Genomic DNA, 72,089 nt, shown 5'->3' with positions numbered 1-72,089 from the left:
GCCCAGAACATAAAGCCATATCATGGACCTCTCCAAGAAGGGTCTCTGACCTCCCACTTGCAAACTGGAAATAACTATAACCCCGGATGACCTGGGCTGGAAGTTTATGTAAAAAATGTTACTAACTGTAATTTTCCTGTTAATAAGACAACTGGATGGAGTGGCACTGGTAGTGGCAGTCCGTCAGTTCAGTTACTTAACCCTCTAAAGTCTCCATGGCATCTGAACCTTTGGAGACTGGGATTGCTATTTTTCCTAGAGAGCATTGGATTGTACAATATGCTAAGGGTGCTGTGGCCTGTCCTGACAATGCTCAGTGCAATGCCACTATTGTGGCTAAAGGTCCTATAGGTTCTGTTACTGTTTGTACAACCCATCTTTTTGTGTTCCTTGAAGTTACTGATCACTCTCTAACCTTTAAAGGAGCTGTTTATAATGTTACATTTAAACCTCCTATGTACTATTTAAGTTGCTTTACTCATCACAATGTTACTACTTCAAATATTACTTCTTTGTTTATTTTTCAATGACAGGCACAACAGTGGGTACCCATTAACCTCACATGCGAATGGCAACCTCTGACAGGACTTTTCCTACTGGTTGAAGCTTTTGACAAGTTGCAAGTAAAGTGCTCCCTTGGCACACTGATAGCTGCCATAATCTCCGCTGTAACTATTGCCACATTAGGCACTACTACTTCAAACTGCTGAAGAATTACATTCATTTATGGACAATGTAACCAATGAACTGTTGATTCAAATGAACATAGATAGTGAAATTATGTTTAGATTAGATGCTTCAGAAGCTTCTGTTATGTGGATAGGACAACAAGAAGTTTTGTGCGAACTAAGTCGTCATGTGATTGTAACTTTTCTCATATTTGTGTAACTCCCCTTTCACAAGATTTATTGAGTGAAACCTGGCACACTGTCCAGTACAATCTTAATACTGCTTTTTCTCAGAATACTTCACAAGAGCTTGCCTTATTGCAAACCGATTTGTTTCATAATCACCATAAACATAGTCAAAGATATATTAATGTAATTTTGTCTGTGTTACAAATCTCTCTCCTTCCAATTGGCTTCCACATCTTAATATACACAATTGGATAAAATCTGCTTTCATTATATTAGTGATCACAGCCATTCTTTATCTATGCTACAAATTCGTATAGAAAAGACCAAAAGATGATATATTCTTTATGTTTCTAACTCATCTAACAAACAAAAAAGGGGGAAATGTGGCAAACCAGGCTGCCTCTGTGAGACCCTGATGGGCGGTCAAGGAAAACTTTGAACACGGATGGTTGAAAATGAGTGTCTCCATCATGTCTGGCTGAGGAGCCTTGTAAGTCATGTAGTACCCAGGAAAATTTGTTAAGTACACAAGGGGATGAAAGTAGCTGTAAAGTTGAGAACATAGCCTGCTGTAAACACACAATGAGACATTTAATCATGAGCTGTACTAAGTTAGAAATGCTTATGATTAACCAGGAAAACAAATTCCTAAGTCATGATCACTTGTTAATTCTACATCATAGCTGAAACTAAGATACACGTATATATATACTGGGTAAAAACTAATAAAGGGAGCTTCTTCTTTAAGCACACAACTGTGTGTATGCATGTGCTTTTTGCATGCATCTGAGTCTTGCTGGCCAAGACTCTTCCCACTTCTGGACCCCAACAATAAAACCCATGACTAACTGCAGCTGACTGAGAAGGGAAGAATCATCTTCCTCTCTGGGAAGAGGGACGGTGTGGCAGAGGGCAGGGTGGTTTCTCTTCAGTGAGTTTAACCACACAGCATGCTTTGAAGCTCATTCTCACCAGACCAGAAACAAGGGTAAGCAGGGGATTGAGGCACTTCCTTGGAAAGGGTCGCCAATGAGTGCCATCTGCTGGCCAGTTGGGAAACAGCAATGAGAAAAACTGCTTTTAGGTCACTTTTTCCCCAAACCCTGGAGAAAAATATCTGTACCCCATTATTGAATCCCTGGCCTGGTTTTGGTAACATAATGTGGGCAGTTTGAAAGATACAGAGTGAGTTGAACCAAAACTCAAAGAGCCATTGTGAAAGAAAACCAATCATTCAAAGATGATCCAATACTAATCATCCTCAAGCTCTTCCAAAAAATCAAACTGGAGAGAATGCTACTAAACACATTCTATGAAGCCAACATCACCCTAATACCAGAACCAGATAAAGATACTACAAAAAACAAAATTATAGACCAATACTTATAATGAATATATATGTAACTCAATGGGATAAACTCTTGAAAAATATTGACAATCCCATATCCAACAAGGGTTTGCTATCCATGTCATAGAAAGAGATCACACAACTCAAAGATGTAAAGACAAGCAACCCAATTTAAAAATGGGCCAGCAATGAAGACACCCAGGTCCTATGGTCATGATAGATGGCTCTGGAGTTCAGGCCTTGCCAGTGGGCCCTACTTTGGAACTTGTGTTCCCGAGTGTGATGGAGTTGGACTTAAATGTGACTTCTCTACACATGCCTCTTATGTCACTTTTACTGAACCTGTGGTTGGCGCTGGGGTTGGTGTGTGCTCAGGAGACTTGAATCTCTGGACTGTCCATGTGCCAGCTGGGACCTGAGCTTCAGAAGAGTTTCAACAACTACTCTCTGGTTCATTGGACTTACCCAGGTCAGCTGACAGGGAGGTGAGGATGGTCAACCACCACCCCATGGAAATGAGAGAGTCTACAACTGCAAGCGGGAGAATCTCATCTACCAGCCATATGGGATCTAAACCCTTCTTGATTTAGAGATGGAGTGCGCATTGCCATCCCAGGGTCTTCAGGATGGAGGAATAAATTATGGATTACAGAGGACTTACTGGTATTACTATAGAATTGTTGTAACCCTAGCAATGGAACAAACTATCACTGATTTGGAGACAGTGGCTACGGGAGTTGCTGAGGGTAGGGAGAGGGAAGAAGAGGTGTGGTATGGGGGCATTTTTGGAACAGGAAGTTGTCCTGAATACTACTGCAAGGGCAGATGCAGGAAATTTTATATCCTGCCATAACCCACTGAATGGACTGGGAGAGTGTGTAAACTACAATGTAAACTATAATCCATGCTGTGTAACAGTGCTCCAAAATGTATTCATCAAATGCAATGAATGTATCATACTGATGAAAGAGGTTGTTGATGTGGGAGGAGTGGGGGTATATGTGAACTTCTTATATTTATTAATGTAACATTTTGTGTGATCTATTTTTCTTTAAAAAAGAGATAATATAAAACAACAGCAACAAAAAAACTACACTGAGGGAGTGGATGTAGCTCAGGTGGTTGAGCACCTACTTCCCATGTATGAGGCCCTGGGTTTGATCCCCAGTTCCTCCTAAAAAGAAAGGAATGATAAAATGTCATTAAGGGGTAACTCTTATTTCATTTTCAATTATTGTTCTAAAATTTACTGAGGTGTTGAGAGCACAGCTCTGTGATGAAAATGAGGGCTGCTAAGTGTGCACTTTGAATAGATTGTACAAAGCATGAGACTATAAAACACAGTGAATCCTATGGTAGAAGTTGGAGAGGGAGTCAAGAGCTGCCTTGCTGACCTACTTTGGGGTACAGCAGACCAGGACAGTGCTTCCCAAAGTAATCTCTCTGACCACAATGAAATGAAGCTGGAAATCAGTAAGGACCAGAGAACCAGATTAGGCACAAAGATAGGGAAGTTAAACAATACACTCTTAGACAAACAGTGGGTCAAGGAGGGAATATAAAAAGAAATCAGTAACTACCTTGGAGTGAATGAAAATGGCATGACATATCAAAACCTATGGGGTGCAGCAAAACTGTGCTGAGAGGGAAATTCATAGCTATAAATGCATATTTCAAAAAAGAAGATAGAGTGAAAATTAAAAACCTAACTGCACACCAGAAGGAATTAGGAAAAGAACAACAAACTAATCCCAGAAGAAGTATAAAGAAGGAAATAACAAAGATTAGAACAGCTTTAAATAAAATCAAAATTTTAAAAATAATAGAAACAAACACCGAAAAAACAACCAAAAGCTGGTTCTTCAAGAGGCTCAAGCCCTTAAATAGACTAGCAGAAATAAAAGAGAAGATGCAAATACACAAAGTAGGAAATGAGGAAGGAGATATCACTATTGGCCCCACAGAAATAAAGAGTATCATAAGAGGATACTTTGAAAAATTATATGCCAATGATATGGAGAATTTAGAGGAAATGGACAATTTCCTAGAAACATACAAGCAGCCTACATTGATGAAAGAAAAAATCGATGAACTCAGCAGACCAATCACAAGCAATGAGATAGCATCAGTTATCAAAAACCTCCCACTAAGAAGAGACCAGGACTAGAAGGCTGCATTGGTGAATTCTACCAAACATTCTGGAAAGAACTAACACCAATCCTGCTTAAACTTCCAAAAAAAAAAAAAAAGAAGCGAAAGGAACATTGCCTAACTTATTCTGTGATGCCAAGATCACCCTAATACCAAAGCCAATCAAAGATGTCACAAGAAAGGAAAACTACAGACCAATCTCTCTAATGAAGCTAGATGGCAAAATCCTTAGCGAAATACACACTTATCATATTCAACAACATATCAAATGAATTATTCACCATGACCAGGTGAGCTTCATCCCTGGTATGCAAGGATGGTTCAACATAAGGAAGTCAATCTATGTTTTACACCTTATAAACAGATCGAAAGGAAAAAATCACATGATCATCTCTATAGATGCAGAAAAAGCATTCAACAAGATACAACACTCTTTCCTGATAAAAACACTACAATAGATACAAATAGAAAGGAACTACCACAACATGATAAAGGGTATCTATGAAAAACCCACAACTAACATCAAATACAATGGTGAAATTCTAAAAGCATTCCCTCTAAGATCAGGAACAAGACAAGGATGCCCACTATCACTGCTCCTATTTAACATTGTGTTAGAAGTACTTGCTCAAGGACTTAGGCAAGAAAAAGCTATAAAAGGCATACAAATTGGAAAGAAAGAAGTAAAAATTTCACTATTTGCAGATGACATGGTCCTATACATAGAATACCCTGAGAAATCTACAAGAAAGCTTCTAGAGCTTATAAATAAGGTCAGTAAAGTTGCAGGTTATAAGATCAATATGCAAAAATCAGTAGCATTTCTGTACACCAATAATGAGCAATCTGAGGAGGAAATCAAGAAACAAACACCATTTACAATAGCAACTAAAAGAATCAAACACCTAGGAATAAATTTAACTAAAGATGTAAATGACTTTTATGCAGAAAATGACACAACACTGTTAAGGAAATCAAAGAAGTCTTAAATAAATGGAAGAATATTCCCTGTTCATGCAAAGGAAGACTAAACATCATTAAGATGTCTACCCTACCCAACCAGTCTACAGATTTACAGCAATCCCAATAAAAATAAGCACAGCATTTTTTGCTGAATTGGAAAAACTAACTACAAAATTTATTTTGAAGTGCAAGAGGCCCTGAATAACCAATTGCATATTGAAGAAGAAAAATGAAATCTGAGGAATCACACTACCTGGCTTTAAAACATATTACAAAGCTACAATGGTCAAAACTGCATGGTATTGGCACAAAGACACACTGACCACTGTAACCGAATTGAGAGTTCTAATATAGATCCTCACATATACAGTCATCTGATATTCAACAAGGCCACCAAGACCACTCAACTGGGAGAGAATGGCCTCTTCTACAAATGGTACTTGGAGAACTGGGTTTCCATATTCAAAAGAATGAGAGTGGAACACCAATCTCACATCTTGTAGAAAAATCAAGTCAAGATGGATCAAAGTTCTAAATATAAGAGCCATGCCCATAAAGACCTTGGAAGATAATGTAGGGAAGCATTTAAAGGACCTCGTATTAGGAAATGGTTTTATGAACTTCACACCCAAAGCACAAAGAAGGAAAGAACAAATAGATAAATGGGACCTCTTCAAAATTAAAAATGTTTGCACCTCCAAGGAGTTTGTCAAGAAAGTGAAAATGCAACCTACCCAATGGGAGAAAAAATTCAGTAACCATATCTGATAGGAGCCTAATATCCAGCATATATAAAGAAATCCTACACCTTGAAATGAAAAGACAGAAACCAAAACAAAATAAAACAAAACCATTTCACAAATGGGCAAGTGATTTGGATAGATACTTCTCCAAAGAAGAAATACAAATGACTAAAAAGCCCATGAAAAGATGCTCAGAATCACTAGCTATTAGGGAAATGAATATCAAAACTACAATGAGATATCATCTTACACCCATTAGACTAGGAACCATCAGAAAAACAGAAGACTACAAGTTTTGGAGTGGATGTGGAAGAACAGGAACCCTCATCCATTACTGGTGGGAATGTAGAATGGTGCAGCCATTTGGAGGACAGTTTGACAGTTCCTCAAAAAACTTAGCTATAGATCTGCTGTATGACACAGCAATTCCACTGCTGGATATATACCCAGAAGAACTGAAAGCAAGGACACATCAGACACGTACACACTAATGTTCATAGTGGCATTATTCACTATTGCCAAAAGTTGAAATCAACCCAAATGCCCATCAACAGATAAATGGATAAAAGCAATGTGGCACATACATAGATTGGATTATTACTCACCTGTAAGAAAGAATACAGCACTAACACATGGGATAACATGGATAAATCCTGAGGGCCTTATGTTGAGTGAAGCAAGTCAGGCTTTGAAGGACAAATATTACATGATCTCACTGATATAAATTAAGCAAATTGAGCAGACTCAAAGAGCAAGAGCCTGGAAGATAGGTTTACAGGAAACAGAAAGGGAGAAGAAGGGTGTAAGCCAATGCCCATGTGGGTGAAATCTATGATAAGGTGGAAATGTGTAGATGTGCAGTGAAGGGACATGGCAGAGGTGTAGTGATACTATGGGTAGGGTGGTGTAGACCTGATGGGGTAGGGTGGGGAGGGAGGGTTAGACGGTCCTTGGAACTGGGGGGTGGGGATGGTTGGGGAAGGTAGCAGGTGAACACTGGGGACTGGTGGGTACATGATTAAAAGACAATGTTGGAGAAAGTGGCCATGGTAGTTGCTGAGGGCAGGGAGAGGGAAGAAGAGATGAGATACAGGGGCATTTTTGGGACCTGGAGTTGTCCTAAATGATATTGCAGGGACAGATGCTGGACATTATCTATCATGCCATAACCCAATACCTACTGTATTGGGGGAGAGTGTAAACTATAATGTAAAGTATAATCCATGCGGTGCAGCAAGGCTCCAAAATGTATTCACTAAGTGCAGTGAATGTGCCACAATGATGTGTCAGGGTGTGGGGTGTGGGGTATGTGGGAACCTCTTCTATACATATATATGTTTTTAAGATTTTTTATTTCTTTCTCTCCTCTTCCCCCCGCCCCAGTTGTCTGCTCTCTGTGTCCATTTGCTGTGTCTTCTTCTGTGACTGCTTCTATCCTTATCAGTGGCACTGGGAATCTGTGTTTCTTTTTGTTGTGTCATCTTGTTGTGACAGCTCTCCATGTGTGTGACTGAGGGGAGGCTATCCAGGCGAGCTTCGGTGGGCAAAGGAAACTGGTAGAACGGACGGGCTTCCTGCTCTCCGCAGGGGCATGGGCAAGTCCCGCCCTCCCTGTCTGGCGAACAGGCCGCCTGCTCTTCGCCGAGGTATGGGTGAGCCACGCCCTCTCAACCATTCCCACCTAACCGCCAAGCCCGACCTACTCCCTCCCCCACTTCCCCCTCGCCGGGGCCACGTCATTCAACGACCACTAGCCAATCCCCACTGGCCAACTCCCACCTTACCTAACTCCCACCAGCCCCGACCAACCAACCAACGCCCCACACGCCACCTCCTGCCTGCCCCGTCCCCTCAGCCCACAATATATATTGTCCAGCACTTCCTCAATAAAGCAGACTGCGTGTTACTACCATTCGCCGTCTCCGCAGCATTCTTCGCGCCCACTGTGCGTCCAACCCCTCACCTCAAGCAGCTTGGGCAAAGCCAGAGGAACTCCCAACTTCATGTGACTCCTTTATTGGGCAGGCTGCACTTTCTTTTGCACTGGGTAGCTCTCCTTATGGAGCCTACTACCTGCGTGTGGGGCTCCCCTACACGGGGTCACCCCTGCGTGGCACGGCACTCCTTGTGCCCACCAGCACCGTGCATGGGCCAGCTCCACACAGGTCAAGGAGGCCCGGGGTTTGAACCACCATCCTCCCATGTGGTAGGCGGATGCCCTATCCATTGGGCCATGTCCGCTTCCCTCTTACATTTTTTAATGTAACATTTTTTTTGTGATCTATGTACCTTAAAAAAAGACATTTTAATTAAAAAAAAAGTACAATGTTGGGAATACTCTTTTGTCAATATGACAAGGAAGGTTTACTGATTTAGTGTGTTGGGTGGAGGGGCATTTGGGAAAAGGCATAATTGGGACAGGCTTTCAGGGAGTGCTCAAGAGATCTTTTTGTCACAGTGTGTTGTATCAATGGGTAAAGATCCTCATAATGAACAAGATGGTGTTGGATTCCCATCCTGGTGAGGCCTGCTATGTTCCCAAACAGATGGGCGGGAGTCTCTTGAGAGCACGGGCAGAGCCTTACAGGGGAGGACAGACCAGTGTTTTTGCAAGTAATTATGAATCTTGTCCTTCAAGGAGTGAAGCCTGGTGGTCACCATGGGCACCAAGGGGAGGGGCCGGGGGGAGTAGAATAGAACAGGGGCATTTTGGGGCAACGGAAGTGTTCTACATGATCTTGCAGTGATGGATACAGGCCATGCGTAATTTCATCAAAAGTTTATAAAATGTATGGTCCAAAATGTAAACCATAATGTAAACCCTTGACCACACTAGTAGCTATATTTCAGTATTTGTACATCATCCACATATAGAAAGGTTATTAATATGGGAAGGAGAAAAGGGGGAGGCTGTTGGTTATATGGGAATCCCCTGTATTCTGTATGTGACTTTACTGTGACCTAAAACTTCTTTGAAGACAAAATGAAAAAAAAGTAAGACACTGGGGGAATAAATGGAATAAAATAATGTCACTGTACATACAGGACAATATATATTACAGTGATAGAAGGCAAAAAGTCCAAAACTTAAAAAAAAAAAAACATTTTCCAGTATTTTTTAATATCTGAATTTTTGAGTTTTAACTTCAGTTTTTCTAAATTATTATTTATTTTATTTCTTATGTTTAAACCTATCATTATTATTTCATTTTCCTGTTAATTGTACTTGATGATATCCTTGGCTTCATTTAAAAAAAAAACTTTTTAAAATTAAAGCTAATAGACCACAAAAAAACAGTACATTAAAAAACATGGGGGAAGCGGACTTGGCCCAGTGGTTAGGGCATCCGTCTACCACATGGGAGGTTCATGGTTCAAACCCAGGGCCTCCTTGACCCGTGTGCAGCTGGCCCATGCACAGTGCTGATGCACGCAAGGAGTGCGGTGCCACGCAGGAGAGTCCCCACATAGGGGAGCCCCATGCACAAGGAGTGCGCCCCATAAGGGGAGCTGCCCAGTGCAAAAGAAAATGTAGCATGCCCAGGAATGGTGCTGCACACATGCAGAGCTGACACAATAAGATGATGCAACAAAAGAGACACAGATTCCCATGCTGCTGACAACAACAGAAGTGGACAAAGAAGAAGATGTGCCAAATAGACACAGAGAACAGACAACTGGGGTGGGGGGGAAGGGGAGAGAAATAAATAAATAAATAAATCTTTTTAAAAAAAAGGAAGGTAATGAGAGGCAACCCTCTCTCGATGCCAAAATCTTCTCTTGAGGTGAAGAACATCCTATTGAAGCAATGAAGTATGAAAATCAGCTTCAACTGGTGCAGAAGAAGCCCCTGGCTGTCCTCACTTCAACTTGCCTGATTAACATAGTGAAATTTCCACCCAGGGGTGGAGTTATCCACCCCTTTTTGTACATTAAATATATGTGCAAACAAGATTTCCTAAACATAGTAATCATACAACTATATAACTAGCTCTGTATGTTCATCCATATGCATAAAAGTTCATCCATATGCATAATTGAAACAAATGCTAAGTAGGAACTTAGGTATTTAAGCAAGAATGAACCTGTAGCATGGGAGTTAGGTCTGTGTTGCTTTAGACCTTGGCTCCTGTCTGCAGACATAATAAATATAAGTTCTACCCAACTCTTGGGTTAAAGTTCTTATTTCCTCTACATCTCTTGTTATCTCCAAAGGCCTGGCTTTGAGGGCTAACACTGTCTTCTCAATATCCATTATCTCTTTATCTATTATGTTTCTTCTTGGAATTGATTTAGGAGCTTTGTGTGAACATCATTACTTAGTTATCCTTTTTTTTTTTAAGATTTATTTTTTTAATTTATTTCTCTTTCCTCTCCCCCCAACCCCAGTTGTCCGCTCTGTGTCCATTCGGTGCGTGTTCTTCTGTGACCACTTCTATCCTTACCAGCGGCACCAGGAATCTGTGTTTCTTTTTGGTCTTTCATCTTGTTGTGTCAGCTCTCCCTGTGTGCAGTGCCATTCTTGGTCAGGCTGCACTTTCTTTCACATTGGACAGCTTGCCTTATGGGGCGCATTCCTTGTGCGTGGGGCTCCCCTACACAGGGGACACCCCTGCATGGCAGGGCACTCCTTGCGCTCATCAGCACTGTGCATGGGCCCGCTCCACACAGGCAAGGAGGCATGGGGTTTGAACCGCGGACCTCCCATGTGGACGGATGCCCTATCCATCGAACCAAGTCCCCTTCTCGCTTAATTGTCTTAAATCCTGTGTCTCATGATTCTTGGATTGTACCTTTGGCTATGCCATATCTTCCTGTTTCTTAGTATGCCTTGTACATTTTTGCTCATATATAGGCACCTCATTATGCTGGTGATTTTACAATATAGGTCTCTCAGTTGCTTGGTGGTTTTGTTTTACACTCTTTGATTTTTGGTTCAATTGTTCCTCAAACTTTAAGATTGTCCTGTTGAAGTTATCCAAAGAGATCCAGGGACCCAGCAATAGGGCACTGATGAGACCTATGGGGTCTGAGAAGGAACTAGACAACCCTTGACTTCACGTCCCTTTGCCAGCAGATGACACTATTTGGGAAACCATTTCACAGAGAAGAATCCTTCAATCTCCACCACACTGGATTTTCTGAGTCAGTGATTCTAAGCTGGGCTCTGCTATTTAATCTCATGAAGATAAACACCCTCAGCCCTCCACCGCACCCTCCTGCTTCTCAGGGATGAATATGACTTTGGGTGATTGTTGCTGTTCCATTGGGGAATGTGACAGGGTTCACCTTGCTAGGAACTCAGCACTCCTTCAGTTGTCATTTGTAACTGTAAGTACTAAGAAAATATGACAATTCAGGTCTTCCCCAAAGGTAGAACTCTGCAGTATCTGAGTAACTCCTTTCCTCTGCTCCATCATACTGAAATCCCTTCGTAGATCAGGACACATATTCCTCTTCCTGATATATTCTCAGTCATTTTCATTAATGTGGTCCAACACTTCTCATTGTGAGTCACCCTGGGAGGAGGAGGAGGAGTGATCACACCTTGACTGCCATCTGAACTCATACTTTAGTTCTGTCATTTACCCTGGTTATCTAAGTCCATGGGAACAGCCAATAGGAAGCCCCCTCAGCCCCACATGCTGCTGTCCTCCCCACTACTGCACATTCCCTTGTTAAGGTACCACAGCCAACCCTAGCCAAGGTACCTCCTGTTCCTGCTGGAAGGAGGGGGAAACTAAATTTTCTAATGTTAGTTTAATCTTAGATCCCTGGCATACACCTAACTTGGTTTTGGTCTATAGTAATATTTTTAGATTAATGAATTTTATTTCCTAATAAAATTGTAGTTGGAATTTCTTCTTAAGTGTGTTTGGGAGAGTTTGGCCTACAATCTATTTGCTTCATTATCCATTTCAGGTCACCTATTCCATTTGTGCAAAAAAGGCTTCTAGAATTTTGATAGAGATTGCACTGGATTCATACATTATTTTAGGTGGTGTCAACAACTTAACAATATTAAGTCTTCCAATCAATGGACATGGGAAGTTTTTCCAATTATGTAGTTCTTCTTTAATATCTTCCAGCAATGTTTTATAGTTTTCAGGGTTCATGTCATTCAATTCAGTTAAATTTATCATATGTATTTTATGGTTTTATTTGCTATTGTAAATGAACTGATTTCTTGATTTCCAACTTACATTGTTCATTGCTGGTATATAGAAACCCAATGATGTCTAAATGCTTATCTTTTATTGCTGAACTTGTTTACAAGTTGTCATAACTTTCTAGTGGATTCTTTGGGATTTTTCTATAAACAAAATTATGCCACCTGTGAATAGGGTTAACTTTATTTCTTCCTTTTTAATTAGCATATCTTTTATTGCCTTTTTTTTTTTTCATGATTGCTTTGGCTAAAACTTCCAGTAAAATATTGAATAGCACTGGTGAAAGTGGGCATCTTTGACTTGGTTTTAAATTAGGGAGAAAGCGTTCAGTCTTTGCGAATATTTTGAACTCTCCATCATTTCTGAATGTCAGCTTTGCTGGATAGGGAATTCTTGCCTGAAATGTTTTTCTTTTAGCACCTTGACTATGGCATACCATTGCCTTCTTGCCTCCATGGTTTCAGGTGAAAAATCAGCACTTAATCTTATTGAGCTTCTCTTTTACATGATGGTTCTCTTTTCTCTTGCTGCTTTGAGTATTCTCTCTTTGTCTTGAGCATTCGACAATTTGACAAGTACATGTGTTGGAATAGACCTGTTAGAACTGATACTGTTTGAGGTGCACTGTGCTTCTTGGACATGCATGCCCATCTGCCCCAGTAGGGTTGGGATGTTTTCAGCCATTATTTCCTCCAACACTCCTTCTATCCCATTTCCTTTGTCTTCTCCCTCTGGGATGCCTATAATGTGTATGTTTGTGTGTGTCATGTTGTCATTCAAATTCTTAAGTCCCTGCTGAATTTTTTCTATCTTTTTATCTATCTGTTCTACTATCTGTTTGATTTCAGGTGTACTGTCTTCCACATCACTGATCCTTTCCTCTGCCTGTTCAAATCTTTTATTATGTGCTTCCAGTATATTTTTTATTTCTTGGATTGTGCCATTCATCGCCATCATGTCCATTATCTTTTTATGTATGTTTACAGTTTTTTTCAGTATGCTCTTCCAGTATCTTTTCAATATTCTTAATCACTTCCTTCACTTCATTAAGTTGATTCATGATATTTTTGTGGACATCTCTGATTAGTTGTTCCATGTTCCGCATCTCCCTGGTTTTTAGTTTGTTTGTTGGACTGTGCCATGTCTTCCTGTTTCTTAGTATGGATTGGAAATTTTTTTTTTGAATCTACACATCTGTTTATCTTGATGGATTTATTCATTTGATTGGTGTCTTTTTCTATTGTATGATTTTATTTTGCTTTTGTTTTTGTGTGTGTGGTAAGGTTTCACTTTGACCCTTCATTGCTCTTATTCTCTTTTCTTGTTGTTGTCTATGTTTCCTTGAAAGAAAAGAAATTAGGACCAGAGAAAGGGAAAGAAAAAAAATAATTGCAATAATAATAGAAGAAGGCAGGAGAGGAACAGTACAAGATGTAGGAAATTGATAAATTAACACAAATAAGCACAAATAAGATTAGAAACAATGAAAGAAGAAACAAAATAGAGAAAAATATACAGAATGAAGTAAAAGCTGAAGGGTGAGAAGAGAGGAGAAGAAAAGAGAAAATAGAGAAAGAAAAAAGTAAAAAAGAAAGTAAATAGAGAAAAAATGAAAGAGAGAAACAACAAAAATTGTAGACCAAATAAAAGGTGGAATGAAAGAACAACAATAGAAAACAGAAAATATAAAGATGAAGGAGAGAAAAAAATAGTACAGGTAGAGTAAATCAGTAAAAAAAATTAAAAAAGAATAAAAAAAGAAAAACAAGCAGAGGAAAAAAGAAAGGGGAATACAACAAACAAGAAACATGACAGCAGTGAATCATTTTTAAAAAGGAGACAGAAGGAACAAATTTTAAAACGGACAAACAAAAATAAACATGGAAAAAAATCTTTCTCTCAGACCCTTAAGTATCTTTTCAGGGCTGCTGATGTTCATCAATCACTTCCCTGTAGCCTGCCCTTGGAAAGTTTTGAACCAGTTTTAGTCAGCAAAATTAGGGAAATTTTTAAAAAGGACCTTTTTTTTTTCTGTAAGAGATCCGAGAAAAGCTAATACAAAGAGAATGTCTGTATTTTTTCCTGTCATCAAGTTTCAACCAGATGCCTGAATTCTCAAAGTAGAGGCAGGAATTGCACCAGGGACCTCACACGCGCTAGGCAGGAATTCTTGCACTGACCTCTTCGGCCTCCCTAGGTTGATTAGCCTGTGGGAAGGCATCCACCCCTTTCCCTCAGGCAGGTTAGATTCCCTGCAGATTCCCTGCAGTTCGTTGGAGCCCTCTGATCAGCCGCCTGTCTCTGCCTCTTCTCTGATGTAATTCCTCTCTACACATTTGGCTGGATGTGGCAGCCTCTCTGAGGAGATCCCCCTTCCCTCTCCCAGTTGATTCAGGGTCCCTTTCAAGATTCAAGCAGGGCCCAGCTGACTAAATTCACGGGAAAGAAATCGCTCTCCTCACTCCCAGACCCTCTTCCTCACGGGTGAGCTGCCCTCACACTCTTCTTTGGAGCGGGGAGCCCGCGGCTCCACTAGGCACTTGGTCCTGAGGGCAGGGTATGTGTGCCGTTCCCAGCCACCGAGGCAAGCGACCCCCAATTTCCCCTGCCTTCCTTACCTGTGCAGGACCCTCCAGAGGGTTCAGAGCACCTTCCCCTTCTGTATATATCCAAAGGCGCTGGCAGGGAGGAAGAGGACTGCTCTGCCCTCACGTTGATATAATCCGCCAGGAGTTTACTCTTGCTTAATATCCAGGCAGCCGGGAGGCCTAATAACTCACGATTACTTGTTTTGGCTTGTCCATCTCTCTGGCCCTCGCTCTCCTGGGAGTTTAAAGCAGTGTCCTGCTTTGCTGTACCCCAAAGCAGGCTTCAAGGCAGCTTCTGGCTCTTTCTCCATTGTTTTAGTGAGAGCTGAGCCTTATCTGCCTATCCCATTCGCCATGTTCCCTGTAAATGTGCGTTCAGTCTTTACTATTGAGTATGTCTTACCTCAGAGGTTTCATATCCGCCCTTTATGATTCTGAGGATATTTCCTTCTATTTCTATTTTTGTGTGTGTTTCATTCCAGAACGGTTGCTGGAGTTTGTCAAGTGCCTTTTTTGTGTCATTTCAGGTGATCTTCCATTCTATTCATGTGGTAGTTACATTAATTAATATTCTTATGTAGAAACACCTTTGAATTACTGGGATAAATCCCACTTGGTTGTAGTGTATAATCTTTTAATGTGCTTTTGGATTTGGTTTACTAGTATTTTGCTTAGGATTTTTACATTTATATTCTTATGGAATAATGAGTATCATTCCATGCTATGGATGTACCATAGTTTGTTTAGTCATTTATCAGTTGAAGAATATCAAGGACTTTAGGAGTTTTAAATCTGGGCTATTATAATTTAAGCTTTCCTAAGTAATCATATAACACATATATTTGCATGCAAGGAAGTATTCTTGTCTCTGAGGAAAAAGCCCAGGACTGCAATTTCTTGGTTTTTGGTTAGTGCATTTTTAGTGTTTTAAGGAATGTCACACTATTTTACAGATCATCCATACCATTTGACAGTCCTGACTGCCATCCATGATAAATCCAGTTTTTTTCCATCTGTGACAACATTGGGAATAATTGCTGTATTTTATTCTAGCCTTTCTAATAGGTATTTACCTCTGTATTGTTATGGTGTGATGACTAGCATTGTTGACATATTTTCTAGTGTTTATAGAGCATCTTTACTTCCTCTTTGGTGTAATGTCTCCTCATGTCTTATGCCCTTGTTGTTAATGGAATGTTTGATTATTTACAGCTGAGCTTTGAGGGTTCTTTATACACTCTATCATTCATTCAGCCGATATGTATTTGGCAAACATTTCTGCCAGTCTAGACCTTGTCATTTCATCTTCTTAACAAGATCTTCCACAAAGCAACACTTTTTGATTCTGGAGAAGTCCAGTTATGTAATTTGTATTAATGAATCGTGCTGTTAATGTCATATCTAAGAACATTTCACTGGATCCTATGTCCCAAAATTTTCTTCTAAAATATCTTCTGAACTATTGATATTTTATATATTGTAATAAAAGCTAATATCTGTACTGGTTACCTTTTATACTATGATGATTCTCAGGTTGATGTTCTTAGTCCTTTGTTCTTTCCCTTTTGTGCTCTGGCTATCAAATTGCTGTAGCACCTTCTATTGAAAAAATATCTTTCTTCCATTGTGTATATCTTTCTCAAAAACTAGTTATCTGCTCAAATGTGGCCAGTCTCGAAGCCAAACTCAGTATGTAAATGCAATGCCTGCCCCCAGTGTGGGACATGACACCTGGGGATGAGCCTCTCTGGCACCGAGGGATCACTACCAAGTATCAACTGATGATGCAACTGGAAAATGACCTTGAATTGAAGGTTCAATGTGGATCAGCAGAATATCACTGTCTACATATAATAACATGACTTTAAATTGCTGTTTGACCTAATGTAAGGGGGAAATGGAAAGGAGAAATGAGTTTATATGGCTACGAGTCTCTAAAAAAGAGTCTGGAGGCTTTCAGAAGGATTGCCCTTAAGCACAACTGAGCAGAGTCTAAGAGACAGATAAAGTAGATACAACCCCAGGTATTCGTTCCTTTGAGGGCTAAAGAGACCCACGGGTTCTATGGTCATGGCAGATGGGGTTTACTGCCATGGCAGATGGCCCTTCTTTGGAGCCGGTGTTTCTGCGTGATGGAGCTGGACTCAGATGGAATCTCTTTGCACAAGACTTTCATGCTACTTTACAGGAATTGTAGTTGGTGTTGGGGTTTAAGATATATTTAGGGGATTTGAATCTCTGGACTGACAATATGATAGCCAGGCCCTGAGCCCCAACAGACTTCAGCTCCTACAATCTGATTTATTGGAATCACCTCACTCAGCTAAGATGGAGTTGAAGAAGGACAACCACCACACCATGGAGTCTAGAGGGCCTACAACTGAAAGCAAGAGGATTGCATCCAGTATCCATGTGAAATCTGAGCCTCCTCTTGACATAGAGGTGCAACGGACACAACCAATCCAAGGTCCACAGAGAAAAGGTGGCATTGGAGTAGGAAAAGTGAACATGGTGGCTGATGGGTATGGGGAATGGCAGGAAGAGATGAGAGGCGGAGGCGCCTTTGGGACTTAGAGTTGCCCTGGATGGTGCTTCAGGGGCAATCACTGGACATTGTAAATCCTCCCAGGGCCCACTGGATGGAATGTGGGAGACTATGGGCCATGATGTAGACCATTGACCATGGGGTGCAGAGATTCCCAGAGATGTACTTACCAGGTGCAATGGATGTGTCATGACGATGGGACTGAGGGTTGCTGGGGGGGGGGGGGGAGTGGTGGAGTGGGGGTGGTAGGGTTGAATGGGACCTCATATTTTTTTAATGTAATATTTTTACAAAATCAATTAAAAAAAATAAAGGCCATTCTATAAAGGTATGAAATGATAAAAAACAAAAACAAAAACTAGTTGTCTGTACTCCTGCATGTTTATTTCTGGGTTTCCTATTCTTTCTATTCTGTTTCTTTGATTTATGTGTCTCTTTTCCAGAAACACACAGTCTTGGTGTAAGCAGTTATTTAGTATGCCTTGAGGTAGTGTACTTCCTCCCAGTTTTTCCTTCTTATCCAAATTTATTTTAATTCTTGCAGTTCTTTTAACTTTGATATGAGCTTTAGAAAACAGTCTGTATTTACAGAGGCTCATGCTGGGAATTTCAAAGGAATTTGTGTAACCCGTATATATCACTTTGGAAGAATATCACCTTTTCTATGTTACTCTTCCAATCCATGACCACTAGATGTCTCTAAAGTAAGTAAGAGGGTGGGGTTGAATGGGACCTCACATATATATTTTTAATGTAGTATTATTACAAAGTCAATAAAAAAAAAGACAAAAAAAAAAAGTAAGTAAGAGATACAACAGTCTGTATTTGCAGATAACATGGTCTATGTAGAAAATTCCAGGAAATCTACACAAAACAACCTCAAGTAGTTAAGTAATTTGAACAGGTTGCAAGAGAGCAGAAAAAAGGAGAAAAATAGTTTTCTCTACAATTGCAACAAACACATGAAAACAAATTAAAATGCAATGCCATCTGAAATCCCTCATGAAAAAAAAATAATTTTTAGATGTAAGTCTGATGAAACTAGTCCAAATTATTTGTTCACATGTTCCTTGATTTCTTTCAAAACTGTATTGTGGTTTTCAGCATACAACTTTTGGACTAGTTTCACCTGCAGGCTCTTGTAATGCTGGGATCCCAGTCAAGGAGGTGGGGGCAGGGTCACAGCGTACAAACACCTCCCAGGGCTGGGTCCTGGAGTTCCTTGGGTGGTGTGAAGGCTCCTTGGATGCAGGGTCCCCAATGAAGCTAATGTCAATTTGTGGGGCCAGGGGACTGGACCTTAGGGTCCCAGGTTCCAGCATGAGGAGCAGAGGCAGTTATGCCTCGTGGAGGAGGAGAGGCTAGGACCACTTCAGGGCATTACAGTGACAATGATGACACCACGGTCAGCCTCCACTAAGCTCCCACTCTGTGCTAGGAACAGCACGAGGCCCTTTCTATACCTGACATGACTTTCCTGGGATCTGGTCAGGTATTGTACTCATGTACAGAGCTGTAACCTGAGCCTCAGGGTGGAGGGTCCCATGCTGAGGGACTGGCTTAGAAACGTGAAAATGGAGCTCATGTTCAGAGAAGTCTACTTAGCCCTCCCTCTTCATTCCCATGGTGTGTGGGCTCCAACTGGAGAGAAGATGAACCCGAGTCTCAGAAAGGGTGGGCTGGTCTGTGGCCCATGGGCAGGAGTAGCCATGGGCACAAGCAACTCATCCTGAGCTGCTGCCCTTGATCACAGGGCTGCTTCTCCTATCAGGTGGGGAGTGAAGCATGGGCACTGTGCCAGGCTCTGAGCAGGGAAATGAGGCCTGAGGTCACCCACTCCATACAGGAGGCATTGACTTCAAAGCTGCATGTCAGCTCTAGGCCCTGTGTCACTTCCTCTTATCCCCCAGGTCAGCCTAGCACTGGCTACCTGTCCACCCCCACAGGTGTGATATCCTTGGCGAAGTGCAGTGCACAATCTTTCCTCTAGTTCAGTCCAAAGCCTGTCCCATAGGGAAAAGTCAAAATTGAATTCCCAAGGTTTTGAGGGTTTCCAGGGACTCTGATAACACTCCCTACCCTACAGATGTACTGTCTTCTGAATTCATCCCACAGCTTGGCACTGACTACAGCTCTCTGCAGTTTCCAGGATGAGAACTCAAGTTCAGGGTCCAGAAAAAGACCTGCTTCCAGGAAATATTCAGGAATCCAAGTAAAAGAGGGAAAACCTTGAATAGTAACAGAAGTAGAATGTAGGATTCAAGATCATCTACTGTGGGGAAACTAATAGAAGGGAATGGGAGCCGGGATGCATATGGGACTCATTATAGGACTCTGCCAGGTAGGTTAGAACCAGAAATTTTCTTCAAATTATACTTTGGCAATAGAATTTGAATATACCTTGTCAGGACAATTTGTATATTCTACACCTCAACAGGCACTGGAGGACAGAGTCCGCCACTGGAAGCCACTGCCACCAGGGGTTTTCTCCTGAGGGAAAAGATGGCACACATCACTGCTGAAGTGTTGTTTACCTTCCAGATCTAGAATGGAGGGGGAAAATCTTGCTGTCTTTAGTGACCAAGGATAGCTAATTTATGGCTGGTCTCCTGATATTTTATGAACTCTTGTTAATAAGCTGCTTCTTTACAAAGCAGGCTCTGCACCTCAGTTGCTCATCTGTCAGTGGAAACAAGCACGAGAGGGTTCAAGAGAACGCAAGCTCTCGGCCAGACTTCCCAAAGGCAGCCAACCTCTGAAGCTGTGAGGGAGTCGCTCTGTATTTTTCCTGACCGCTGGATCTGTGTGTGGGAAGGCAATTGGTCTGAGATCTGGGAACAGAAGATCCAAGAGGAGGCCAAATCCCTGGATTTTCTGAGGAAATGTAACCTCTTCTACTAAATGACAGCTTCCTTCCACGATAGCCTTGCCCTGAGAGCTCTGGTCTTTTATTCCTCTCTCTCTCAGCTCCTTAGTCCCCTTTGCTGAATCCTCCTATTCTTGCCCCACCTCCGAGTCTTGCTGTTTGTTCCTCAGCCCTCAGTCTGGTGGAACTTGTTCCCGTTTCCTCTCCCCAGCTCTCCCTCCCTTGTCTGGGCCCTTCAGCAGCCCCTCCGCTTTCTTGAGCCTCAGCCTCTTAGGCACACCTGCAACCAGAGTGCCACCAAAAGGGCTACGTCCCAGCAGCTTGGCCTGAACTTCAGCTCTCCAGTGGTCGTATCATGGCCTTTGACCTCACCCCTTCCTAAGTTCCCCAGTAGCAGTGATGAGGCCCCCCCACCACGCTCTCACAGTGGTCCTCCAGCACCAGATTTAAGTGCATTTGACCACACCTTCAGCTCTCTCTCCTAAGGCCCAGGCCCATTAGCTATATCCAAATGCCAGTGACAGACCAGGGCTACGGCTCTTGAGGCACAGGCACCCTGGTCATCCTCCACCACAGGCTCTGGAGCTCCTCCACCTTTAGATCCTGTCCAGAGACCTGCCCCGTCAGCCCATGTCCCCTCACGACATGTCTAACCCCCAGGGCCCATGTGCCTCTGACTGCTAACTAAATGCCCCAGCCCCTCCTCAGCCCAGGACTGGCCCCTGACCCTTGGCCACCGAGTCTGTACTGGTGGTCAGTCGCCCCTGGACCAGGGGTTTTACTGGTACAGAGGAGATTTTCCATGAAAAAGAGATTTTGTTTTGGGGAATCAGAAAATCTCGGGCAGTGGATGAAAGAAGAGGGAACAGAAGGGAGTCACTGGCTGTGCATGTTCTTAGGGACAGAGAAAATGGGGTCTCATTTCAAGCAAAGGTGATGTCACTTCCCTTCCTCCCGTATGGAAACAAAATTTTAAAAAGCAACTTCTTCATAAAAATTATGGAAAGAGAGGAAAGCAATTGTGTTCTATGAAAATGCACACAGTCTCCTAGAGGCTTTACTCAGGCCTGACCTATGGTTTGGGCCTGGCCAAGCAGAGGATGAAGGGCAGACAGTGTTCAGGCCGGTAGAGGAAGATTCTGGGTTTCCTCACCAAACCCCTTGTTTACTCCCTCTTGTGTGTCCTGGGAAGGAGGGGGTTGGAGGCCCCTGACACTCCCACCCCCAGCTCCATCCCAGATGGAATAAGACCCAAGTGTACCCAAAGACTTTCAGAAGAATCTGTCCAGGAAGGAAAGGGTGGGACCTGGGGACAAGTGTCTCCAGGATTCTGAGGACCACTGGTTTCTCCCCACAGTGAGGAATGTGAGTCTTTGGGGGAAAGAACTGGCTATTCATGATGTTAGGTCATGATCTCAACCTCCAATGGCTGCAGAGGCCAGATGAATCCTCTTCAGAGACCTGGACCCACCCTGGGGCACTGAGAACTGGGGAGGGAGCTCCAGTCAAAGTGAAGACAGTGCTTGCCCCTTCTAGTTCTGCCCTTTGTCTGCCCCTAAAGTTCTTTGTCCTTCCCTGTAAACCTCTGTAGTGGAGGCCCTTAGAGATCCACCTCAATGCCTTCCCCTGTGCTCCTCTGTGATCATCAGCACTGCTGGTCCTCACGGCTGACCCCTTCCTGGAAGTCACATGGTCCTGGGAGCAGCTGGCAGCCAGTGACCAATGAGAAGTGCCAAAGGCCCCTCTCTTGCTTCCAGGTGTCTCTGGTAAGATTCATGTTCTAGAGGTCATGCCAGAACCTGGCTGCAGCTGTTGTCGGTTGAAACCCACCCTTGCTTTGTCTCTTCCCCTGACCTCTCCTGCTTCCCACCTTCCAGACCATTCTCTCAATAAATCACATCTACAGGTATCCCCATCTAAGCTTTGCTTCTGATGAACCTCACCTACGGCAGTTAGTACTGGAGGTAGCCCTAGGAAGCAGAGTTCTAGGGGTGACTCAGCCAGCTGGCCAAAGTCTCCATCTCCAGTGTCATATGGGGAATTGGGAGTCCCCAGCATGCTTCAGCACAGTGACTGCTAATGAGGGAGTGGCACTAGCCAGTGCCATCCTTACACTGGAGGTGCCACATATATGATGAGAGCCACAAGGCTCGGGTCACATACGACAGCTGCACAATCCCCCTCAGGTCCCTGTCCCCCTTCTGGACCCCACACACATCCACCTGCCTTGTTGACCTACTTGCTCCCTGTCCTGGGCACACACACACCCTGCACAGCCGCCCACGAAGCATGTGAACATAGACACGGGACCCACAACTCCCTAAAACGCAGACACTCAGACCACCTCTGATCTCCTTGCTTCCCGAATACACATATGACTTCTAACCATCCACGAATAGGTAATCACCGCACCCCAGATACGAAACTGTGACTGCCGTGGGCTGAAATCCACGCAGCTACAAGCTGTACCTCCCCAAGTATGCACGTGTGCCTTCTCATATACTCCACACTCCTTGGATCCACACCTGTAAGTGACACCATCAGACACTGAAAGTTCGCACATACACACGTGTGTGCATGCTACTACCTGCCAGAATCCAAATAAACAGAATTCTAAATCCCAAAAAACTCACTCAAACTTAAAATATTCATATACAGGGAACTGTAAATATGCCACACCCCCAGATATACACAACTACTACAACTCCTATACACACACAAGTTGATTGAAGACACCACACCAGAAACTCACATAGACAATGGCTGAAAGCCGGAAAGCCCTGATGTTCCCCCACACTCCCAATACACATAAAACCCACCAAATCTCTCCAAAAACATATCCTGAAGACCCAAAAAAACCTCACACCTTAAGAATAAACACACATAAACACCCTTCATTTTCCAAATACAAAACCCATTAGAGCCCCCATGCACAATTAAATTCTTCCACACACCTGATATAAACACAAATCCCCTTCTAGGTTTCAAACCCCTCAGACACTTCCTTTTAGAAACAAAAATCCCATCACCTTTAAAACGTCCATATAGGGAAGCGGACTAGGCCCAATGGATAGGGCATCTGCCTACGAAATGGGAGGTCCGTGGTTCAAACCCTGGGCCTCCTTGACCTGTGTGGAGCTGGCCCATGTGCAGTGCTGATGCATGCAAGGAGTGCCGTGCCACGCAGGGGTGCCCCCACGTCGGGGAGTGCGTCCCATAAGGAGAGCTGCCCAGCGCGAAAGAAAGTGCAGCCTGCCCAGGAGTGGTGCCACACACATGGAGAGCTGACACAGCAAGATGATGCAAGCAAAAGAAACACAGACTCCTGGTGCCGCTGATAAGGATAGAAGCAGTCACAGAAGAATACGTAGCTAATGGACACAGAGAGCAGACAACTGGGGGGTGGAGGGGGAAGGGGAGAGAAATAAATAACAAACAAGAAAAGTGCATATATAGTCTTACACCCAAGGATCCAAATTCAATTCCTGAGAAATATAATTGCATCCCCTCTGCTCACACACATACACCCCAGGTATATTTGCAAGCACCCCACAAATGCCCCAGCCCCACATATGCATAGAACTGTCCCCACTCCCCCAGCAGCAACACATACCCCTGACCCGCAGCACTAGCATGACTCCCAACTCACCACATTTCCTGATTACATTCACATCCCTCAGGGTTCCCCGGCTCAAGCACCCAGTGCCAGAATCTTCCACCCACAAATCACCATACAGCCCCACAGCCCCACAGTTACCACGCACATACGAGACTCCCTGTGCCTGCTGGATATACACGGTAATAGTCAAATCCACAGAACCCTGAAGAGTCTGAGATGCTAGCTACCTACCTACCAGATCCCTGAATATACACTCAGAATCCCTTGTCCAAAAAGATGTAAACCACACAAGTAACAAAAAAATCACAATCTATAGTCTTTAATACAAAAACATAAGGTCTTCCAAAGCCCTGAGTAACAAACATTTAAGTATTACAAATATCCTCATATCCCACAAAAAAACTGGAAATCTCATATAACCCCCAAATCAATTGCACAGACCCTCTGACAACACCCAAATACATTCCAGGCAAACTCACCTATTAATACTCAACACAGTTGCCTAATTCCAAATGTTACACATCCAGTCCCCTGTATACTGTGAACACACATACATATGATGCCCTAGGAGGTGAAGATAAGCAGTAATATGCCTAAAAAGACACAGACACATCAACATTCTCCTAAATACTCACACATGATGCCCCTCTGTACCCCAAAATGCACATGATAATCTTATACCCCCAAATACAAACTTGCACAAAACTCCAACTTGAGAAACTATGAACAGAGTCCATCCTACTGTCTAGCGAGCAGGACTACCAAATAACTCCCAGCCACCCTGCTTTCTCCATATTCCTCCATACCAAAAAAAAAATAACCCATAGTTGGTGTATACTCAGGAGACTTCAATCTCTGCACTGTCTATGTGCCAGCTGGGCCCTGAGCCTCACAGAGTTGCAACTTCTACTCTCTGGTTCATTGGATTTACCCAGGTCAGCTGACAGGGAGGTGAAGACGGTCAAGCACCACACCACCACTCAGGGAACTGAGAGAGTCTACAGCTACAAGCAGGAGAATTCCATCCATCAGCCATGTGGAATGTAAGTCCCCTCGATTTAGAGGTGGAGTGGACATCACCATTTTGGGGTCCTCAGGATGGAGGAATACAATATGGATTAGAGTGGATTTACTGATATCCTAGTATAGAATTATTGTGACTCTAGCAATGGGAGTAATTACATCATTGATGAGGAGACAGTGGCCATGGGAGTTTCTGAAGGCAGGAAGAGGGAAAAAGAGGTGTGATATTGGGGCATTTTGGGGACTTGGAGTTATCCTAAATGATATTGCAGGGACAGGTGCAGGACATTATATATCCTGCCATAACCCACTGAATGGACTGGGAGAGAGTGTAATCTACCACATAAACTATAATCCATGGGCTCCAAAATGTACTCATCAAATACAATGAATGTACCACATTCATGTGGGAGGACTGGGGGGTATGGGGAATGGGGTATATGGGAACCACCTATATATATATATTTATATTTTATCCCCCTTGTGTCTTTTTGTGTGCTGTGTGCTCTCAGTGTCCATTTGCTGTGTGTTCTTCTGTGTCTGTATTTATTTTTTATTTCCCTTCCCCCTTGCAGCTTGCTTGTTTTCTGCTGTGTCCATTCATTGTGCACTCTTCTGTATTTTTGCTTGTCTCTTTTTTGTTGTGTCACCCTGCTGAGTCAGCACTCCATGATGCTTGTGGGCCAGGCGGTGCTCAGTGTGTGGGCGAGGCTGCCTTTACAAGGAGGCCCCAGGATGCAAACCCAAGGCCTCCCATATGGAAGATGGGAGCCCAACTGATTGAGCCACAGCTGTTCCCTTATATTTTTTAATGTAACATTTTGTGTGAGTTATGTATCATTGAAAAAAAAAAAGGTAATACAAAAATTTAAAAGATTAAAAAATATAGCAAAAGAAAAAAATATAGGCTAGGTGCTATGAACAGATAACATGTGTGTTCTCAATATACATAGATCCAGCTCACAGTTCAGTAAACCCATCACCCTACCCTGTCTCACATACGTGTCTGTGTAGACAGACATATTTACAGTATCTCACAATACACTCAATATGCATAGAAACACACACACTTTCCCAAAGTGGTTGACTGTTGCTAAGCAGAATAGTTGTTGTTCCTTTCTGAAGTGTCTCTGAAGAGAAAATACTATTAGCCACTCCCCAGTAAACCCTGCTATGGCCATTTGACTTGCTTTGGTGCATGAACACCCACAAATTACTCTTGTCCAATGCTTAAATTCATGCATTAGAAAGGTAAACATAACTCTGTGAAATAACACACAGCCCAGAGTTCAACCTGAGCTCCCTACATTCTCCAAACCTGTAGAAACTTCCTACAAACTCCCTGATAGTCACATGAACTGCTCACAACCCTAGCACACACAGCCCACAGCATGCACATGTATATATATATATATATATTTATACACACACACACACACAAATCTCCAACCCTACCTCAAACATACATATATCATTGAAATTTTCATCCTATACACACAGCCATCCCCACCCCTTGAATTCACATGTAGAAACTCAACTTACATACACAGAAACACCCACTTCCCCTAAACACATCTCCCACAACCCTGAAGACAAACTCATACACACAGAATATATATAAATGGCTCTGAACTGAGAAAGAGATGAGACTGGTGGACAGTGGGAGGGGCCACAGATCTCTCTTCCCTGAATGCCTTGCTTTCCTAGTTGATGGGAATGTAGGTGGGAGACAGCCCAGCTGTCAGTCCCTGCAAGGATTGTATCAGGACAGGGAATCACTTTCTCCAGCTCTTGCCCTTTCCCAGGAAGACTCATAATCCAGTGGTTGATGGAGGCAGGTGAGAAAGATCTGGACTACTTAATTCAACTGAGGAAAGAGTAGAATTTTTAAAGCCACAGTCCATCTGGGCCAGCTGAGACAATTTTGGGGTCTATGGCAGAATTAACTTCTCTCTCTCTGTCCAATCCTGATTTATTTTTACTTTTCTAACTTTCACAGAGATTCTTTACTCACCAGCTTGTTCACTAACTTCTGTATATCAGTCTGCATTTCAGAGATGCCAAACAGACAACAATCACCCATTCCTTCATTCAACAATTATTCATGGAGCATCAACAACATGGTAAAGATGCCTCCTCTGGGCCTTACATGTAGAGCATCGACCAGGCTATAAATAAATAGCACTAGGCTGGATTCATGCACACACTGAATTTCTCAGATGTCCAGTCAGCAATGAGATTTAGTGCTGCTAATGTAATGAACTCTGCAGATAGAAATGGGGGGATGTAGCAGTTTGATATTATTGATGAATTCACAAAAGAAATATTGGATTATGTTTGTAAACTTGTCTGTTCTCTGGGCATATTAAAATATATTGGATTCAGAGGTTTACTTGATTAAGTAATCAAGTAAATCTCTTGTGCCACTAGGGCATTGAGTCCCTGCCCCTTGGTGGGTGGGGACTCCCAGATAAAAGGCATGGCAAAGGACAGAGTTGGGGTTTTTAATTTTCCAGTTTTGATGTTGGAGTTTGATGCTGAAGTCTTAAGCTGGAGCCCCAAGAAGTAAGCACATAGATGAAAGAGAAGCAAGCCCCAGGAAGAGAGGAACCCTGAGCCTGGAAAGAAGCAAGCCCTAGGAAGAGAGGAACCCTGAGCCTGGAGAGAAGCAAGACTTGGGAAGGGAGGAACCCAGGAAGCCTGAACCCTGGCAGATGTTGGCAGTCCTCTTGCTCCAACACGTGGAAATACACTTTGGTAAGGGAAGTAACTTATGCTTTATGGCCTGGTATCTGTAAGCTCCCACCCCAAATAAATACCTTTTATAAAAGCCAACAGATTTCTGGTATTTTGTATCAGCTCCCTTTTGGCTGACTAATACAGGGGATGAAAATAAAGATGAGAGTTACCAAAAAATACTTGTTGATTGAAAATGTAAGAGAAAATTAAATCACCAAGGAGAGTCAGTTTCCTCATATAAAATCACTTCTCCTATAGCGGATTTCTCTTCTTGGGATATCTGCAATCTGGGCACTGAGGTTCAAGTTTTTTTCCAGGTTTACCAGTTATCCATTGCCACAATAGTGCAGATAAACAAACTACATCTAAGCTCAATGGATTACAGCCATAGGTGTAGATTTCTCTCAGGCATCTGAGGATTAGGGTTTGCAGCTTGGCCCTCTTGGAAAGTTCTCCTCTGCTCTAGGCTCCCTCACACATCAGGGTTTAGTAGAGAGATGCAGTCTGTTCCACATCTTCCCCTCAGCAGGGAAGTCTGAGAACATGCACCTGTCAATGGCCAACATTCAAAGGGAAGTCCCAGAACCAGGTCCCAGAGGCAGAGGGGAGGAGCACTGCAATGTGAGAAGGGGAAGGGCAGGGGGGCCTGGACAGAAGAGCTCTTTCATTTTGTCTTCTGCAACAGGTAGCTGTGGCTTCTACCTCACCAAGTTGTACACTTGGAGAGGAGAATGTTATGGCAGGTTATTGCACTCCTACCCTGGAGAAAAGCTAAAAACACATTCTCTGGTCATCTAATTCTTATTCAGCAAGCAATTCTTTGTGGTGTCCTTTGTGCAGACACTGGAAAGTCTACTGTGGAGAATTGAGAGGTGAATAGGTCAGGTCCCAGTGCTTGAGGATTCTAAATCACATCGAGGTTTATAACTAATTTTGTTCTCATCTGAGTCCATCACAGACATATTTGCTGATGAAAGGGTGGGTAAGCAGCGAACTTGGCCTGCAGGTGGAACCTAGACTAGCCAGCTCCAGGCTGACAATCCCGCAGGGCTTCCTGCTCCAGGCAGCAGCAGCCAGGAGGTGAGTCTGGGAAAAGGGGAGGTGTGGGTGTCTCTAGGGCTGGGGTGGGGCCTTCTCTCCTTGACTTGCTCTCTCCACCTCCTACTGCAGAACTAAACCTGGCTCAGGCCCCATCCCAATTTCTGGCCTGTGTCACCCCTTGTCTGGGGTCCCTTGAGCCTGCTCTACTTTCCACATCTGCAAGTCCTGGGCTCCTTTCTTTGGCCCCTAGAACACAACCTCCACCTTCAATCCCACACTTCTGCAGCAAAAATCAGAAAGACTTCCTTTCAGGAGCAGCTGCCCAGTGGTGGCACAATAGCCTTCTGAGTCTCCTCAGCCCTCACCAGTGTGTTACTGTAGGACCTGTGGGACTCCATGTCCTGGTGTGGAATTTGAAGGGCAAATGGCCTGTCACCATCAGCCTTTGGAGAGCAGAACAGTCTGGGGCTCCAGGGGGCCTGGCCATAAGGACCACTCAGCGAGGAGCCGACATGTGGGTGGAGGGTAACACTGGTGGTCCTGCCCCCAGGGTGAGGGCTCTCCCTTCCAGGCCTCAATCTTGGCATCCAACATTGGGGCAGCAATGCCAGGCTGGGGTCTGCAGCCCTAAGACCACGCTCCATCCTCCCAGGTCAAGGCACACCCTCTGTCTCCCCACATTGTGGTTTGTTACATGTCCATCTTAATTCCTTTCAATTCTGAATGAAACTGCTATAACCTACACCAGTTTTGGAGGGGGATTTAAGAACATGTTTTTAAATTAGAGAAATTGTAGGTTTACAGAAAAATCATGCATAAAATACAGAGTCCAATATATTAGTATGATTAACACCTTGCATTAAGGTAGTTCATTGTTACAATTCATTAAATGACATTTTTATAATTGTACTACCAACTATATTTCATGGTTTCCATTAGTGTTCACATTTGTACAATCCTAGGTTTGTTTTGTTTTTCAAATTTTCTTCTTGTACCATATTTACATCCTTAAATTTCCCGTTTGACCACAATCAAATATATAATACTGTGCTGTTAATTATATTCACAGTGTTGTTCTATCATGTTTTAAATCATAAAAGCAAGCACAGCACCATTCTCCAGTTAAGCACAGTATAATTAGTACAGCAAATTGCCACTTAGTTGAAGTTAGGATCCAAAGGGGCCATGGAGGCCACAAGAATCCCTCTGTACCACGGGAAAGCATTTATTGGAGCATTTATAAATGGGGTATCTGCTTCTTTTGTGGTCAGAAGAATTCATCACAGAGGAGAAAAGGCCCTAAGGAGACTCACCATTAGGAGTGAAGCCCAGAAATCCTTGGGTGGGACTGAGGGAGGCAGGAGGGAAGTGTGATGTCATAAGGTGGCCACCATTCCTAGTCACCCCCAGTAGAATTCAGATTCATTTAAATTAGAGAAAGTAAATAAGGTCCAGTAAACCTATAAGAAAAACATGAAGGTGAGATGACGTTCCCGGTGCAAGGGGAGCCTTCCTTTCCAGATAGAGAAAAGCCCATGTCCAAAGGGTTCAGAGTCAGAGCCACATCTCCCCCGAGCTGGACCAACCAGGTGCCACCTCATCATAACTGCCATTGTTCTCCACCGCTAGCTCAAGGACAGAGCCTTCCCAATTCCTCCAGTGTCCCCTCACTGACACCAAGAGGCCCCACTATCCCTGAAGACTCAGGTTTCCATGGACATGGGTTGGTTGAGGACTAGTGATACAGCTGACTTTTTGGTACCCAATATCACCTACCAGGGAAGATGATGGTGGGTGGGTGTGGAGTGGGGGCACATGGCTCTGCAGGCTTTCCAAAGCAGGACACTTAGAAGACAGCATCCTTGTCCAACAGTCATGTTCAAGAGAAGCCAGTAGCACCTGCGGCTGTCCAGATGATGCTGAAAAATATTTTCCTGGGACAGGATTTGCCCCATTTGACCTCCTATCCAGGAATCCTGAAACCTCAAGATTGCTGACCACTAGTGGAAAACTGACCCATGAGGTTCTGCATCCACAGCCATCTTCTAGCTGCTCCATACATCCAGGGACCCTTGTGCAAGGACCACATGAATGCATCAGGACCTTCCACCCAACTAAGGTATAGACACACGGTACCCATTTGAATGAGGACAGGCAGGAAATCAACCCTGAATGGAATTCTTTGGCCCTAAAATATGGACCAACCTCATCAGGGGTAACTAAATAATTCAGAATGACCCAGGGTGGATGCACACAAACAAGGAACCCAAACCTACAAATGGCCCATGCACAATTCCCTTAGATTTGCCAGTGCATCTCCTACAATGTTGCCCAAGTGTTTTTGCTCTAAATGTACATTCTGAGGAGCACACACACACGTGAAAGGTGCTCTGAGAGAAAAGACCGAGAATCCCTGGTTTGTATCTGCAGGAAGAGAAGGAGAATCCCTGATTTGTAGTGCAAATATTCCCCCTATGGCCAATTTCAATTTACCAACCTGACATCGCTGAATCCAGGCTGGGAAGAGATATGTACCATCAACTATCCCAAGTTAGTATGAAGCACCCACAGTTAGCCTGATCCCCTTTTACGTGACTCTGTGTGCAGGATGCAATTGTACAAGAGTGGGATCCATCATTCCCATCCTAGATGTAGAAGCAAAGCCAGGCTATGCATCTCCGGAACACACGGCCCCTCATATATCTGGAACACACATGCACAGTCCTATCCATATGCTAATTACACATACACTTCCCCAATTATATTTAATTTTTTATAGTAAAAACCCTACCCACACTGGATACTCTTATGCCACCTCTAAAACTATATACACACCCAACATCAGTCTGGATACAAACATGAATAACCAACACACTACGGGAATACACTGCCTGAATATATACACAGGCTCTCAAATGACCAAGTACATGAAGTCTTATCTCATGCACTGCCTTTCATAGATCCACAAACAATTACACAACTATCAAATACACATGCTTTACAATTTCTGAATACACGTACAACCTACACAGGCTCTTAGCTTCCAAACACACATACTGGACCATAGCTACAAACATAGACACCAATGAGATTCAAGACCACCCCAGCAACACTGAAAACACATATACAAGCAAATACACCAAATTCCTCAAGCATTACATCCCAGAACAAACCCACTGATTCAAGGAATCCTTAATTTCACACAGAAACTCCAAATAGAGTTGTCTCTTCATGTCCCAGGTATATACAGTACAAAACTCAGAAAGAGTCACACAAAACACACAAACACCAGCACTCATGCACTATTGCCAATGTACAGACACGGCTGCCTCACACATGGAAACCCACACACAAGCATTCAAATAGTCCCAATCCTTCAACATGTACATTCCTCAAACATTATACCCCATAACCCCATATCCTTTATAGCTCCACCTGTCCAACCCACAAACATTCCCAACCCCACATGTGAAAACACTAGCATTCCCCAAAGAACACTGTGACTCCTCTTTACACCCTGGATCCTAAGAAAAATCTTACATAATTCCTCTACCCTGTCTTGGATACACACACAAAGCAGTGGACATTCCAAATGCACAAAGAAATATCTCCAATCCACCAAACATGAGTACCATAAAACCCCTTCCAAGTCCTCAATTATGTACCCCCACTCCCACAGCTCAAATTCTTAGACATACTTCCAATACATAAAATCATCCCACTGTGGTAGATTGAATTAGGCACTGCACTTTAGATCTGTTTTTAATCTTAATCCATTTTCCTGCGGCTGTGGACCCAGTGTAAACAGGATCTCCTCTGGTTTCCATTTTCAGTTCATGTGTGGCCCAACTAAACCTGAGGGTGGGTCTTTTTTTTTTTGTCTTTATTTATTTTTTTAATGTTACATTAAAAAAATGAGGTCCCCATACACCCCCACCCCCCCCATCCCACTCCTCACCCCACAACAACCTCCCCAATCATCACAAGACATCCACTGCACCCGGTGAATACATCTCCGAGCACCGCTGCACCCCAGGTCAACGGTCCACACCATAGCCCACACGCTCCCACAGTACACCCAGTACGCCATGGGAGGACACACAATGTCCACCAACCATCCCTGCAGCACCACCCAGGACAACTCCAAGTCCTGAAAATGCCCCCACATCCCACCACTTCCTCCCACTCCCCACCCCCAGCAGCCACCATGGCCACCCTCTCCACACCAATGCCACATCCTCTTCGATTACTAATCACAATAGTTCATGAATAGAATCTCAGTAAGTCCAACCAACCCATACTCTATTCCTCCATCCTGTGGACCCCAGAATGGTTGCGTCCACTTCTGAGGGTGGGTCTTAATCCATATGGCAGTAGGCCTTATGAAGAGAAGCAAGAAGTCACAGAAGCTAAGAAGGAAAGGACATCACCCAGTGACCACAGGCTGAGATATAATCCAAGGAGCTCGAAGGTTTCCCATAAACAGTACCAGAATGCTACAGGTTTTGGGGGGAAAGCAAGCTTCCCCCATACTTTGATCTGGACTTCCTCTAATCTCAAATGAGACCAATATATGCTGTTTAAGGGAAACCATGCTGTGGGATCTGTGAGATCAGCTCAAGCAAACTAAGATATTCACTTCCATGTATAAACACACAACCCCAGCACTCACTGAGAGATACATACATATTAACTGCCCACAATACATACTAATAACTATTTACTGAAAGTTTTAATAACACAGCACTAGGAAATATACATCCAAACCACCGTGACCCAGAATACACACTTATTACATGCAGAATGGACCACATGCCTCAAGTTTACCCACAATTCCCCTGCACAACACAAATTGAAAAAATACCACCATATATCACCATATACAAATATAGCTGCACACTATCTGCATATATATAGCCCCTGCATTGCTGATGATCAAAATACCTCCAGCATTTTCCAGAATAGGCACATGAAACACAACAATCCTTCATCTGAACATATGCAAGAACTGCCAGCTTCATAAACTATTATACAGTTTCCCTTAAACACCAAGGTATCTATACACAGCTCCTGAAAGTCACCAAAAATACATCACCCTTCAGCATGCCCTGAGTACATTCAAATGATCCCACACATCCCCCCAATATACAGAAGGCATAGTCCCTACCAGCTAATACACTGACACATTCCCTAACATTGCCCATATGCATATGCAGAGGCAAATCCACACTTAAACACACAAAAACCCCAGAGTCAGGGGAAAAACACACACTATATATGTATAAAATCTTTCCAAAGCCTCAAATTACAAATACATAATACCAACTTGTTGATATACATACATCGCATCTCACAGGATCTAAGAACACAATGCCTGAGGCTCACTGAAAAAGCAGTCATGTCCTCCACTTAATCTCAAATATCTACACAGACACCACTAATTGACCGATTTCAATGCGTCTATCACATTCCAACCAACCTATGAAATGCAAACACAAATGCCAAACTCTGAATTCATATGAACATAGTTCCAAAAGACATGCACAATAGAGCTCACACTCCCTGAATTTTTACAATCCCCAAGAGGCCCACACATGCACATATCGAATATCACATTTCCAGATACACAACCAACCTCCTCTCTGCATACCCATAATCAGGTGCAAAACGTCCTTCTAGCCTCAGATACACTAACTGACCTGCTAACAACCCCAGGAAACACACTTCTACCTGCAGAGCCTCAGCTCCTGGATACAAGCATAAAAGTAGTTAAGAGTCCCAGATACAAATATAGCGGTATGTAGCTAGGTTTAACCACCTGATCCAACTCTCGCTAAAATAATTCTCTGTGTGTATAACAGAGATACAGAATACATTTTAAAAATTTAATAACAGAATGCATGTGCAGCACAAATTTTAAAAATAATTACAAAATATACATTATCTATTGTAAATTCCATTTAGCCAATTCTCACATACCTTTGTTCATTTTTGCCCAAATCTTGTATCTATTATATAAAACCTGTGCTTGAAATTCCATCACAATTGACACCAGACCTTGAAAAACTGCTTATTATTCCATCAAGCAAAGACTCTCATATTCTTGATAAAGGAGTAGTTTCACCCCGAATACTGGTTAATATTTCTATCTTAAAAACTAATATAAATAGTGAAGAGATGGCGGATTTTCACTTACTTTTTAGTGTTCACTCTTTCCTCAATAGAAGAATTTTTTTTAAATACTGACGAAATTTTCATTTTTTGTATTATCAGAATGTAAGATAACACATTTAGGCCACATTTTCCAAATTTAAAAATTAATATAACTCTAGACCATCCAGTTGTCAACAAATGCAGCGGGGCTGGCCTGCAGCGCTCCTCCCTCCCGCGGTACAGATGCTCCCCGCAGTGGACGGGGCAGCTGAGGGCAGGGCCACAGCCTTAGGGAGCAGCTCCTGATGCACAGGAGCACACACGGTCGTGAGCTCAGAGACACCCTTACAAAGCAATGAGATTGCATAGCCATCACTTTTATTTTTTATGCAACTGATATATAAAAGCGGGGGGGGGGGGTGGAAGGGGCGGGGCCCCCCCCCGCCCCCCCCATCCCGGCGTCACCGCCAGGGGCGCGCCCTCCCCACTGTGCACGTGCGCCTCCTTTCAGGAAACGGTTCCCAACCGACGCCTGGGGCGGTTGGAGGACCAGAGAGCAGGCGCCCCAGAGCCCCGCCCCCAGAGCCACGTGCGCACGCGCCAGGCTGCCAGCCCTGCAGGGCCCGGGGCCTGGGAGGGGCCTGGAGGAGAGGCGGGAGGTGGAGCCTCAGAAGGCGCTGTGGGGCGTGTCCAGGCCACGCCTCTTCTCCAGGAACCTGAGCAGCCATTCATGGCGCTGCGAAAGAGCACGTGGGAAAGGACCACTCACAACTTTCATACTTACAGATCTGCAAGATAGTTCCGTGCACTGAGATAGGGTCCTCCATGAAGTATTTTTAGAAGCGGTCTAGCCTAGGGCAGTGTCGTCAGATTGGAAGAATTGCTTATGCACGCCTTGACTGCACTTGTTTTCTTCTTGTTCATGGCCTTTCAAAAAATATGCTCCTTTTCATAGTCAGAGGCAGGGTGCCTTATAGAACAATCCTGGCATCGAATTTTAGACCTGGAAAACCCTACAAAGCTGTGCTTTCTCTGAACTCCATTGCTAGTGTGTATCCTGGGACTTTTTCCATATTAGAATATTTTTTAGTGAGTTTATTTAATATGCAATGTAAGTGTGGACTCAGCAAGATTTTCTCTGAAGGCTATATTTTTTTATAGCTTTCATCAGGACATTTGATCTCTGAGCCCAGAAACTAGTTCCTGGCTTTTTTGGGTCCTTAAACCTTGAGGCAAAATTCTTAGGTGGCTTCTTGGCGATGAAGTAGACTAAAAATGCAGACTTAGTTATACTTCCTGTGATTGTTTTCTGTTTCACTAGAAATGTAAAAATGGTGTATTTGGGTGGAGCATAGATGTAAATTCAGGTGTCTTTACTGTAGGTTCAGTGCTTTCTTTTTCTGCATGGGGTGAGTAACTATTAAGAACTGAATGGGTTACACTTCTTATATTGTGTTGCCTGCTAAAATAGAGGACACTTAATTAAATTTGAATCTCAGAAAAACAATGCATATTGGCATATATTTGTCATATACAGTTTGAGACATGATAAAATATATTTTGTTGTTTCAAATTTTACTGGGGTTTATATATTTTATTTCCTAAACCTGGCAACATTATTCTTAGGGATATTTTGAATGTTTTAATAATTGAAGAACTTTTCCTTGTAGTCTATCCTAAGGAAATCAAAGTTGAAAACAAGGTACCAGACTAAAGACCGTAATTGCAGTAAAATTAACACTAGATAATATATATGCTATTGTATATACTATTTATAATCAGAAATAAAACTGAAAACGTTCACAATGAATTTACATTGTGTTTGTTTTAGTTGCATGATATTTTTCTGGAAAAATGAAAAACAAGCAATTAATATTAGTTTCCTCTGATGATGTGGACTGGGTTGCCAGTGGAAAGGGGTGGGTGCAAGACTTGTCGTTGCCTTTTCCGTTTTGCAAAATTGGACTTTCAGACAACGTAAAGTTTACCTGTTAAAAGCAATCAAAACCATTAAAAGAGAAAAAAAGCAAAGATTTTTCCTGTAAGCCTACAAGCATGGAGCTCTTTGATGTAGAGGGACTTTGCAGCACAAACCTATGTGTATTTATAAAAAATTCAAGTATAGAACCTAGGAATAAGCCTTTGTGCTTTGTATTAGGAAGAATCAATAAACTGCTCTAATGAAGTACATAATAATTGTGCTGTCCATTTATACTTTGAAGGGACCACCTGCATTTTCCCCTGTGAGAGTCCTGGATGAAATTCTCCCCTCCCCCACCTCAGGCCCACCTGCCCTCTGCCCCTCCCCCACTGTAGAATGTCTCAGTGCTACATTCTAGTCCTGTTTAGATTCAAACTTCTCCATCCTTTCCTTGGGCTCCTGAGAATCTGTTGGCAGCAGGTCACTCTCTGAGTCGTGGAATTGAATCTTCATTAGAGGTTGCCAGATAGCAGTGGTCAGTGTCCAAGTGTACAGAGGTGACTTCAAAAAAAGGTAAGTGTTTATGATAAGGCAATGTGTTATCACTGGCCCTGATAACCTTCAAATCCATAGAAATTCAAATTTGACCCATTTTCTTCGAACAAGATTTGAGATGAACTAGAGGAAGGAAAATCACTGGACTCCACCAAGAACCTCTCACCTGGAATTTGGGGGGTAACATGTTGGAAACCTGAGACTTACAGTTGAGGAAGGGGTCTCCTTAAGAGGTTGATCTAGATATGTCAGAGTAATTACAATGGGTAGGAGAAAGGATGGGAACAGGAATAGATAATCTCTAGAATAAAGTCACATCACAAGTATACTAATTTGTCATGGGATTATGTTGTGTGGTGGCATAGAGAGGCTTGCCTCCATGCTTTGTCATGTCTTCAGGCACCTGGGAATTTATGATTTTACTGGAATATGACCTGGAGTAAATGAATAAATGAGATCATACGGGGACAGTTAGAATCAATGGTCTAACGTAAAAAACTTTTCAGTGGAGTTATCTTGGCCGAGTCAGCAGTGAAATATCCTGTCTGTGAGCTATCCTGGAAGTTACTCTAACTGCCCCAGGCCAGAGCCTCTAAGCTCCTACCAGCCCAGAGACATCTTTGCTTTCACTCCTGGCAAATGTTTTCTTTGATTCAATGTTGCCAGGGCAGTTTTGGTAACTTCAGCAAGTTTTAGAGATTGGATTTACCTGAATTTTATGACTTTTTCTTAAATTGTATAAACTCAGATGTTCAGAACAATTCATCTTCTCTAATTCCTCTTGGCGAACCCTCTGCCCTTCATTTAAAGTTGAGATGAAGATGTTGCTCATATTCCACGAACACTTCATGGTCATGGGATAGACAGTGGGTGCTATTTGTTTTCAGTAGAAAGCTCAATGATGTGTGATTACTTTTTTAAAGAGGGGAAGGAGAAGAGATACAATTAGGTATACTTTCCTCTATCACTAATAGTAGTAGTAGTTGTTGTAGTGTTTTTAACAGTCTGAAGAGATGATGGGGACAATACTCTTTAAGAATTTACTGCCTTCATAACATGCCTGTGCAGCCTAGAACGTACCCAAGAGAACATCCCTCACCTGCTCATGAGCATGCTAAGGGTTTTTTTTTCCAAAGATACCAGCTCTTTGGTCAAGAGGCTGACTGAATGTCTTCACTAAAGATATTGAGTCAGGCTAAATTTCTGGCAGTGATTTCCTCCAAGAGGGGCTTTCATCTGTTGATAGCACGGGTTTCTTTCTCCTTGGCACTCAGAGGTCTGGGAGCCTCACTGAACTGGGAGCAAGTTCTCTTATGGGAAGACTCTCATCTGGAGTTCTGCAACCTAAAATCACTAGAGGGACACTTGCTATTCTGAAGTTTCTCCACTATGTGCCTGCTAACTTATTGAAATTCATCACTCTGATTCTCTTACCATATGCATGGCTCTTCCAATAGAATGGCATACCTAATCCAGCACCACACAGGAGAAAAATGTCTCTCAGTGAGAAGGTGATTTATTTAAGTGCACAAGGAAGGAACTGGGAGAATCTTCCCAAAACCAGTTCAAAGTGAGGACTGGAACTCGAATTTTTGTAGGGAAAAAAAATGGGAGAGGTGAGAAGAAAAGCAAGTCAAAAACAAAAAACAGAAAACAAGTCATGACTTTAGATCTTCCAGGGTGTTGTGAGGAGGGTACATGCAATTTCTCAGTCCTGTGTTATCTCAAGCATGTTAAACTCCTAACTGTTGTCCCAGTTTCAGTGATATATCAGTGACAGTGTAGATATTGGTGCTTCTGGTGCTATTCTGTGGTTTTGCTTTGAGCTGACATTTTATTCTTGTTATTCCTGTAGGCAGAACTGGAATGGTCTGGTAAATGTCCTTTTGGGAACTAAGAATGAAGGGTAACTATTATGATTAGATTAATAGAAAACTATCTTAGTTATGTCTGGGTAGATCTATAGCTGCTTAGGGGAAGAAATGTTTAATAAGCACATTTTCCAACTATCAGTTTCCTAATGAGTAAAGGACAGTCCCTGATAGCCTCAAGAGTGTAGCCTTTGTGACCTCTAAATATATGCATTTCCTTGTCTCTACAGCATCTCCAGTGCTGGGACCAGACATGACCATGAACTCTGGAGCCTCCCTGTATCCCATCACTGCCCTGCCAATCCCCCCATCCACTCCTGGCCCACCACACCCATCTCCCTGGGGGCAGCACCCACCCCCAGTCTTGAATCCATCTTTCATTCCTGGCAGCTCTCTGATGCTGTCTGCATTCCCCAGACCACAGTTGGTGACAGGAAATGGGGGCCTTGTCACCAGTGGGACTGGAGGTGACAAAGTCATTATCCAAATCAGAAAACTAGGGGGACCAGCAGAGCCCCCTCCTACTCAGCCCTTTGTCCTTCCTCAGATTCCCCACATTTTGACTGACCCAAGGATCCTCTGTGGGGGTGCTCAGCAGGCCCCTCCTGGGATCTTGAGAGCCTCTGCTGGGGAGCCCTTTATCCCAGGCTTGGCTGTGGGGTGCACCCAGGCTGCTGAGGGAGGCTGGACCCCAGGCCTTCCTCCTCAAGCTCTACCACCAGCTGCCCAGCTGGCCCCCAGTATTCCTCCAGGGAATGCTTTCTCCAGGCCACAGGGGCCCTCCAGGGAGGGTGGTCCTCCCTCCACCCAGTTGATGGATGACTCCTGTAATCCCAAGAGTGTTTACCAGAACTTCCGACGTTGGCAGTACTTCAAGTCCCTGGCCCGGAGGCACATTCGCCTGAGTCCTGATGCTGAAGCTCTTTCCTGCTTTCTCATGTGAGTGGCTTCCTCTTGGAGACACATTTGATTCTCTTGGAACATTCAGATACAGAGGACTAGGGGTTGATTCCCCCGGTTAAGGTCTCTAGAAATACTTGACAGTAGGTCATGATGAGAGAAGATATATTTCTAGCTTATGACTTATTTTCAGGTGTCTATCGCAATTGATAATAACCTCCCTATATTGGGTGTCCAGACATTTTCTACTTTTGTATCATTTTCCTAGTAATCATTGACATAAAAACTAACAATCAGAGAGGTGCCCTGTGATAAAGTGAGGAGACTTCATTTGAATTGAAGTGTGACTACAAGCATCACAGACCTCCCCTTGCACTCTACCTTCCAACACAAGACTTGAGCATGTGTTGTCCAGAGAAAGCCAAATCCACAGATGATGATGGTGGGTGCAGGGATCAGGCAAATCCCTCTAGTTTGCCCCATCCACATTGTTCTGGAGAATTCCAGTTAGAACTGGAAAGTGGTAAAACCTGTATAGTCATGAAGTACATGGGCTCCCCGTCACTCAATTTGTAATCCTGGAGAGGTTAACTCACTTGGTAATCTCACCTGTAAGGATTTCTTCCATTTATTTTGGAGTATTGCTGAGATGGTTACATGAGCTACTACACTAAGTGCTTCATCGACTAAACATCTCATGCTTTGCTTCATTACATGATAACTAGTTTTTTTTCTCATTATTATAATTCTTAGTTTTTGTTATTGTTATATTATTATTATTTTAAGATTTTGAAAGAACAAAGGAGAAGAGCACAAGAGCTCAAAAAAGGCAAAATATCCTAGCTAAAGAGTGTGAATGGATGATTAGGAATGTGGTCCAAGACCATGGGCTGTGGTAACTGTGAGACAGAAACATTAGTGATGATAATAGTTTTCTCTTTTCGCACCCAGAACTGCCATCTGTCTCTGCTCTGCACTGCCCCCAGGAAAATTATGTGTCAACTGCAATAGAGCCTATATCAACCAACAAGACACTTACTTTTATTTACATAATGCTTTTCAATTTTGGAACTCCTAAAATTATCCCCTGCCCCAGTAAATAATTCAAGGAAGTCTTCCAAATTTCCAGTTTAACAGTCTTAATGATGCTCCCACATTCTTGAACACTCTACCTTCAGCTCTTGGAGCAAACTCTCAAATACAGTCAGCAGCTTGATCCGCTGTATCTTGAACCAGCCCAGGGTTTTCTCCATGGCCATGGGCTCCAATGACACCTGACTTTGGACATTAACTTCTCCTCTTCATATTCTGATGCTCTGCTTTCCAAAGTACTGATCAACTCATAGTCACCTGGGATCTAGCTTAAATGTTCAGGCTTTTTGCTCCTGGGTATATGTGCAGAAATTGCTTTTAATGTATTCTCCCAGTTCATTCAATACACAGTGCCATTGAAGATACAAAGGGAAGTCAGAGATTCCAAAATAATCCTTTCATTGAGCTGGTCTTTCAGAAATGAATGCTATTTTTGATATTTGATGTTCAGTCAGGGATCGTCTAAGGCAGATGTACTTAAAATCACAGGGTACACATTGCAAGGAGGACATGAAGGGACAGATGGTAGGTAGATATGATGGGGTTCAGGTGATGTTTGTTGGGTGGTGCCAGAAGGGGTAGGAGGAGATGGATGTAGACTATTACTGACACGGGGAATTTTAGCCCAGTGCTTCGATCGCTGGCCCGTCGGAAGCCTACCATGACCCTGGAGGAGGGACTGCAGCTGGCCGTGCAGGAGTGGCGGCACACAAGCAACTTTGACCGGATGATCTACTATGAGATGGCAGCAAAGTGAGTCCCAGGATCCTTGTTAATTTGCGGGGTTTTGTGGCCAGGTGTGACAGAGGAGGATGAAGTCAGACAGGGGTCTTGCATTTTTGGTTGTCAATAGAAGGGATATTTAGAGCAGGGGGTGTCAACTAGGTCAGTATTCCCTGGATATTGAAGGATGAACTCCTCCATGCACTCACTCTCACCTTTAGTACTGGGACATTTTTTCAGCTTCCATTCATAGGAGGCTCAACCTTTCTCTGATATTAGGTCTACAGATGTCATGAAACTGATGATCTTAGGATGGCGTTGGGGTAATTCTTGAAGATTCTGGTGACATTTAGCCTCCAGATTGTAGGTACTATGCAGTGATGACATGCTCCATAAGGCAGGTTCCTGCCTGCCTGGGTGTCTGGGCAGCTGAAGCCTATTGGCATAGAAATTTGGGCCCACCTCTCCTCATGAGATAATGCCCAAATTTCTCCCTGTCATCGCGGATGAGACAGTTGTATGAAGTTAATTAGGGGAAGCCAGGGTCTCAGATGTCCTGTGAACAAGTCTTTCAGCCTTGACTGCATTTTAAACCCTGGGCTAAAAACACAAAGCAATGAAAGAAAATAAAAAAATAAAAAATAAACTACAGCATTGGAAATTGAATCCCCTCCATAATGTTTCCTTCTACTTTCTTTCCAAATATTTCTTCATTAGGTTTACTGTTCTAAGGCTCTCAGATTCTTAGATCTGGTCACCAATCCCTGCTTTATGTGCAATATTAACATCTCAGATCTCAGCTTGGGACTGTCACCTCATCTGTATAGTTTATGCTATGACATTATTGACTTGGGGGTGGTGGCCCACCTTTGTGATCCTGCCATGTATCACACTGGCTAATTTAATTCAACAACCTATACCAACCCACTGGATCCTAGGTGAAGAGAGTGTATACTCAAGCAATTACAACCTATAGACACGACCTTGAAAATCTACAAAGTACTGGATTCATTCATTTTTTTTACATTTCCCTTAAGTGATGATGAGTTTTCTTGTTGGTGAAGGGATGATGTGATGACCTCATGAAGTACCCCCAAACTGTGGTTGTACTGCTGAGAGTAACACCCCTCTTGGAAAAGCATTTATCCAAGACCATGATAACCCACCCAGGACACTTAGTTTCCCCTATTGTTGGTGCTGATCTCTTTTTCTAGGCATCACAGTAGGCCAGGCCACCTTCTCAACACTGCTTGTGCCTTCTTCCCATGCTAGGTTCAAAGAGTTTGAAATGGAAGAAGAGAGGCAGATTCAGATGTTGGAGGAGAGGAATGGTTTCCAGCACCCTCCACCACCAGCCCCTCCAAATCTTCATCCACAGGTGCTCCCAGGCACTGTGGAAGGCCAAAAGCCAGGTATGGCTCACCACATTCCAACAGAAGACAAGGCCCAAAGGGGACAGAGGGCAGGCAATAGTACTCACATGTGCTACATTCCCTTCATGATGTGCCTTCTGTATTTCAAACAGAGAAACCCATCAAGATACCTCTTGTCATGGGCTAGGTCAATTTTCTCAGGTGTCATAACTATGCTCTCATCTTGACTGTCAAAAGGGACACATTTATATAATATTCCTGATGATTACGGGATGGATGAGGGGATGTCTTTGAATGTCAGAAGTTCCTCTTTATCTTGTACAGAAACTGTCTCTAAGATCATTCATCTCTTAAATTTTATCCTATAAATGCCCATATAGTTTCAGATTAGTTTGAATGAAGTGGGAGCATTTCCTGTCTCTGAAATATTGCTCTAACCAATATATGGTTGGCAGATTAAAATTGGAGATTCATGCCACTTTCACTTCTTGATTTCTGCCCCTACCTTTAGTGCCCATTCCAAAAAGGTCAGCCGCCAAGGCTGAGGTTTCCAGGCAGAGACAACGCAGACACCGGCGGACTGTGAAGACAAAGGCCCCCAAGGAGATCCCACCTGAAGCTGTAAAGGAGTACATTGACCTCATGGATGGGCTGGTAGGGCCTGTGCACCCAGCCTCTAAGGGGGAAGATGGAAAATGGGAAGAGGAAGAACATGGGCAGCAGGAAGACGATGGAATGTATGCAGACCCGGATCTCCTCAGCTACATCGACCAGCTGTGTGCAGAGGAAGACTTCATCACCAAGGTGGGTGGATTTTAGGTGTGGTGTCTAGCAGATTCCCTAGTTTTAGCTCTGTCACCACATTTAGTTCTGTGCTTCTTTCCCAGTCTGCTGAAACTTGCGTCTATTCCTTATCTCATGAGCAGAGTGCAGTCTGTGCATGTATGTGTTTTTGAGTCTTTGTGTATGTGTTTGTGTGTGTGTATGCATGTAGCTGGTGGAGGTCATCGTCCAAAACATCCACAGATTGCAGATTGAGGTGCAGTGTCAACGTTTTCTCTCCTACTTCCAAAAGAGACAGGCGGCTCTTTCTCAATGGTGCTCAATCCCCTTCTATTTATTTATTCATTCATTCATTCATTCATTCATTCATTATTTCCTGTTATTAGCTTTATTTGTAATAACCCTGAAATGGAAACAATGCAAATGTCCTTTTTTTAAAAAAAAATTTCATTTTATTTATTTATTTCTCCCCAACATTTTGTGGTGTTTTATTTGTTTTTTTCCCCCTCTTTATTTTTTAAAAGTTAAATTCAAAAAATATATGAGTTCCCCATATATCCTCCACCCCTCTTATCACATTCCTCCCACATCAACATCTTTCATCATCAAGGCATATTCATTGCATTTCGTGAATACATTTTGGAACACTGCTGCACCACATGAATAATGGTTTACATTGTAGCTTATACTCTCCCCCAGTCCACCCAGTGGGCCATGGCAGGACATACAATGTCCAGCATCTGTCCCTGCAGTATCACCCAGGACAACTCCAAGTCCTGAAAATGCCGCCATATCATTTCTCTTCTTTCCTCTCCCTACCCTGAGCAGCTACCAGGGCCACTTTCTTTCTCCACATCATTGTTACAGTTCCTTCCATTACTAATTACAATAGTTCCATACTAGAAAATCAGTAAGTTCACTCTAATCCATACTCTATTCCTCCATCCTGTGCACCCTGTGATGGCTATGTCCACTCCACCTCTATATTGAGAAGAGGCTTAGATTCCACATGGAAGATTGGTGCAATTCTCCTGCAGGCAGTTGTAGGTACTCTTGGCTCCCTGGTGTGGTCGTAGACCTTCTTCATCTCCCTGTTGGTTGACTAGGGTAAGTCCAATGAACCAGAGGGTAGAGATGCAAATCTGCTGAGGCTCAGGGCACAGCTGCCACATGGACAGTCCAGAGATTCAGGTCTCCTGAGCATACACCAACCCAGTGCCAACCACAGGTTCAGTAAAAGTGACAGAAGAGGCATGTGTAGAAAAGTCACATCTGAGTCCAACTCCATCACACTCAGGAACACAAACTCCAAAGTAGGGCCAGCTGAATGACCCTGAACTCCAGAGCCAAATGCCATGACTATAGAACCTGTGGGTCTCTGTAGCCCTCAGGAGAACCAGTACCTGGGGTTGAACCTACTTTGGCTGTCTCTGGGATCCTGTTTAAGATGCTTAAGGGGGAACATCTGACACAGGCAGGCTTCTAGGGAGTGTGTGAGTACTCATTTGGTCAGAGTGGGTTATATCATTAGGTGGAGACCCATACAATGAGTGTTAAGGTATACCCACGTCCTGGGGAGGACTGATGTTCTCAAACAGTGGGAACTGTATCTCTCGAGAGAATTGGTGGCTCCCAGTGGGTTAGGGCAGTCGAGTATGTCAAGCCCTCAACAATTGTTGCAGGTATCTCTAAATATGGTCTTTCAAGTAATGAAGATTGATTGGCACTGTGACCCCTGAGGGGAAGGGGAAAAAAAGTATTGAATAGATGAAATCAGGGTAACTGTGGGGCAATGGAAGTGTTCCACAAGATCATGCAATGATGGGTATAGGTCATGTAAATTACACCAAAAATGTATAAAAGTCTATAGACTAAAATGTAAACCATAATGTAAAACATAAGATAACTAAAAATTCAGAAAATTGTGTAGTCTAAAATATAAACCATAACGTAAACAAAAATGGAACCATGTTTGAAAGCTATGTTTCAATACTGGTACATCAGCTCTAGCAAATATAATATGAACATATAAAAATATCATCGCTGGGGAAGGGACAAAGTGTTTGATGTTCAATCCCCTTTTATTACTGTTCCCAGGTGGAGGCTGTCATTCACCCTCGATTCCTAGAAGAATTGCTTTCCCCAGGAGCACATATAGACTTCTTGTCTCTAACAGAGGAGTTGCAGCAAGAGGAAGGACTCACACCCACCCAGGTACAACAAGGGTGGGAGGGAACCTCACAACATGTAATCCAAATGATGTTGTCTAACCTATTTTGTCTTGAGGGGTATGACTTCTGGAGAATAACAGCTGAAGGTGTGGGGACAAGTGGAGAACCAGTAGGGAGGAAACTATGGAGAGGTGTGGGGTAGGAGTGGCTAGGACTAAAAGTTTGGGAATAATGCATAGGAAGATGGGCAGAATGAGCTATAGTATATGTATACAAAATCTACATGCCTTCTGCCCAAGTGCAATCATCTCCATCACCCATTCAGCCACCTCATGTGAGTCATTAACTGTCTATTTCCTTGACACAGCTGGTTGAGAAGCGTCTCCTGTCCTTTAAAGATGTAGAGGGTGTGGAAGCAACTCCAAGTTATGGCATACCTGGATTGGGCTCAGTTCCTTCCATGTGCAAGTCTAGCAATGGTGCAGAGAATAAAGCTGACCATGGCCAACTTCTAGGGGTTAAAGTCAACACTGATGCCCTATATTTGGATGACAGAGCAGACAATAACGTGGACCTCCCTAAAGACATTGCTGTCTCTCCAAGGAGTCTGGAGGATCCCCAAATCATAAAGAAACAAATCTCCTACCCTCACCAACACCAGAGACACTCTTCCCCGAGATTCAGAAGAAGAGATCACGTGGCTCTTCGAGAAACCTATCCTATGAGTACAAAATCCAAGCCCACAGATGGGTCCAATGAAGAGGAAGATGAGGAGCTCCCCAGCCTTGCATTCCTCTTGGCACCACGACATCACCTTTTGCCATGGGGACTTGTCAAGAGTCCCCTCCCTCACTCAGGCCGTCATACCTCTGGAGTCAAGGGAGCCTGTGGAGCATACCTGTCTGTATCATCTGTGAAAAGAGGTCACAATCAAACTCCTCATCCTGATTCCAAGCCTCCAAGTACAGCTTTAGTGGAAGGTTCATCTTCTGCTGAAAGCAAATCCCACCTCAGTGCTGATTTTGGGGCCTCTGGGAGGCACACTGTGGCTCTGGGTGCAAGTCAATCTTTTCAGCCTCCAAAGAGAAGGTGTGACCAACTTTTAGATGACAGAAAGAAGAAGCCCCGATGTAGAGAATAGGGAGCAGTGGAACCAAATTCTCCACATACCAGACCTTCCTTTGTGGACCCCCAGAGTAGATTTCATCTTGCTTTAACCAAATGACTCTAAATGTTTCTTCCTGGTACTACTGCTGTTCCTTGGCAGTTCTAGAGATTGTGGGGAGGGCAATGAGGGCCTTCCAAGACTTTCCAATGTGAACATGATCCCCTTGGTGGGGGATGAGGAGTGGTAGTTTTAGGAGTTGTGTAGTAAATGTAAATAAAGGTAATTTTCCTTAAAAATGCTCTCTGTGCTGCAATATTGTGTCTGCCCATCATTGATACTTGAGGGATGGTGTATGCCCAGTATGGATGCCTGACTGGACCATGGTGCATGGCAGTAGGTTATCATGAAATAAATAAAGTATCACCACCACTGTATGCAGCAGTCCCAAATATTGCTGGTCTAAAGCAAGAAATTAGAACCAGTTATGTCACTATCACTTTGTTTTAGATCCTGCTAATGCTTTCATTAGTACCTCCTTAGACAATTCAAACATGTCTGTATTTGCCTTCATGTGTGAAGGCCAACAATGGACTTTTATGGTGCTTCCACAAGGCTCTGTGCACAGTCCAACCATCTGTCATGGCCTCTTCACAAAAGATCTGGTCACAGGTAGAAACCTATAGTTGTTACCTTTATTATATTGATGACATTATAATAATCAGTAATTCTCTTTTGTAATTAAAAAAAAAAAGAAGCACAAGATACAATAATATCCCACCCTGAAAGCTGGGGATGGGCAATCAGTTGGGATAAGCTGCAAGGCCCTGGCTGCTATGTCAAATTCTTTGGTGTTCTTTGGTCAGGTAAGACAAAAGCTATACCCTCTTTTGTAATCAATAAAGTACAGTGTTTTCCCACATTACAAACTACAAAACAATTAATGGGTTTTCTGAGTTGTTTTGATATTGGATACCATTCATCCCTCATTTAGCCCAAATATTAATGCCATTTTATATGCTAATCAGAGAAGTTCAACCATGGAAATGGGAAGACAACCACCAGGCTGCTTTGGAAGAAGTGAAGAGGGCAATAGCACAGGAGGCACTAGGGCTGAGGTGGGTGGGCAGTGACTTACCCTATCAACTGGATGTGGCCAACACTGATATTGGCTTTGGGTAGGGTCTGTACCCTTTCGGTTTTGGTCACAATTATGGAAAAGGGCTAATTTACAAAATAGTTCCTTAGAGAAGCAACTATATGGAGCATACAACATTTTGTTTCAAGGGGAAAGTTTAACCCAAAAATGCCAGTCACTCTGAAGACTGCAACCCCTATCCAGGGGTGGACCACAGGTACTGCAAACAAACCTTGCTTGGGCAGTACACAATTAAGTACCTTTACAAAGTGTTACAGCACAGTGTCTTCAATTCTAGCCCTTTAGGTGCTGAATTGCATGAGATCCTAGGCCGAGTGTCTTATGTAAACATTCTTTGACCCAAGTTATAACCTCCCCCCAAGGTGGCCATTAAAGTGCCCACTAAAGAAGGCAAAGTGATGTCGGGGTTCCTTTGGCTTTGCCCAGGCTGCTCGAGGTGGGGGGGGGGGGCTAGGCGGACGCACAGCGGGCGCGAAGAATGCTGCGGAGACGGCAAGTGGTGGCAGTGTGCAGTCTGCTTTATTCAGGAAGTGCTGGACAATATATATTGTGGGGTGAGGGGACGGGGCAGGCAGGAGACGGCATGTGGGGCATTGGTCAGTTGGAGCTGGTGGGAGTTAGGCGATGTGAAAGTTGGCCGGCGGGGATTGGCGGGTGGTCGTTGGATGGCATGGCCCCGGCGAGGGGGAAGAGGGGGAGGCAGTAGGTCGGGCTCAGTGGTGAGGCAGGAATGGTCGGGAGGGCGTGGCTCACCCGTACCTCGGCGAAGAGCGGGCGGCCCATTCGCCAGACAGGGAGAGCGGGACTCGCCCATGCCCCTGTGGAGAGCAGGAAGCCCGTCCGTTCTACTGGTTTCCTTGGCCCACTGTAGCTCGCCTAGATAGCCTTCCCTCAGCAAAGGAACATTTTCAGTGAACGCATGGTACATGGACATTTTGGCTAGTGGACAGCCTCCTGTGTGGAGGTCTGTGGCAGTGCAGCTCAGCACTGAAAGTATTTTGTCAGAAAAGAGCACCATGGAAAGCAGTCAGTGGGCTGCATTGAGAGCCATGTGGAGGATCTTGGTACACAAGCCCTAGAACACGCTCTCTGTACTCATATTTGCACAGTATATACCTGGATGACAACTTGGAAACAGGAACACAGAATGTCATAGGCTGCCTACTGTGCGGGAGAGATCTGTGGAAGGCCATCTGGGACTTGTGCCAGTGGCAAGAGGTAACTAATTTGTCCCTGCCCACTCCTCTAACACCCTCTGAGGAATGTTGATGCAGATGCCCTTGGGAAAGTCTGGAGCCATAACGTTGAGACTATTGAAGCAGCAGAATAACTCTAGTAAAAAAAGCAGACATTGTGGTTACTGACCATGTGGTACTTAGCCCAACAGTTCCAGCTGCCTATCACTCACCAGCAGCTTGTGGACATCACCTATGCATGTCCTTTGACACAGGACTCTTGTTGGCATTGCCAGTGGCCAGGGAACTCCATTCACCAGTCACCTCTGCAGTCCTGGGCAACGTACCAAGATGTTGCTTGGACTTCCCATTTACCCTATAACACCACTGACAGAAGCCTTATTAAAAAAAATGAGTAGCTTTTAAAGGAACAAATAAAAGGTTATAAGGGATCTTTACAACAATGGACTAAGGAACTCTATCCAGGTTTGACCCCTTTGAAATACTTACAGCAGGACCAGTGCAAAGACATTGAGAATACAAGTTAAAGGGCAGCCACTCTACAGCCCAAAATAGTATCAACAATAATCAGTTGTTGCCTATTCCTCAAACCATACAAACTGGGAAAAATGAGTTCCTCTGCCCATGGTACTGACTTATGCAGCCTCAATGATTGGGAATCTTACACACAAGGGGAATAGGAGTCACCCAAAACATTGTTAAAAGACCACAGTTTTCACAAAAATGTCAGTAAAAATCTTTATTCATAACCTAAGGTCTCTTATTCCCTCTGGGGACCTAGGTGTGTCTATGTGGATTGTCCTTATGCCTAAACTAGTTCTTTTTTTTTAAAGATTTATTTTTTATTTATTTCTCTTCCCTTCCTCCCCCAGCCCCTCAGTTGTCTGCTCTCTGTCCATTCGCTGAGTGTTCTTCTGTGACCACTTCTATCCTTATCAGTGGCACCGGGAATCTGTGTTTCTTTTGTTGCATCATCTTGTTGTGTCAGCTCTCAATGTGTGTGGCGCCATTCCTGGGCAGGCGGCACTTTCTTTCGCTGGGTGGCTCTGCTTACAGGGTGCACTCCTTGCGCATAAGGCTCCCCTACACAGGGAAAACCCCTATGCAGGGGACACCCCTGCATGGCACAGCACTCTTTGAGTGTATCAGCACTGTGCATGTGCCAGCTCCACACGGGTCAAGGAGGCCCAGGGTTTGAACTGCAGACCTCCCATGTGGTAGGCAGATGCCCTACCCATTGGGCCAGGTCTGCTTCCCTAAACTAGTTCTTAACATCACCGTAGGAAATGGTGAGAATTTCCGAGGGGGAAATGTCTGGTATTGGAAGTTTCCTCATGGGAATCCCTTGCCTGATACTTGGTTTTCTGCTAATGGGAATGCTGGCTGTATGCTCTTAAGCCAGCACCAGCTGCCCCCTTATTGTTCCCCATGAACCTCTTTCTTTTTGCCCACAGGGCCCTCCCCAGTGCCTTTCTGCAGTGGCTTTTGGCAGTAAGCCAGGCCCAAAATTGGACCCAATGCTGGGTTTGCACAGACCTACCTACTGATCTTCCTTGGACTGAATCTTCTGTAATTAGACCGCGTGGAACACCTTGCTGGCCTTGGGGAATAGCACCCATAGACAAGTTTGAAAAGAGAACTTTTCATTTAAGACTAAAATCCAGCTGCCATCTTTCCATGAGACTCATAATTATATATTTTTCCTTGTAAGGGATCAGGTAAATAAGTCCAGGCCTTTATTAGGAAATGCTATACATAGTGGTTCAGGATGGGTAACAGCTGAGTCTGTCACAGTAGATTGCATCACCCCTGTCTGCACGGAGTAACAAGAGGGAACCCTTGATGGAGAATAGTTACCCCTAAGTTGTAAAATTTAGAAAATGATAGTCTTTTCCAGTGGCAGGCCTACCACTCATTAACTGGAGCCTATCCTTCCCCTAAAGGAAGGATATAGACTTACAGGCAAAACTGGTCACTTTGCCTGAACAGGAAAATGCGTAACCACCACTTTATGTGACTCATTACCTCATACTCCCAGTACTTGGAAAAATAGTCAAGGTTACAAATAAATTAAAGTGCACTCCCTGTGGGTTTTATCCATTGGCTGTTTTTGTGCCAGGCAGTGTTAAAATTGTCACCAAAAAAAATTAATAATAACCATATTAGCAAATAACACTGCTGAAGCTCATAATAATTCCAAAGTAACAATTTCCTTACTAAATGAGGAATCTTTTCCACTACATAAGGTAGCTTTACAGAATAAAATAGTTTTACATATTCTTACAGCTAACGAGGTGAAACCTATGCCTTTATTAATGTTTTTTTAAATTAATTAATTTATTTTTAAAGATTTATTTATTTATTTCTCTCCCCTCCCACCCACCCTGGTTGTCTGTTCTGTGTGTCTATTTTGCTGTGTCATCTTTGTCCACTTTTGTTGTTGTCAGCAGCACAGGAATCTGTGTTTCTTTTTGTTGCGTCATCTTGCTGTGTCAGCTCTCCATGTGTGTGGTGCCATTCTTGGGCAGGCTGCACTTTCTTTTGTGCTGGGCGACTCTCCTTATGGGGGCGCACTCCTTGCACATGGGAGTCCCCTACATGGGGACACCCTTGCATGGCAGGGCACTTCTTGCGTGCATCAGCACTGTGCATGGGCCAGGTGCACACGGGTCAAGGAGGCCCGGGGTTTGAACCGCAGACCTCCCATGTGGTAGATGGACGCCCTAACGACTGGGCCAAGTCCGCCGCCCTTTATTAATGTTGAATGCTGTGCATATATTCCTGATCACTCCCAAAATATTTCACAAGCTTTAAATCATATGCAAGAGCACATACAGCACATTGGTAAATTAGCTATTGACCCCTATCTAAATGGTTTAATTCCCATTCTTAGTCATGGCAACATGGTTTTGTAAGTTTACTACATTTGCTGGAAGACTCCTATTAATTCTGTTATCTGGTCTACTGTTGCTGTGGAATGGGGATGCAATCCATGTCCTATGGTTAACCTAAGCTTTAGCACAGGGGTGGATTGTAGGGGCCCAGGGTCCAGGCTCCCCTTCCTTGTGACCCGGACATAAGTTAAAAATTAACAAACCTCCCCAGAGGGAAAAGAGCCAAGGTGTCCATGGTATATATCTCCTCAAGAGGTACAGGTCTTTCCTGAGATAACACCACCAGAGCCCACTGCGTGCTCCATGTGACCCTAGCAGAAGCTCTGTTCTCAATACCCTGTGGAAATAATTCATTCCAAAAACCTTATATTGCCCCTCAGTTTCCTCCCACTTTGCAGAGTACTAACATTATTCTCCAGACCACCACCAGTGAAGGTCCTCTCCTGTTCACAAGTAGCCATAAAGTTTATGTCTTACTCAGTGCTGAGTGCATTCTTCAGTCATGCAGCTGCTCTGACCCGTGCCCTTCAAGAGTTTGGTTAGAACACCTCATAAGTGGAGGATCTAAAAATGAAGAAGAGAAAATTAAACACAAAGCAAGAGCAAGGAAGGAAAAAGCAAATTTTAGAGCAGAGAAAAATGAAATGGAGAATAATAAAACAAAGAAGAATGTCAACAAAGTCAAAAGTTGGAGTTCATTCTTTGACAAAACCAGTAAAATTGACAAGCTTTTACATAGTATAACAAAAAAATAGAGAGAAAGTACACAAATAACTGAAGTCTAAAATGAAAGGGGGAGGGGACTTTACTACCAACTGCAAAGAAAAAATCATTGTAAGAGGATAGTATGAAAAACTGCATGCCAAAAAATTACATAACCTATATGAAATGTACATTTCCTAGAATGATAGAAACAACCTACACTGACCCAAGAAGAATAGGAGAGGAGAGAACCAGCAAGATGGTGGTGGAGTAAGGAGCTCCTAGATTCAGCTTCTGCTACAGGACGATTAGTCAACACTCAGAGTTATCTGGAGCTGCTGAAGCACCTGTTTGGGGGCTGCAGGAGGCCAGAAGAGCATCCTACAACATCCTTGAAGGAATACAAGGAGGAGACTGCCCATCTGCAGAGAAGACTCTTAAGTAGAGTGCTCAACGCCACGGAGGCCAGTGCCCATCTTCCACCAGAAGCAAAAGCTACCTTGGGAGCTGTTCTGTGGCTGGAATTGAAAGCTCCACTTCCCAAAAACAGGGGAGGAAGAGATGGTCAGGCACCAACTTCAGAGACTGATGAGTAAATTTGTGGTCTAATGTATAATCCTGAGAACAGTTAAAGTTTGAGCCTGTCCAAATCAGAAAGTGGTTGGGAGCTGCCCTCTTTATTTCTGTGCCTGGCACGAGAGGAAGCAGGGTGGTCTGAAAAGCACAGTGCTGATGGGGACCAGCTCCTTTCCATCTAGGTCAGATTGCAACTCTAGCCTAGGCCCCAGTGCCACCTGCAAGAGGAAGGATGCTGCGGCGACCTGGGCCAGCCTCTCTGGGAAATTCCCACCCAAGCCTCAGAGCCCAGGGATTATCCTACTCTGGTGGCACAAGCTGCCCCATGAGCTATTCTGTGACTGGAATAAGAAGCTCCATTTCCCAAAAAGAGGGGAAGTCTTGAGAGTTGGCTGCTGATTTCAGCTACTGATTGGTAGACTTGGCTGGCTAAGATAAGGAGGCTGGTGGCTGCCATTTTGACTCCGCCCCCAGCCTGAGGGGAAACCAGTCTGACTGAAAATCACATTGATGGTAGGAATTGGTTTCTTTCACCCAGATTGGCCTGCAGCCCTAGTCTAGGCTTCAGCCCTACCTCTGTCAGGGAGGAGGCTGGTGGGAACTGCACAAGCCTATCCAGGTAAGTTCAAGTACATTTGACTGGCACTGACTGGATAACTGGAAGTATACTGGGGCAACTGTGATCATCTTGTACCCACACTGTATTGAATGCTGTCCACACCTGCAGCTCCATCCCCACCCCAGGCAGGGGAGAAAGGTGTGTGTAGCTTCACCAGTTTCTTTGGGCAATGACAGTCTAGGTCTGCATGGCTTGGATTATTCCACACAGCTGTGACTCTGTCCCTACTCCTGGCAAAGGAAAAAGTTGGAAGAAGCTTCATTGGTTCTTGGCACAATGATGGAAGCTTGAGCCTCCATGGCTTACAGCACCAACTGTATGTTTGCCTCCTACCATACAACCAGCAAGGGAGAAATGATAGGAAGCCCTAAACTAAAGAGAAAAACTGCACCCAGAATAAATACTCTAGTAAGTTAGATGCCAAGACACCAACAGAAAGTTACAATCCACACCAAGAAACAGGAAGCTATGACCCAGTTAAAGGAACAAGATAAGCCTCCGGATGACATAATGGAGTTGAGGAATCTAATCATAGATGTTCAAACAAATCTCCTTAATAAATTCAATGAGATGATTAAAGAGATTAACGATATTAAGAAGACACTGGATGAGCACAAAGAATTTGAAAGCATACATAGAAAAAGAGCAGATCTTAGGGGAATTAAAGGGGCAATAAATGAAATTTTAAAAGCATTGGAATCATATAATAGCATATTTGAGAAGGTAGAAGGAAAGATTGGTGAGCTTGAAGAAATGGCCTCTGAAAGTGAACATACAACAGAACAGATAAAAGAAAGAACAGAAAAAATTGAGCAAGGCCTCAGAGAACTAAATGACAGCAAATGGCATGCAAACATAGGTGTCCTGGGTGTCCCAGAAGGAGAAGAGAAGAGAAAAGGGGCAGAAAGTATATTTGAAGAAATAAAGGTACAAAATTTCCCAACTCTATTGAAGGACATAGATATCCATGTCCAAGAAGCACAACATACTCCGATCCAAAAAAATCCAATAGACCAACTCTGAGGCACATACTCATCAGAATGTCAAATGCCAAAGACAAAGAATTCTGAGAAGAGCAAGAGAAAAGCAATGCATAACATATAAAGCATACCCAATAAGATTAAGTGCTGGTCTCTAGCCAGAAACCATGGAGGCAAGAAGAGAGTGGCCTGATATATTTAAGATACTACAAGAGAAAAACTTCCAGCCAAGAATCTTATATCCAGGAAGGTTGTCTTTCAAAAATGAGGGTGAGATTAGCATATTCACAGATTAACAGAAACTGAGCAAATTTCTAAGCAAGAGACCCAATTTTCAGGAAATACTAATGGTTGTGCTAGAGCCTAAAAAGAAAAGACAGGAGAGATAGGCCTGGAAGAGAGTTGAGAAATGATTATACCAATAAAAGTAACTAAAAGTGTCAAAAGAGTGGTGAAAATAAAATATGACAGATAAAACTTAAATAGTCAGGAATAAACTTAACCAATGATATAAAGCACTTGTATTCAGAAAACTGCCACACAATGTTAAAAGAAATTTAAAAAGCCCTAAATAACAAGAAGAACATTCCATGCTCATGGATTGGAAGACTAAATATCATTATGATGTCAATTTTACTCAAATTGATTAACAGATTCATAGAATCCCAATAAAATTTCCACCAGCATTTTAAAAAATTGAAAAAAAGATCATCAAATTTATTTGGAAGGGTAAGGGGCCTGAATAGCCAGAAACATCATAAAAAGGAAATGTGAACTCTCAACTCCAGACTTTAAATCATATTACCAAGCTATAGTGTTAAAAACAGCATAGTAGTGGCATAAAGACAGGCACATAGACCAATGGAACCAAACTGATGGTTCAGAAACAGACCCTCACATGTATGGTCAAGTGATTTTTGACTAGCCTGCCAAACCCATTCAGCTCAGGCATAACAGTCCATTGAACAAATGGTGCTGAAAGAATTGGATATCCATAGCCAAAAGAAGGAAAGAGGACCCCTATCTCATATCTTACCCAAAAATTAACTCAGAATGGATCAAAAACCTAAAATAAAAGCAAGAACCATAAAACTTCTAGAAGAAATTGTAGGAAAATATCTTCAAGACCTGGAGGTAGGTGGTGGGTTCTTAAAGGAGATAAGAGGACTGGGATGGACTACTGATGTTTAATGTATGTAGAAGTTTTAATTAGCTTTACTGTAAACGTGTGGAAATGTATAGAGTGGATGGTAACACATAGTGAGTAACAGCTAGTTTATAAATGGGAATGTGGCTGAAAATGGTAATCTAGATATGCAAATGCCAACTGACAGAATGCTAGAGAATAATCTAAGAACTGAATAGCACAGTAAACCAAGAAATGGATGAGAACTGTGGTTGATGGTACTGATGCAAGAGTGTCCATGGTCAGCTTGAGCAAATGTGCATCATTACTGCAGGGTGTTGTGAATGAGGAGAAGCATGGGCAAAGTCCAGCTGGAGTGACCTATGGACATTGGTTAGTAGTAATAATATAATATTCTTGCATCTATGTGAAAGATGTACTGTGTTGGTAATGAGGCAGTATGGAATATGTGAGCCAAGTGCACACTATGGACATGGGAACAATCAGATGATATTATCTTATCTGTAGCATATGTTCCACTACAGTGTGGTGTGTTGCTGGAGGGGTGTTGTTTGGGAATTCTGCACATGTGCATGATTGTTCCATAAGTTTACAACTTCTGCAATAAAAAATACATTTAAAAAGTAATAATAGGGTTGGTTGGGGGAAAAACACACCAAATGTAAGATAAGGACTATGGAAATAAAAAAAGAATAGGAGATCCATACAGACCAATAGTTAGGAAACAGCCTGAATCACTAATCAAAAATCTCCCCCCAAAATATATGTCCAAAACCACATAGCTTTACAGGTGAATTTGACCAAACATTCCAAGAATAATTTACACAATTCCTGGTAAAACTCTTCCAAACAATATAAGAAAAATGAACTACTTTTGCTCTTTCTATAAGATCAACTCACCCTTATACCAAAGACAAATGAAGACCTGATAAAAAGGAAACTTACAAATATTACTATACCTCATGATAATAGATGCAAAACTCCTCAGTAAAATGCTTGTAACTCAACTTCAACAATACATTAAAGCATTATACACCAAGAGAAAGTGATATTTATCCCAGAAAAGGAAAGATGGTTCAATATAAGAAATTGATTTAAGAAAACAAAGGAAAATAAGACACATAATAATCTCAATTGTTGCAAAAAGACATTTTAAAAAATCAAGCAATCCCTCCCTCAAGGTAAAATCAATAGAAAATTTGAACTAAAAGGAGACTTCTACATGATAAAGAGAATATAAGAAAATCTCTTCAAAAAACATAATAGTAAAGGTTAAAAGTTTTATTCTAATATTAGGAATAACACAAGGATATTCACGGATATTACTGTTACTCAACATGAACTGGAAATCCTTGACAGAGCAATTAGTTAAGAAAAATAAATAAAAGGCAATCCAAGTTGCAAAGGAAGAAGTAAAACTTTCCCTATTTGCAGAAGACATAAACCTATATACAGAAACATCCAGAAAATGTCACAAGGCTGTCAGAACTAATATGTGTACTCTGCAAAGTGGTAATATGCAAGATCAACAGAAGAAAAATCAGCAGTGACCAAAAGATAACCAAATATAAAATGGGAGAACTCTTGAATAGGTATTTTTCCAAGATAAATATACGAATTGCCAAAAAGCAAAAGAAACAATGCTCAGCACCATTAGCCATTAGGTAAATGCAAATCAAAAGCACAATGAGATTCCAGTTCACACCCACTAGAATGGTTGCTGTGAAATCTTGATCTTGTAATAATTAATACAGGCTACTTCAATTATATCAAAACCTATAAAAGTGTAGGATCCAAAATGTAAACCATAATGTAAACCATTGACCATGTTAAGTGGCAATGCTTCAATAATGTACATCAATTGTAACAAATATACCATCCACATGTAAAATTTTTATTGAGGGGAAAAGGGAGAGGATGTTGAGTAACTGGGAATTATCTGTATTCTTTCTTCATGTGAATTTTCTGTATCCTAAAGTTCATTTGAAGATAAAATAGGGGGAAAAAAGGGCCTTGGGGATTATATGGAAGAAAATGTCACCAGACAACAGATCTTGCAGGGATGATAGAGACAGTGTCTAAACTTTTTATAAAATATTTATTATTTCAAATTGTTCTCAATATTTTTGTATTTTACTGGTTACTTTTTAAGCTGTTTCATTTTCTTAATAGTTTTCTTCAGTTGTTTTGTTGGCTTCATTTTTAGATGGGTTCTAAATCATAGAAGGGTCACAGCGGTGGCAGGGGAAGATCACTGGTGCAGGTTACCAGTGATGTGGGGCATGCTTCTATGAGTATGTTTAAGTGTTCATGGGACATTGTCTCAGTGGGTGGGGATATACACAATAACTGAAGAATATTGAATTCCCATTCTGGGGAGTTCTGCCACATTCTCTAATAGGACAGCAAGAATCCCTGAGTGCAAGGGCAATGTCTGGTGAAGGAAGACAGACCATTATGCCAGGTTCTTGACAATGGTGATTGTACTAATGAAACTTTTCTTGCCAAATTGAAATTTAACCTAGTATTACATACTGCCTAAGTGTAGGGGTCCCCAAAGTAATGTGTGGGGCTCAACCATATCCATGTTGCTAGGGAGGATCAATGTGTGCAGAGAAGTAAGGGTGTGGGCAACTCCATCTGTACCTGCAAGTAAGCAGAAAAGAGCAGATGACCTGGTAAGAAGAAACTGTAAGAAAACCCTCCTCAAAAAACTTTATGCTTCAAGGCCCCTGCTCTGAGAACAGTGACTTAGTTAATGGCTTTAAATAAAGCTTGTGGTGCCAGCTCAGGGCCTTGGGCCACCTGGTCCCCTCTAAACTTGTCTTTCTCTCTGTGTGTCTTTCTTAAACTCCTGTCACCTCCCCTCAGGTTCTCTGTTCACCAGCACAGGTTGCGGCACCTGAGTTACCTCCTGAAAACATCCTTGTTGCCCAAATATGGCCTCTTTCTAAGCCAAACTTAGCATATAAACACACCATTTTTCCTCCTCATTGGGCATGACTCCTGGGATGAGCCTCCCTGGCTTGGGATTATTACCAAGCACCAACTAGCAATCCATCTGGAAAAAGGCCTTCACCAAAAGGGGAAATGGTAACTACAAAAGAATTTTTTTGGCTAAGAAATTTCATAGTGAGTCAAGAGATCATTCCATGGGTTCGTTTATGCAAGTCTCTGCAGGATCTCATTGATTGTCACAGTAAACAATACCTCAAATAGTGGGGCTCCTGAGGGCTCCAGAAATATCCAGAAACTAGAAGTAGGGCAGACAGCTCCAGATTTTGGCAGCCTCTCAGTGGGCCTTACTTTGCAATTTATGTTCCTGAGTGTAACAGAGTCAGACTCATTTATAGGTTCCCCACACCAGGCTTTTCTGCCCCTTTTATTTGAAACCATAATTAGCACCATACTTGATAAATATATGTCCCAGAGACTTAAATTTTTGGTTTGCCCATGTGCCAGTTGAGCCCTGAATTTCAGGAGAGTTACAATACCCATTCTCCAGTTCACTGGACTCACCCAAGACAACTAACAAGGAGATGATGATGGACAATGCCCACCTCAAGAAACAGAGAGTGTCTGCATCTACAAGCCAGATGGCTTCATCATCTCATGATAGGATCTAAGCCCGTTCTCGGTTAGAAGCAGAGTGGGCATCACCATCCCTAAATCCTTAAGATCTTGGAATGAACAATGGATTAATGTAGACATATTATTATTCTACTAGAGATTTATTATTGTAGCAGTGGAAGAACTCTTATCAATGATGTAAAAACAGTGGCCACTAGAGGTTCTGAGGGATGGAAGAGGGAAGTTTGGCTGTAGTATGGGGGCATTTTTGGTACATTGGATTTGTCCTGCATGACATTGCAATGACAGATACGGGCCATTGTATATTTAGTCATAACTTACAAAATTGTGCAGAAAAAAGTGTAATCTATAATGTAAACTGGATTGGTAGAAATGATTCAATATGGGTTCATTAATTATAACAAATGTACCGCATTAATGAAGGATGTTGATAATTTGGGAAAGTGTGGAAGATGGAGGGAATGGGACATATGAGAATAATGTATCTTTTATGCAACATTTATGTAATCTAAAGCTTTTTTAAAAATATAAGTTAATTATAAAAAAGGACAAATATTGTATGACCTCAAGATTATGAAGTCATTAGCATAAGGAAATTCACAGATTCAGAAACTGGAATATAGGTTTTCAGGTTCAGTTGTGGGAATATGGAAAGGGAAGTAAATGCTTAATTATACAAGTTTCTATTTGGGGTGATGGAAAATAATTCTGCTAATGAATGGTGGTAAGAGTAACACATAAACATTATTAACAGCACTGAATTATATGTTTGTATGTAGCGAAAGGGGAAAGTTTTAGATTGCATATATATTTTTAGAAATAAAAATTGAAAAAAATTGTTGCATTGTGCAACACAAACAGGAAATCCTTGGACTATAGTTAATAGTACAATTATAAGTAAATTCTTTTGCTAATTGTAACAAATATTCCACACAAATATAAGTTGGTAATTACAGGGGGGGCATATGGGAATTCTGTATTATGTGCATGATTTTTTAAATTAAATTGTCTTTTTAAAATACACATAGATCACAAAAAAATGTTACATTAAAAAATATAAGCGGTTCCCCCATACCCCACAACCACCTCCCCACTCCTCCCACATCAACAACCTCTTTCATCATTGTGGCACATCCACTGCATTTGGTGAATGCATTTGAACCACTGCTGCACCACATGGATTACAGTTTACATTGTCCTTTACACTATTCCCCAGTACATTCCATGGGTTATGGCAAGATACAGAATGTCCAGCACCTGTTCCTGTAATATCATTTAGGACAACACCAAGTCCTGAAAATGCCCCCACATGATTTTTTTTTTAAACGATGAATTCTTCATTAAAAACAATAAATTAAATTAAGTGCATCAAATTGCAACAAAGTAATATCTCTATTCAGATGACATTGTCCTATATATAGAATATCCAGAAAAATCTATAAGAAAGGTGCTCTACCCAATTAACTGAACTCAGCAAATCCACAGGTACAAGGTCAATATAGAAAAATCAGTAGTTTTTCTGTACACTAGCAACAAACATTCAAAAGTAAAATTGAGAAAAATATTTCATTTACAGTAGCAACTAAAAGAATAAAATAGCTAGGAATAATTTAACCAAGGATTTAGAGATTTGTACATGGAAAACTACAAAGCATTACTAAAAGAAATTTAAAAAGACCTAAATAAAGGAAAATATATTCTATGTTATGGATTTGAAGGCTTAATATCCTTAAGATGGTAATACTACCAAACTTATTTATTGATTCAACACTATCCCAATCAAAACTGAACAGCAGAGTTTGCAGAAATGGAAAAGCTAATCATCAATTCTAACAGAATGGCAAGGGATTCTGAATACCCAAAATTACCCTGATAAAGACGATGACATTTGTATATTCACGCAGTCCCATTTCAAAATTTATCACAAAGCAATATGAGTCAAACCATTGTGATACTGGAAGAAAGACAGGAATATGAACAAAGGAAAGAGAATAGAGAACACAGGAAAAGTACAAATATTAATGCATAATTGATATTTTACAAAGCTTTCAAGTACATTGATGGAGAAGGAACAACCTCTTCAACAAATGACCAGAAAAACAAGCCATCCATACTCAAAAGAAGAAATTGGATGCTCCTCCTACCTTTGAAAAAAATTAACTGAAAACTGACCAATGACCTAAACGTCAGAGCTAAAGCTATAAAAGTCTTAGAAGAAAACTTAAGGGAAATTTTCTCAGTAACTTGTATTAGGAAATGCATTCTTAAAGTTTACATCCAATGCAAGAGCAACAAAGGAAAAAGACAAGGAATTAAAAATAAGTTCATGAAAATTAGCAACTTTTGTATATCAACAAAAACTACCAAGAAAGTGAAAGGACAACCTATAGAATGGCAGAAAATATTTGGAAACCATAAATTGATAAGGGCTTATTATCCAAACTAAAAAAATAATTCCTGCACCTCACACACACACACACACACACACACACACAAAGCCACCAATTGCAAATGGACAAAAAAATGGAAATACATTTCCCCAAAGCAGATTTGCCATTGTCCAATGAGAACATGAAAAGATGTTCAACATTTTTAGAGAATTACAAATAAAATCATGAGATATCATGCACTCCCAATGAAATGACTATTATGTTTTAAAAATGAAAAATGGTTAATATTGCTGAGGAGGCAGTAAATTAGGAACCTGGTGCATTGTAGGTGAAAATGTAAAATGGTACAACCTCTGTGGAAAGATTTGGGAGCTGTGGTAGTCTGAGACTGAATATAACCCCAGAAAATCATATTCTTAAATTCCTGTGGATGTGAACATATTGTGGATGGGAACTTTTGATTATGTTACTTCAGTAAAGGGCCTTTTGCTAAGGTTATGTGAATTAAGACATGGTCCAGGGTGGGTCTGAATCCTCTTAATGGAGTCCTTTATAAAACGGATGACTGAGTAGAAAGGAGAGAAAGTCACTGGAGTCCGAATCTGATAGCAAATAAACTGGAAGAAAAAGTGAGACCAGAAAGTGCTCCCCTGTGCCCTACCGTGTAATGGAGGAGTCCAGGATCAACGGCAGCTGGGCTTAGAGGAGAATGCACTGCCTGATGAAGCCTTGCTTTGGACATTCTCACAGTCTCAAAACTTTAAGATTATTAGTTAATAAATTCCCATTGTCATAGCCTACCGACTTCTAGGATATTGCATTTCAGCAAGCTATAGAAAACTAAAACAGGTCGTTCTTCAAATGCTGAAATACAGAATTACCATATGACTTGGCAATCCCTCTTCTAGATATATACCCAAAGAATTCAGAGTGTGGACATGAACAGATATTTGTAAACCAATATTCATAGCAGCATTATATAACAGCTAGAAGAACCAAGCAACTTAAATGTTCATAAAGGTGAACTGATAAAAAGTGGAATATAAAAAAAGAATGGAATATAACTTATACTCAAAAGCACTTAAGTTTTGATTACAGGGTACAATATTTGAAGACATCATGTTCAGTGAAATAAGTCAGACTCAAAAGAACAAAGACTTTATCATTGCACTTATATGAAATAACTAGAATATGAAATCCATAAAGTCAGAAAGTAGAGTGCAGTTTCCTTGGTCATTAAGTGAGAGGGTGGAACAGCAAATGCAAAATGGTTGCAAGGTTCCTGTTGGATGATTGAAAATGTTGGTAATGGACAGTGGTGAGGGTAGCACGACCCTGCAAATGTGATTAATCGCACTGCATTGTGTGCGTGGGAGTGGATGTGAAAGGAGATTTTGTGTTGTATATAGTTTCCAAAATTAAAAAATAGAAGAGACTAAAGACATTAAATTCAATACCTTATCCTGGACTGGATATATTATGGAAGAGGAAAATATGAATCTGATTCCCATTTATATGAATATGTGCACATAATCTATTTGTACTCTAAGAATCTCTAATTTCACCACAAATATATCAACAAAACAATACAAAAATTGGCAGTCCATACAACCAGTTACATAACAGAATGTACATATGTACAACTTACACACAGACAAACCACTTCTTACTACCTAAATTAACAGGTTAACCTCTATGCGCAAGAAATACCTCCATGGAAAATATCCAACTATACACCACAGGCATACATTATGCCTGTTTACAACCATGTACAGCAAACACACTACAGTTATTTATATAAAGATTAAAAAACTACAAAAACACAGTCTCTCTAAAACTTCCAAGTACAGAGTACTCTCACGCTCCACACCATCATGGACCCAGTCACAATCTCACAGCTATTTATGAAAGCATAATCAACCTATGCAGCCTCTCAGTTTCCAAATACACAGGCAGAACCTCTCACATTCTCTAAAATACACAGTCCATAAACTCAATGAAACCAAATACACACACAACCATGTCCAACCTTTACACTCCAAATGCACACAAAACCACACCTCAAAATTTTAAAATATATATAAAAGCCACTGCACCAAATTCTTCAGGCATTATTCCAAAAGGATCAGAAAGGGTTCTGGTGAACAATTTAACGCTCCCACAAGCCTCCCTAGATCCACACCTACTACAGTATCCCTCATTATACATCCAAATCAGATACAAATACAAAAAAATACCACCAATCTTGGAACTCTAGCTAACACACACACACACAAATATCTGTAATCCCTGAATAGATCCATTACTCTAAACACTTCCATCACCCCAACTCTCCAGAATAAAATCTCCCTATCACCACCCTCACCCATTCTGCAACACGGAAACAAAAATGAAAGCATTTTCAAAAGAAATACACTTTCATCACCCCTACCAGCCCCACACCCATTTAAAAACTTATGTAATTCACCCATTCACATGCAAACCATCCACATACAAGAAGTAAACACTTTGAAGACACAAGGGAGTATCTACTGTGTACCATGTAGTAACACACACGAAAAACCTTCCAAGTTCCAAATTACCCACTCACATGCTCCCACATCTCCTAATATTCCTAAATAATCTTAACATACTTCAGTTATGCACAAATGAAAATGATCCCACATTACTGTTTAACGACACAAGCTAATCCTCCTAAAGATACAAATATGTTCACATCTCAGAATGCATGCTAATGACTCCCTGTTAAAATTTCAAATATGCAGTCTTAGAAAATATACATCCAAACTCCCATGCACCCTGAATACAAACATAAATACAATGCAAATGAAACTTCCACATGTCTCAAATATATTCAATTAAACATCACACTAAAAATATGCAAAATACCACCCTTTTCCAGCAGTACATATCCAGCTACACACTTCTTGCAGATGCATAATTCCAGACACCCAAATACTGATACAAAAGTAACTGCAGAATCATACAACCCCAACCATACAATCCTTTCATCTAAACAGTCCAACATCCTGCCAACTACGTAAACATCATATAGTTACACTTAAATACCAAAATATGCTTATACAACTCCTGAAATCACCAACAGAAACAGAATTGCCATACAATGTACTCTGAATACACTCTAATGATCACCCACACATATATTTCCCAAATATTCAAAACATAAAGATGCTACACTCAAAATAATATATACAAGCAAATTCCTTAACATGGCTTGTACACACATGCAGATATCCTTACTGAACCCTCAATTAAACTCACACAAATCCTCAAAACTGAAAGGGGTAAGGCAATACAAATGCAAACTTTCCAAACCCTCAAATTCCAAATGCATAATCTGAATTCTTTGAGTGTATATCAACTACATCTAAAAATTTCCAAATAAATCACTCAACATCTGCATGCCTTACTCATAAAAAATGCTCAGCCTTCACTTAGCCTCAAATATATACTGAATGCATATATCACATTCCTACCAACCCATTAATGTACAAACTCCAAACTTTCAATTCATATAATTCAATTCAATTCCCAACATATGCAAATAGCAAGTACAGCCTCTGAATTCCTACAATCCTAAAGAAGCCCCCAATGTGTATCACATTTCCAGATACACACAACCAGCCACTACTCTCCCACCCCCAAATCAAGCACAGAATTCCTCCCACACTCAAGTACACATACTGACCCCAAATAACCTCCAGATGAACACACACAGACCTAAAACACCAACACTTCCCCTAGCACAGCGGCATAAAAGCACCTTCCATCTACAGAGCTGAGCAGGCAGAGGTTTAACAACTTCAACCTGCTATCCCTGATGTAAATACAGTATGTACCTGTACATGTAAACGTATTATTATATTTACAATACACTGTAATATACACTGCATATTGTTTTCATGATATAATGGCAGTGTAACACACAGTTTACAAATAACTATATACACGGTAATTTCTTTTAGCCAATTGCCGCGTAGTTTTTACCAACCCTTATATCTGAAGTCTACTTGTGTTTGAAATTCCTTCAAGATGTCACATCACACTATGAGGAAGGGCTTTATTATTCTATTTGGCAAGCTTGCTCAAACTCTGCCAAATGACTGTATGTGGAGCATGAATGCTGGCTGATATTTTTATGAGAATCATATTTTTAGTGAAATCATGAATATGTACGGAAGAATTTCACTCGTTTTTTAATGACGTTAGCTATGTCATTACTGGATAATGGCTTTCAAATTGGAAGGGTTTTTGTTTTTGTTTTTAGTTTACTCAGAATTTAACAGCTATTGACACAATGAAAGTTAAAGTTTTATCTGCATTCTTAAAATTTCTCCCCTCACTATAGGTTTAGGCCGTCCAAAAAATCACCAGTGTCCGTGGATTGCCAACTCCCACGGCGTGAACACGGCAGCGCAGGGCAAGGGACCAACAGGAGGGCAGGCTCGCACCATCACACAGCAGTAAAGGGGGAGCATCACTAAGAAGTGCACCCGCTACGTCTCCCTTTTGTAAAAATGGTGCGAAGGCAGGACCACCACCCTTAGACTAACCCTCCCTTCCAGCCAAGGGCTGCCATGACAGACGCACCGACAACGAGCGGATCCCGGGCGTTACCGGAAGCTTCGCAATGGACCGTGGGAGCCCTTGAGCTTGGCCCCCCTCCCGCCCTAGAGCCCCGCCACAGGACAGTGTGCGCATGCGCGCTGGGACGGGGCTCCTGAGGCGCCTTTCCGGCAGTGGACTAGAGAAATGGAGCACCCCAAGTGCACCGTCATTGTCAAGGAGGAGACCAGGCCTACTCTGCCGGAGCATCTGCAAAATGATGTAAATGAAAAGACACTCAGCATTTTTGAAGGGGAAACACCTGTAATTCTTCAACTTATATATGACTCTTGCTGAATTTGGGGGAGCAGGTCTACCTTAATGCATAGTATTTTCAAATAGCTTATATAAAGTTGGGTATTGTTCATTTTGTTCTTGTGATGTATATATCTTCAAAAAAATAAAATTTACAGAAATGATGGGGTGGGGAGGTCGGGAGTGGGATATATGGGAACCTCATGTTTTTTTACGTTTTTTAATAAATTGTTCTTTGTGAACTATTAACTTTAAAAAGTGTAAAAAAAAAAAAAAAGGAGCTAGGAAGGACCCCATTCGGAGATTCCCAATGATCTTACATGTAATTAATAAAATTAAAAGATAATCTACATAATGACAGAAAATATATGAAAGCATGTATTTGATAAGGTTTTTTAATTTTATTTTTCCCTTGTTCCTCCCCCCCCCCATCTCCGTTGTCCATTTGCTGTGTGTTCTTCTGTGTCTGTCGTATTCTATTTGATAGGGTTTAATGTCTGGAGTAAAGAAGAACTCCTACAATTGAACAACTAAATGACAAGTTAAAAAATTAAAACAAATTTAGATAGATATTTCTCCAAAGAAGATATAATAATGACCAATGATGAAATGATGATCAATATCTCTAGCTATCTGGGAAATACAAATGAAAACCACAATGATTTACTACTTCAAATCCAATAGAATGTCTATTATTGAAAAATCATAAGGGTTTGTGAGAATGCAGAAAAACAGCAATCCTCAAGATTTGTTAGTGTAAATGTACTATGCTCCAGGTGCTCCAGTATCAGTTTGGTGATTTCTCAGAAATATAAGTGTAGAATTACCATATGATCTGCCAATCCCAATTCCAGGTTGTACTTTAGGCCTGAATTTTCCATAAATCGACTTCTCCAATTAAAAAAAAAAATTAGCAGACTCCTGCAAGTTTGTGTCAGAATATGTAGGCAGTGCTCAACTCTCTCACAAGAACAGTGGAAGAATGGCAAAAAACTTTCTGAGAGACCTGCTTTATGACTCTGAATACCAGGAAAGTTTTGACATTCCCAAGGAGGGCAAGCATCAAAGACATGAAGAAGGTGAAGTAAAAACCATTAGTTACCAAACTCTACTGGTGGAAATGGCACCCATCCCCGAACTCAAGGCAAACATCCTTGATAAACATCCTGTGGCTCACTGCAGCTAAATGAGAGGGGAACTGAGTTCTCCTCTCTGGGAAGAGGGAGGTGCAGAAGATGGTGGACAGTGGTTTCTTTTCAGTGAAATTCACTTGCAGAGCCTGCTTTAAATCTCTGCACTAGCTATACCAGAATCACAGGCAAGTGGAGGCTGAAAGATTCACCCGAATGGAAAGATTTGCCAACAAGTGCTATCTGCCTGGTGGGCCTGGAAAGCACAATGAGAAAAATGACTTTTCATTGTATCTTGTTCCAAATTCCTGATTGCAGATCTGTACCATATTAATGAGTCCCTGGTCCTAGGTTGATAACTTCAGCTGGGCAATTTTAAAGTCTTAGAATAAGTTGAACAAAGATCAAAGAAGAGCCATGAAACACAACCACTAGAAAAGAGAGAGAAATGGACCATCAGGGTAAATTCACTATCATATTCAGAGACCTAAACACCAGTAAAAATTGAAAGCCACATTAAGAAAAAGAAAGGTAATATTCAGTTAAAAGAACAAACCAAAAATCTTGATGATACACAAGATTTAAGGAAACAAATAATAACAATGCAAATCTCAAAGAAATTCAAAGAGTTGGAGGAAACAATAACTAAGGAGATAAAGAATATTAAGAGGATGCTGGTTGAACATAAAGAACAATTTGAAAACCTGCAAAGAAAATCAACAGAGCCTATGGGAATGAAAGACACAATGGATGGGATTTTAAATACATTAGAGGCATATAGGAGCAAATTTGAATTGATGGAGGAGAGAACTAGTGAAATTGAAGACAGAACATCTGAACTTGGATAAGAGAAAAGAATGGGGGGGGGAATGGAACAGGATCTCAGGGAACAGAATGACAGTGTGATTGCAGAAACATACTCATTATTTTTGTCACAGATGAGAAAGAGAATGGAAAAGGAGCAGAAAGAATAATTAAAAAATTAATGACTCAAACCTTCCCCACCCTTATGAAATACATAAATATCAATATCCAAGAGGGACAATTCACCCCAAACAGAATATATATGAATAGAACTATTGAAAGATACCTATTATTCAGAACAAATGCCAGAGATAAAGATAGAATTCTGAAAGCATCAAGAGAAAACCAATGAATCTTATACAAGGGAACCTGAATAAGACTAAGTGCTAATTGCTCATCAAAAAAACATGGAGGCAAGAAAAAGTGGTATGATGTACTTAAGGTACTGAAAGAGATAAACTACCAGTCAAGAATTCTTTAACCAACAAAAGTGCCCTTCAAAATTTAGGGTGAGTTTAAAGTCTTCTCAGACAAACAAAAACAGAGTGTTTTGATTGCAAAAGAACAGATGTCTAAGCCACTAAAGGGAGTGCTGCAGCCTGAAAAGAAAAGGAAGGGTGAGACCCTTGGAGAAGAATGTAGAAATGAAGATTGCTAGTAAGGGTTACTTGAAGGATAAAAAGCCATACAAGGAAAATATGACAACCTAAATCAAAGCATAAAATGGACAAAAAAGATAATGCCTTTACAGTTATAACATTGAACACTAGTGGATTCAACTCCCCAATAAAAAGACAGAGACTCACTGAATGGCTTAAAAATAATATGCGCCACATAGCATGGTATGCTATCTACAAGAGACACATCAGATGTAAGGCCACAACTGAATTGAAAGCAAAAGGCTGAAAAAAGGTATTCCATGCAAATAGTAATCACAAAAGATCTGGTGTTGTGATATTAATATCAGACAAAATAGACTTTAATTGCAAAATGGTTATAAGAGATAAAGAAGGTAATTATATTTTAATAAGAGGGGCAATTCACCAAGAAGAAATAACTGTAATAAATATTTATCTATCTATCCTGAGTGTTCAAGATAGATGAGGCACACATTCACAAAGCTGCAGGGAGAAAGAGACATCTCTATCTAATACCAAAACTAGATGATGATAGTATGAAAAAAATATTACCAATATTTTAATGAATATAAATGCAAAAATCCTCAACAAATAACTTGGTAACTGAATCCAAAAGCACATTAAAAGTATTATACACCAAAATCAAGTGAGTTTTTTTCAACAAATCAATTTTGTTGATACATGTTAATAAAGCAAACAATTCTTCCATAGTGTAAAATCAATGGTGTTTGGTATAATCACATAGTTGTGCATTCATCATTTCAATCATTATTAGAGCATTATCATTATTTCATGATAAAAAAATAATAAATAATAATAATAAAAGCAGGCAAAAAAAAAAAAAAAAGAAAATTCTTCACCTCTCACTCTCTATGCTTCCCCTGCTGTGCAGATATGCTATTTCTGGCTATTCTTTCATTTATTTATGTATTTTTAAGCAATTTTACTCAGATATATTCACATACCATATAATCTATCCAAAGTGTATAATCAATGTCTTTTATATAATCACAATATTGTACATTCATCACCACAAAAGATTTTAGAACAATTTCATTACTTCAAAAAGAAAAACCCCACACCCATTGGCAGTCACCTCCTTTACACAAGGTGAATTCTACAAATCATCCAAATATGATCTAATAACAATCTTGCTAAAGTGCTTCCAAAAAATTCAACAGGAATGAACATCACCAAACTCACTTTATGAAGTCACTATCACACTAATTCCAAAACCAGAATCAGCACAGCAGGCCCAAGCAAGGAGAAGGAAGAGAAGAGCCCTGTGCCTGATAACCCACAGCTGAGCTCAGGGAAAATATGTGCCTGGAGGGGAAGGTGGGACCTTGCAGAAACCAGTCACCATCTTGTCTTGCCATGTGGCCACTATCTGTTAGCAGTCAACATTTGGTGAGAAAACATCTCTGATGATGCCTTGATTTGGAATTCTCACAACTTTGGAAATGTAAGCTTTTATTGACAGACTTTGGCAATCTAAAAGTAAGTGCAACTATGCAAAGAAATCATATATTGATGGTGGGTGTATTAGTCAGTCAAAGGGGTGCGGATGCAAAAATATCATAAATGGGTTGGTTTTTATAAAGGGTATTTATTTGAGATAGGAGCTTACAGATACCAGGCCATAAAGCATAAGTTCCTTCCCTCACAAAGTCTGTTTGGAGCAAGATGGCTGCCGACATCTGCGAGGGTTCAGGCTTCCTAGATTCCTACATTCCTGGGGCTTGCTGTACTCTGGCTTCAAGGTTCCTCCCTCCCTGGGCTGGCTTCTCTTTCCTCTGCATGCTGACTTCCCAGGGCTCCAGTTTAAGTCTTCAGCATCAAATTCCAACATCAAAACTCTAAAATCAGACAGTCCTCAACTCTGTTCTTTGCCATGCCTTTTATCTGTGAGTCCCCACCCACCAAAGGGTGGAGACTTTATGCCCTAATAATGTGGCCCAATTAAAGCCCTAATCATAATTCAGTCATACCCAGGTATAGATCAGATTACAAGCATAATCCAATATTTATTTTTGGAATTCATTAATTGTATCAAACTGCTACAGTGGGTAAGTAAAACAG

At 41.9% G+C, this 72,089-nt stretch overlaps 1 protein-coding gene across 1 annotated transcript; it reads left to right on the top strand.

Moving 5' to 3' along the window:
- Window positions 1–39,181: 39,181 nt before the first annotated feature.
- On the top strand, window positions 39,182–51,150 carry LOC101444813 (NUT family member 2G-like). Its single transcript, XM_058302843.1, has 8 exons — window positions 39,182–39,188; window positions 39,384–40,092; window positions 41,770–41,898; window positions 43,141–43,280; window positions 43,753–44,045; window positions 46,122–46,238; window positions 46,563–46,602; window positions 51,110–51,150. The coding sequence occupies exons 1-8, from the start codon at window positions 39,182–39,184 to the stop codon at window positions 51,148–51,150; spliced, it is 1,476 nt and encodes a 491-aa protein (XP_058158826.1).
- Window positions 51,151–72,089: the final 20,939 nt, after the last annotated feature.

This window comes from Dasypus novemcinctus, chromosome 8 (assembly GCF_030445035.2).
Source record: "Dasypus novemcinctus isolate mDasNov1 chromosome 8, mDasNov1.1.hap2, whole genome shotgun sequence".
NCBI lineage: Eukaryota > Metazoa > Chordata > Mammalia > Cingulata > Dasypodidae > Dasypus > Dasypus novemcinctus.
This window is presented reverse-complemented; position numbering and strand designations above follow the sequence as displayed.

What these genes read in the sequence shown, in the direction of transcription:
- LOC101444813 (XM_058302843.1), top strand. An exon ending in AGGAAGACTTCATCACCAAG is followed by an intron (nt 44,046 to 46,121) that starts GTGGGTGGATTT and finishes TACTGTTCCCAG; the next exon opens with GTGGAGGCTGTCATTCACCC. An exon ending in GTCCTTTAAAGATGTAGAGG is followed by an intron (nt 46,603 to 51,109) that starts GTGTGGAAGCAA and finishes TTTTGCCCACAG; the next exon opens with GGCCCTCCCCAGTGCCTTTC.